General features: G+C 39.8%; 4 protein-coding genes and 1 pseudogene across 6 annotated transcripts in view; 4 read left to right on the forward strand and 1 right to left on the reverse strand.

The window, feature by feature from the left end:
- The first annotated feature begins 13,752 nt into the window (after positions 1–13,752).
- On the forward strand, positions 13,753–13,905 carry LOC148373741 (U2 spliceosomal RNA; annotated as a pseudogene).
- Positions 13,906–24,761: 10,856 nt separating this feature from the next.
- Positions 24,762–30,229, forward strand: ccdc43 (coiled-coil domain containing 43). Of its 2 annotated transcripts, none has more exons than XM_088328913.1 (5): positions 24,762–25,000; positions 25,262–25,355; positions 26,255–26,390; positions 26,675–26,733; positions 29,783–30,229. In XM_088328913.1, exons 1-5 carry the CDS (start codon positions 24,827–24,829, stop codon positions 29,968–29,970), a joined length of 651 nt encoding a protein of 216 aa, XP_088185039.1. In that variant the 5' UTR covers positions 24,762–24,826; the 3' UTR covers positions 29,971–30,229. The 2 variants fall into 2 exon arrangements, with proteins under 2 accessions (XP_088185039.1, XP_088185048.1); XM_088328922.1 differs by having other exon boundaries at positions 24,778–25,000; positions 25,259–25,355.
- On the reverse strand, positions 30,192–37,492 carry meioc (meiosis specific with coiled-coil domain). Its single transcript, XM_088328901.1, has 8 exons — positions 37,403–37,492; positions 37,084–37,155; positions 35,702–35,853; positions 35,520–35,627; positions 34,159–35,017; positions 33,964–34,098; positions 33,702–33,879; positions 30,192–31,137 (listed from the first exon to the last, which is right to left on the reverse strand). The coding sequence occupies exons 2-8, from the start codon at positions 37,120–37,122 to the stop codon at positions 30,953–30,955; spliced, it is 1,656 nt and encodes a 551-aa protein (XP_088185027.1). The 5' UTR covers positions 37,123–37,155; positions 37,403–37,492; the 3' UTR covers positions 30,192–30,952.
- A 2,733-nt stretch (positions 37,493–40,225) lies between these two features.
- On the forward strand, positions 40,226–43,309 carry fzd2 (frizzled class receptor 2). 2 transcript variants are annotated; one of them, XM_088328939.1, is made up of 2 exons: positions 40,226–41,700; positions 41,776–43,309. In XM_088328939.1, exons 1-2 carry the CDS (start codon positions 40,387–40,389, stop codon positions 42,019–42,021), a joined length of 1,560 nt encoding a protein of 519 aa, XP_088185065.1. In that variant the 5' UTR covers positions 40,226–40,386; the 3' UTR covers positions 42,022–43,309. The 2 variants fall into 2 exon arrangements, with proteins under 2 accessions (XP_088185065.1, XP_088185059.1); XM_088328933.1 differs by having other exon boundaries at positions 40,226–43,309.
- A 27,696-nt stretch (positions 43,310–71,005) lies between these two features.
- The window catches only part of mylk5 (myosin, light chain kinase 5), an 18,676-nt gene continuing 17,592 nt past the window's right edge, over positions 71,006–72,089 (forward strand). Inside the window, exon 1 of the mRNA XM_088328953.1 lies at positions 71,006–71,299. Within this exon, the coding sequence (XP_088185079.1) occupies positions 71,197–71,299 (103 nt within the window). The 5' untranslated portion in view covers positions 71,006–71,196. The remainder of the gene's footprint in view (positions 71,300–72,089) is intronic.

The following is a 72,089-nucleotide window of genomic DNA, read 5'->3' on the forward strand; positions in this document are numbered from 1 at the left end:
ATTTGTCTGCCAAACTTCACGAGGCAAATGTGTTGAGATGGATTCAATAGCAAATAATTTACAGCATTGGCCAGCACCCTCCGTGTTTCGGAGTGGTATCAGGCCGTAGGTTGTTCAATACAGAGCAGCATGAGAAGAAAAATAACTGGCCTTTTTTTGATAATACCATATTAGTTTGTAAATGGGCGGCACGGCAGCGCAGTGGTAGGCGCATTTGCGGCACAATTCTGAGGTCATGAGATCGAACCTTCCTGTGTGGAGTTTGCATGTTCTCCCTGTTCTTGTGTGGGTTTCCGTCGTGCACTCCAGTTTCCTCCCACATTCCAAAAACATGCATTTCAGGTTAATTGGCCGGTCCAAATTGTCCCTAGGTGTGAATGAGCGAGTGAGTTGTCTGTCTATGCGCCCTGTGACTGGGTGGCAACCAGTTGAGGGTGTCCCCTGCCCACTGCCCGAAGATAGCTGGGATGGGCTCCAGCACCCCCGCGACCCTACTTAGGATAAGCAGTGCAGATAATGGATGGATGGATAATTTGTAAATGATCACATTTTGTTTCACCCACAAAAGGCGGTATATCACCGTAGTTGAGTAATGATTGATCAGCCAATAAATATAGTTGACCTTATTTGCTCAGCATTGAGTACAACAGGAATCAAACCCAGATCGCAGTGGTGAGAGCACCAGATATTAACCACTACACTATTAGAATTGTGACGGAAGAAAATGCATAACTCCCAGTTACCATGTTATACAACCTTGTGCCGTGAGTAAAAATGGTGTAATGACGAGGTCAAATCCAATACCTTTGCCATTGTCATCTAGAGCTTCAGTGTTTTAGTGACTACCCAGTGGATTTGGGCTCATTATTATTATTATCATTATTATTATTATTATCATTATTATTATTATTATTATTATTATTATTATTATTATTATTATTATTATTATTATTATTATTATTATTATTATTATTATTATTATTATTATTATTGATTTTCTTATTGTGATTATTATTAATATTATTATTGGGCCAGGACACAGGAATCATCATGTCCAAATATATTTGGTTTCAACCAGTTTTTAGAAAACTGTTTTCGAAGAATAAACCATGAAAGTTTCAGTAGGTAATCCAAAAACAATATACAGGTACATCATTGCTATTTCTATTGTGTGAAACAAGAAAAAAAAATCTCAATAATAAATCCTCCAATAGAATTCAAGAGCTGAACTTTGATATTGATGTAAAGGCACTAACATTTAAACACATCAACAAATTCCTTGAGGTTATGAAGCCGACATCTTGTATTGTTGAGTCTGAAAGACATCAGTTTTCTTTGTGGCGCCCTGGACAATAAGTATCAGCATTTCAAGAAACTATTGATCGTACGTGTTGCAAGTATTGATCGGGCGTTTGTTGTTGTCACAAGAATTCTAATCACAAAAGGCTTTTTCGACAAACGCCGACTTAGGTATTTGATGCAAATTCACAGAAGCCTTGAAAATTTGTAAAAGTGTTGGATGCATGTGTAAGGGGATCTATAGTTGATCATGCAAGGAATGATCTGTTTCCTTTGCAATGACTTTTGTGTAAAAGACCCAACCAAAACAGCATTCATGGCGGGAATGGTCTGAGCTTGGGGCGCAGTAAAAAAAAAAATAAAAGGGTAAAAAACGTCTGAACAACGCCTTTGTCAAAAGACTGTTGTGAGATTGTTATCAGTTTCCCCCTGAGGACCTTAGCAGTGTGAGAAGGAGGAGAGAAGCGGTCAGTTTGAGAATCATGAGGGATAATGCTACCTGACTGGAGATGCCAATCTGAGAACACATTGGCAGACATTTACAAGAAAGTCTCACCCTGCCTTGAGACAACGGTGACACAATATCGGCGGCGCAAGGTGACGGACAGCCGGCGTATCTCTATCAGACAAGAGCTCATTGTTGGGACAAAATAGATCCGACTCAGCAGGCTGACCTGCGCCCTTTCCCCGCTCTTTGCCAAGCTGTGAGAGTGACAGATAAGCTCGGCTATCAGCTACTTCTTCCTCAACATGTAAACTTTAATGCCCTTCCCCTTCCCCCGTTCTCATCCATTCATTACCCATACCTGTCTGGACCACCATCCCCATGGGCCAAATGCAAAGGCAGAGTCCAGATAGTATTTTATCTACCAAGAGACCACAGACAGACTCTGTCATACACTCACATCTAATTAAGAAATCAGGATGGAAACATCTTCTGAAATCTCCTTTCATCAGCTTGAGTGTGATGTCCTAATGACTGTGGCTGTCGATACGAGTCCCCATAAAGCTGGGACCCGAGGGGGAATGATTAGGCAGAGCAGGATGATGTTTTCCCCGTGACACTCCTGGTATTAGTTCCAATAAGATGTAATTTAGTCCTACACTCTTTGATGAACCTCTTCCACACGGCCCACCAACAAATTGGGGGAACGGATTCAGTCAAGATTATTAAACTTATGACTCACATTTAGTACACTTCCAATCTCATTCAAAATTTTAACAAGAAAATGTCTGTTTGTCTTAGCTTTACTCATACTATTGTAAGGAGGAGAAGGGAGACAAAACTGTCAGAGACTGTAAAATATACATAGTGATTCAAACAATGGTATAATTTCTAAATATACCAACAAATAATGGTAAATCATGCAAGATATGACTGTTTATATGATTAATATAAGAAGCATCTGAAGTTATTCTGAAGATGTGATGTCTGTTGCAACATGAAAGAAAACTAAACGAGATTAAAAAAAAAGGATTCTGCAGTTAGTCTTTATGATCAAATAAATTAAGGCCAAAGTATCAAACAAACAAGCAATGGAGCAACTAAAAAAATGTCCAAACAAGAAACAAAAAACAAACTTGACAAAGTTCAAACTAAAAATGACTGGGAAATGGACAACAGCGAAATGAAGACAAATAAAGCTGGCGTAGGAGTGAAAGATGACACAAGGCGGATGACAGGAAAAACTCGCAACGACCCTACCAAGTTTTCTGAAGAAAATAGTCCTTTTAAAGGGTCTAAGGTGATTGGGCACACGTGCTTGATAATTGACCACACCTGTGCCCAATTCGAAACACCAGTTAGGGCCCTCTGGTAGTGGGAGCCATGCTAGACCCTAATAAAAACAGACTCTATAAAATGTTGTTTTAGCTTCTGATATTCTGTATTTATTTAGCAATAATGTTTCTTTCACATTTGTTTTCTCAAACCATGAGCCAAATCTGGATGAGCAGAAGATGATTAGATTCACAAAAACAATCTCACAAGACAAAACACATCTTTATGAATAGGACTATTTCAGCTGTTTTGGTCCTGTTTTGGACCTGCTTTTGACCTCATCTAAGTTAGCTCCAGGCTTCCCCCACCCTTTTGGCAGCAACGTGGGTGCTACTTTGTTTTGTTCAGTTTTTTTATGTAAAAAAGATCAAAAACGCAAAAGTTGCTGTACAAAGATTATCAAACAAAAAAATAAAACAAGAACTAGACAATTCCCGCGGCAATTGTAAGAGTTGTGATTGATCTGGCAGATGTTGGTAAAGAACCGGTAGCGCTGAGTTGTTAGCATTAGGAGTTAGCATAAAGTTTTTAACTCCGAGAGATGAATTTGTAATTTTTTTACTTGGTTCTGTGGGGGACTCGAATCGAAAATCTGTATTGTCGCAGGAGAGTCCTGATTCGGCCGGAATTTTTGGTATATGAATCGTTGGGCTACTACAAAAGCTCTGGGAGGAGAGGCCTGTCAAAATTTGGCGGAAGAAGATAGATATAATATTATTGAATAAGATCTCGGGGGATTATAATAGTTGTGCCTTGCTGCAGCAATCACAACTAATAAAATAAGCGAGTAATACATACCATATAAACACAAAGTAAACAAACAAAAAGTAAATAAAGAAATACATAATTTTGACGTTAAAAAAATCGTAAACACTCAATATCTGCTTATGGATTGCATTTTATTTTTAAGCATGTTTTTCAGGAGAAAATATCATGTTTAGTTCATGCTATAGACTTCTGAAAAGGGCTGCCATTGGCCAACACGGTGGTTTCTACACCCATGATCCAAACTTATCTACATATTTGTCTTGACATTGCTTACAGAAATTTGATTTGAAGTTGGTCTTGCACTGTCTTGTGTGTTTTCAGATTTTGAAACCTGATTCTGCTTTGCAGAAATTGTTCCATGTTTTGTTTCAGTGCCTACAACTCACATTCAAACAAACAATTATCAAAACGTTGTATGAGGACATCCCTAGAATAAGTGACTGACAACCTATGTTCCCTCTTATTTTTCATGTATCTGAGCAAACACACAAGCTCCCTGAGCAAACTGAGGACTACTGTGAGCAACATCAGATATGCACGCTTTATTTTTAAATAAGTAATTTGGTCCACTTAAAAAAAAATACAAAAATCTGAAAAAATGGGATGTGTAGATGTTATACAGTATGTGAGAACCCTGCTTTGGCCATGGGAAGAGTCCTGCTTTGGCCTGGCCGAGGGTTCTGTTCTGGAAGATATGAGACATATACACCTTTCAGACAGTTTGCTGACATTAAAACATTCACATTTTGCACAATGATTTGTGCAAGTAATACTACTTAAAATACTACAGAAAGACTACTATGGAAACATTACAAAAACACTACAGAAATAATACTACAAAAATACTACACAAATAATACTGAAAAAAATATGACCGAAAAATTACTAAAGAAATACTTAAAAAAATACTACAGAAATACTTCTATGGAAATACTACTTTAACACTACAGAAATACAACGACAACGTTACGACCAAAATACAACTATAAAAATACCACAGCAATTTCCCTACGAATATACTACTACGGAAATACTGCAGTAATACTGCTATGGAGATATGAAAACCGAATTACAATGTTTTGCAGAGTAGACCTTTCTTACTTGAAAAAGAAAAAAATCTCACCCAATTTCACCGCTTTTTCTTCCATTTGCACATACTCCTTCAACCATTCCATATTAAAATAACTGCATTTATTTTTTAGTGTGGCTCGGTGAGTGGATGTGTCGCTACCTGTTCGTTTCGCCATGATGCGGGGTTTATATTAGCATCTATCAACCCGCCAGCGAACCTGCACAGCGCATATAGGCGGGGCGCAGACGCAAGCACCATCAATGCCATGATTGGCTTTGTACCGTAAGTGAACTGTATCGTATCATTGGCTAGACACCTGTCACTCACTGAGTGAGAAACAAAAAACAATATTATTGGGCAAATTAATTAGATTAGATTAAGTCTGATATTAGATATTAATTAATACGTTATTTTGATGTTGTTGATGCGCTGGATAGATTTTCTTGTGCGCTGTACGGGAAGTGCGCAATTGCGCACGCGCGCAGCTTAGAGGGAACATAGCTGACAACCCTGCTAATGATTACCTGTGGGATTATTCTACACACTTAACAATGTGACAAATTGGTCAAAATGAATGCACGTACTGTTACTTAAACGAACAAAAGGGCTCCAGAGTGAACAATTGATAAATGTAAACCTACTTATATGGTTCATTACACAGCTCGACTTTAAATAAAAGCAGATTTAGCATACATCTCCCAAGACCTTTTGACGGCTGTAAGTAGATTCAAATTGACACTATCAATTCCCTTTCCGTATAATTTCTCTAAAAGATCACAAAAGCCATCCTTTACGCCACACACAAAGGAAGGTCTTCAATTTAATTCGCCATCCGTAGCCAGCTTGAAATATTATCTAAGAAATGAGATCCGTGACCCTGAATACAGAGCAACTGGGGATCGGGATAGGGATGTGGCCTAGCAAAAAGACAACCGCTGAATCCCGCCCCCCATCCTCCCACTTGGCAAGGCTAAATATTTACTGTCCTCCACTTTGCTGTCCGGAATCATTTTCTCAGCCCTCACTCAGCAGCCTATCGCTGTACTCCGAGGTGACCAAAGCAGGCATGGCCGCGACCAAACGTTGTTCCTCGGAGCCAGGAGGTTAAATTCAACCAGGCAGGGAATCTCTTTCAACCGTGCAGGGGGGGGGTAAGAGAAAGGATAAAAAGTCAAATCATTTACTTGACATTTTATAGATCCCTTGAGAAAAAGTCATGCCATCAGAGCGGACTTCTCACAGTCAGCATTCCATATTCATCTTTATCTTTTCTTTCAGAAATTTAATTGCAGGACTGGGAAAGCTCAGAGAGCGAGAGGTGACAGGTGAGACCAAGTGGTGGTGCCACACTCACCCTGATGGATGCATAAGCGGTAAAAATAAGAGGCCTCATTACACATCACCAGATGATTCTCACAGACACATGCTTGGGATAATAGTCCTGCAGAAAAGAGCCGTAGCGGGCGCTAACAAAGTGATGAAGCGCCGTTTCCGGGAGCACATTTTGACTTAACACCATTTGAACTTGAAAATTGGTTTTAGAAATGTGCGTTGAGTTTTAATGTGCCGCTAACAAACCACCTTAAAAGCTGTGAAAAATAAGAAATATCTTCACATCATAGACCTTTTGGAACATTTGGTGGGTTCCAAATCGCATTGCTAAACATTCCTACAAAATCTAGCTCTAATGCCAGTGCCTTATTTGTGGACTGTGGTCAGTAACAGGTATTTCTCAAAAATATACATGTGTATATATACATGTGTGTATACATATATATATATATATATATATATATACATATATATATATATATATATATATATATAGATAGATATATATACATATATATATATACTATTACATAGACCTCTAATCAGTGCAACTTTCGCAGTCACGCAAACAGTGACTGTAGCCTTCAACCAGGAGAAGATGTCGTCAGGTGCTGTCCAACCGTCACTGGGCGTTTCGATCCTTAACCACAATGCCCTCGAGTTGGCGGGCCGGCAGAGATGGCCAGTCACTGCCCATCTTCTCCTGGTCCCCAGCTAAACTCCTCTCTCCTACTCCAGGCTTCCCCCACCCTTTTGGCAGCTGCCTTCCTCTCCCTTCCACTTATTCCCAGAGCTGTTAAAGTGTCCCATACAGGCTGTGCTGGGAAGCCCCTGCACCTGACCTCCACTGGGAATAGCCAGGTCTGCCATCCCTTGTCCCTGCACTGATGGACCAGTTCTTGATATTTGGCGTTTTTCCTTTCATGGGCTTCGCTGTTTGCAGGAGGCTCTTTTTGGGTCTTCTTGGAGGAGGCTGGTTTCTCCCCTTCCCTGACAAACTGGATGGAATTTATTGGACTGGGTTGAGGTTGGTGCTTCTTCCGCCTTTCTTGCTTCTAGATGTAAGCCAGTGCACCGAGGCCCTTGTCATGGCGCCAGCGGTATCTGCCCTGTCTAAGAGCAGTCTGGGATCCTGCCAGAATATGCGCCAGTGTCCCTCTCCCACCACATAGCCTGCACTGTGGGTCCTTCCTCTCAACCCCCACCTGTACAGGTTGGTTGGTGTTGGAAGGGTGTCATACACTGACCAGTATCTCCATTTTAAATTCAGAAAAAGGTTGGCAACAAGTATCAGGCAGGAAACAGGGCAAAACAGGTCGATGGTTGGGACGGAAGAGCAGGGCAGAAACAGGTCCAGAAACAGGTCGGCAACAGGTAATCAGGCAGGAGAAAACAGAGCAGGAGATTGTCGGAGGGTACGGTGCTTGCCTAGCAAAAGGGTAGGTTCGCACAACGGTCTGGTGCCGGTAACAGGGGTTAAAAAGTGGCAAGGAGCCAATCAGCGACCAGGGCTGTTGGCGCCAACGGGGCAGCCGCAGGTACCCCGAATCAGTAATCATGACATATATATATATATATATATATATATATATATATATATATATATATATATATATATATATATATATATATATATATATATATATATATATATAGGTCAGGTAGCTGTGAGTTCCACAGCTGGGGGGTCAGAGCGGCTGAAAGCTCTGCTCCCCATGGAGCTGATATGGGCAGAAGGCATAGTGAGATGGAGGCAGGAGGATGAACTGAGAGTGTGGGATGGCCATTATTAAATTTGAGCCAATTGCAAATGTTTGCAATGACAACAAAACAGATTGTTGCATGCCTATACGGCATTAAGAAGTCATTGGAACTGTCAGTCTTTCTTACAAGAAATCAATTAGGACAACAACATGGCAGCAACATTTGAAGTTGGAATGCGATATCTGATTAGAAGTCGGAAAAATATCCTAACGCAATGACCGAATGAACGAAAAAAGAGAGCACAAGGTGTTATCGCGGATGTTCTGAGCAGCAATTGTGTCTGCGTGCGCTAACAAGAAACCTGTTAGTGCGTTAATGAAATCGGCAAATTTGAATGAAGGTGATCAACCTTAACAATAATGTCACATTTGCCCCCTCAGGCCCCTTTAAAAATGGCACCATTAAACGCATTCAATAATTATTGAAGCTGCGGAGCCTGAACATTTATCATCTATAATTGGGTTGCGTGACAAAAATCCACACACAGACCACAAAGGTGGATACAGCAAAGTAATAAAAGCTTATATAATTATCACGCTACATCATAGCTGACACAATTAAACTGTACTGAACATTCAATATGCATTAATAGTCAATTGAAGAACACGCCATGTGTTCTGTACTTTACCATGATGTTGGTCATTTACTCCTATCTCTGCCGCAGCAAAAAGTAAGCAATTCATGATAGGAACGCGAGTGCCTGGACAAGTTGTGGACGATATTGGGAATTTTAGTATTGATCCGAGCCAGGTAAATACATGGTGGTATTGTTAAATACCGATACCGATTGCTTGTGCTCCACCATAAATCGTTCTTTCTCAGAAGGATGCTAGAATTTCCTACACTGATAAATATTTAATTGTCATTAGTTAAGTTCTTTTGAATTCTGATATGAATTCAAATCATGTTCTCCCGTGCTTGCGTGGGTTTCCTCCGGCACTCCGGTTTCCTCCCACATCCCAAAGACATGCATTTCAGGTGGATTGGCCGGTCCAAATTGTCCCTAGGTGTGAATGAGCGAGCGAGTTGTCTGTCCCTGTGTGCCCTGCGATTGGCTGGCAACCAGTTCAGGGTGTCCCCTGCCCATTGCCCGATGATTGCTGGGATGGGCTCCAGCACCCCGCGACCCTACTGAGGATAAGCGGTGCAGCAAATGAGATGAGATGAGATGAATTCAAATCCCAAGAAAATTGAATCAATGAGTGAGGCCGCTGGAAATCATCACACAATTTATTAACACAGAGAATTAAAGATGTGAAAAAAGGAGGGAGGGGGCGCCAGAGATTATGGGAGTTTTTTGACCGCTGAAAATTACTAGCACAAAAAAAAGTTTCCCGCTATAATGCTAGTCGATTTGGGGGGATTCCCTTTTACAGAAATAAAACGCTTTTTCCCAACACCCAGCAAACATGGTGTTAAATTTGAAACCGTCTTCTTACTTGCTGTTGCGGAGAGATTTAGGCTGAGTCCCATTCTTCGCACTTTCACTCGCTATGTGCCCTAGTCACTCGGTTTGCGCGTTGAGCTTTTAAAAGTGTCAACATATGCAATAAGAGCTTGCTCTGTCCACTCCACGCATCGGCCCGGTATTGCAGTACCTCCGGGAACGGTGCATTCGCAATGATCGCAGCGAGGCTTTAGGGCTAGGACCTTAGCTTGGCCTTTTGGCTGAGAGTAAGTGTCCCGGCTCCTAGGCTTTGTAGCGTATTATGAACTGACCGATAACGGATAATGGATAATGAATAACGAAGATAGCTAAATAACCCTTAAAAACCCCAAAACCCCGTTCACGTGAAAATGGGGTGTGTCCCGATACTCTCAAGACCGAGGCAGAAGTGCCCTCAAACCATGTCGTAGCCACTTCAAGACCGAGGGGGCTCCCTACCTCACTTGGCGGCGAAGTGACTACCCAGAAGTCTTTGCGAATTCTCAATATCAACAAACATGCCCGGAAAGGAACCGCACAAATGTAAGTAGTTTTCCACAACCACGCATGTATTTGCAACAAAATGTATTGAGATATCTTAGTTGGACGTAAATGCAATAGAAAATCGTATTTTCGCGTTAAAACATGAACATTGCAAAATCGCTACTTTACGAAGTGCACAAGTCTACCAAGGGAGCTGCCAAAAAATAATCTTCACGCTACAAACTCTAAAGTAGGATAACTGCAGAAAATCACGGTTCAGCCCATCCCTGTTTGTATCTTAAACGAGTCGTGCTTTTACATGTACATGGCCAGTCGCTAAAGGAGCATAGTCAGAATAACGTTCTGGACATACGCGCTTGTTTACTGCACACAATTTTGGGTGTCGTGTTTTATTTACAATATGATTATTTCATGTGAGATCAGAATGCATTAGTTTTCATCATGCATTATGAGTAATGTCTCCGAATTTCACGTGGAAATACAGTTGAAACAAATTACTATCACACAGTCCACTGCCTTCTCTGTAAACACATATTAAGTAAACTAATTACCTTTTCAAAATGTTGTCCAAATGTGGAGACAATTCTAAAGCATATGTGATGCTGGCCAATAGAAGGCTCTTACAGCCATAAGAATAACATGTCAATTTTGTGTATCTATTCACTATCAAATAATTATCCAGAACACATCCTATAATTTCTCACATCAACTTGTTGAGCATCCTATACACAGTTGTTTTTGTGCAATACACAAGCATTAAGTAATTCTTGTTTTTTCCACCCAACCTAAAGGCCAATGTAGAACGTCCCGTGGAAGAGCTGGCCACCATCACAGCTACCACGCCATCCACACCGACGGGCACGTCGTTGGCATCTTCTAATCCGGCGCCAAACCCCAAATCACCCAGAAAAAAAAGGAAGCACGATACACTCCTTGACTTTTTGAAAGCGGAGTCTGCCGGAGTGAGGAAAAGGCTCGAGGAAACTGTGGCCAAAACTGAGCGGTTCCCGTCCTTTTTGGGAAGCTCGTGGACAAATTTCCAGAACAGTGACATCCCTGCAATGTTTCCCTTTGTTTTATAAAAGGAAAATATTTTATTTTATTAAGAACTCAATGAAGTTCCAGTTTGTGTTTTCCAGCTTTATGGAAGTATTGGTATATTTTTGTTACAATTTGTGACATATTATTTATTTACTATTATGTATTTCGGCCCAATGTGATTTTGTTTTTCTGAAAGTAAACTATTATTTAAACTGGAGTGATTTGTAGTTGTTTTCTGTCCAACAGTCACATAGTTCACACACAGTATCTCACATCATTATGAAATAAACCACCAAGGTGTTACTCAAAATAAAGATGTTTATTGAATAGTAATGCAGAAAAGCACGGAATGCAAATGTGGGTCTGACTTCCAAAGCCTAAAACATGGCTTTTGGGCAATTTATTCCATATTAACTGTGGACAATTCTGTGTATCGTGGACCTGGGAACCCTGAAGACCCGTGACACCACACGGTAGGACAGACCGTGGGCCAGCCAGTATAGGCCCTCCAGCCATGGCCCTGTTCCCTCTTTAGCAGCTCCTGCAGGGCCCACATGACCTTCTTGCTCAACCTTAAGTCCTGAATGAGTTTTGACTTCACATCGAACCATAAGCACAGGATGGGAACATTCCTGTCCAACCTGTCCACGCTTATGGGACAGCCACTCTGGAACACAATAGATAACAGACAATTTAGACATAAATGTGGGCATAGATGATGTAAGCATCATGAAAACATGTTGAAATGAGCTTTTTTATATCCAATGACAACTCTTTTGAATTAAATTCCTTATGAACCAAGGTTTTTGGGTCGTACAGGGAAGTTTGGTGACGATATTATGTCAGCGTAAGGGTCAGGTGGACTGTTCTTGTGTTTGTTTACTTTTCATCATGTCACACACTAAAGACCCCTACTATATGTCATAAAATGGCATTAAGATACTAATAAGTAGATTGCCATTTATGTCCACACAAACATAAGGTATTATGTGAACGTGCATTGTATGTTAACTTTTACTGTATTTGACCGAACGGGTCATTTTTTTAATGAGTGTACGTACCTTGTAAAGATGAATCAGCACTACATAGCGCCGAAGCTGTCTTCAGTATAGCACATTTCTCCTCCGTTTATTGGAGACACGGAAAAGATGATGAGCTTTCAGGCAATCGGTAATAACACAGCAGTAGCGGGCATTTTTAACATTGCACGAACTCTCCAACTGACACACTACAAGTTGAGACTCGAGTTGTTTACATGTGACGTAGACCAATACGTCACTGAGGTCTACAGCCAATTAATATTACCGCCATCTCCTGGACAGGGGTGGAACCTTGCAAGTCTTGTCCAAACCTTTTCCGCTTTGCACTTCACTCGCGGAGGGCACTCCTCTTCGAGGGACCTCACTGGAGGGTCCTCAGGGCCGAGTGAGAGAAATGGGATTGGGCCTTAGTCTCGTGCTCCGGCTGGTCATAACATAAGGCCCACGCGCTCAGAACAAGGTCTCAGTGCAGGCATTAGCTTGGCCTTTTGGCTGAAAGTAAGTGTCCCAGCTCCTAGGCTTTGTAGCGTATTATGAACTGACCGATAACAGATAATGAATAACGAAGATAAGACAATAACCCTTCAAAACCCCATTCTGGATGAATCGGCATGTGGCCGTCATACCATGATCCCCTGTGGTTCTGAATCTGTATACTTCGTACTGATCAACTAATCACGCAGACATTGAACTACCGTATTTTCCGCGCTATAGGGCGCACCGGGTTATAGGGCGCACCCCCAAAAAATAGATTTTGGTCCTATATCTTCAATAGATAAGGCACACCGGATTATAAGGCGCTACAATGGGAACGTCGACAAAACAGTCAGATGATTCAGTCAAACTGATTACCCCCTTAACATTCCCAAAGCTTGCAAAGAAGCAAATACGTGTCGTAGACACGTGCGGATGCGGTGTCCGTACGATGTCACTTAAATGCGTCATTTCAAATATCATTCGGAAGGTTGAAGTCTTGGGATTCAAGAAATGCCAAACATTTCTATGTTTCTATTTTCTTTTTCGCTCACAACTTTACCGTGCATATGACAATAAACACTTGGAATTGAGTTTAATTCACTCAACTCATCACAGCATCATCAAGATCATTCTAAAACAAGATACCGGGAAAATATAAAGCCGCATAACTCACCTAAGTTCTCACGTTCAATAATGATACGCAATCATGGTCTTCTTACAACCGTGAGTGAAGTAAATCCAGGAGAGTAGAATATTTACAAACACAGACTAATGAAACATGTTTCTTTATGGCGTACTTTAGCAAGCTTGCTACGCCATTGCTAAACTCGGCCGATTGCAGGGTTTGTTTTGGCCATCTAGCCAATCCGAGGCTCCGAATAACTTCAGCCAATAGTGATCGATTCAAATGATGATTGACACATTGGTTAGCCAATGAAACGCCGGTATATAAATCCCAGCATACACCGCGGACTTGCTACGCCATTGCTAAACTCGGCCGATTGCAGGGTTTGTTTTGGCCATCTAGCCAATCCGAGGCTCCGAATAACTTCAGCCAATAGTGATCGATTCAAATGATGATTGACACATTGGTTAGCCAATGAAACGCCAGTATATAAATCCCAGCATACACCGCGGACTACTCCACGTTCGGGGTAAAATCGAGTCGGCGGCTGTTGAGTAAATTGCGAGACCTTGCCAATTTAATATTGAGCCATATATAAGGCGCACTGTGTTATAAGGCGCATGGTCAGCTTTTGAAAAAAATTAAGACTTTTAGGTGCGCCTTATAGTGCGAAAAATACGGTAGATATTTGCAATCCGGAGATGGAGTAGGAGCTTGCTCTGTCCACTCTACGCATCGGCCCGGTATTGCAGTACCTCCGGGAGCGGTGCATTCGCAATGATCGCAGCAAGGCATTGAGGCTAGGACCTTAACTCGGCCATTTGGCTGAGAGTAGGTGTCCCGGCTCCTTGGCTTTGTAGCGTATTATGAACTGACGAATAACGGATAATCGATAATTAATAAAGAAAATAGAACAATAACCCTTAAAAAACCCAACCCTTAGCATGGACGCAGTCACGGTATGCAGGTTTAACCAGTTTATTCAAGGGACTAAAACGGAAAACTGAAAGGAGGCTAAACTGGGAAGGATAAGAAAGCTCGATCATCGCACAGAGCCGACTGCTTGGTCTGGCCTCTGCTCATATTCTGTCACATTAGTGCTGGTGCAAAGGAGATGTTGACAGAAAAAGGACATTGCACATTGAGGCTGTGGGACTTTTTCCCAGACTGGTGGCACAGAAACGGTAGACGAGCATGTGTGTAACTGCTTAGGCTCGCCTCGTGGAGTGGACCATGTGGACGCCCATCCACTCTGGAGCCTCGGAGGCTCCGTCATTTCGCATCAATCCACAGCCCTTCAGTATAAATAGGACAGGCCGCCCGTCCTTAAGCTACGCAATACTAAGAGCAGCAGTGTCATGAAGCGGTGACCCCGGATCGCTCAGCTTGAAATATGACTGCAGCCTGGTGGGATTCACCGAAGCTTACCCCCCTTTACTTCGTCACCCGGTGGACCGACTGGACGCAATGAAAGACATTGCTTTTTTTAAAGGTGGGGTGCGTTGTTTGAGGTGTCCTTAAATAGTCGAATGTTATTTTCTCTATTAAGTATGTGTCAACAATGCCCAACTGAGTTCGGAGAGCCCCAATGCCACTGGTGCCAAACTATGGCCTGTGGGCCGGATCGACCCACCTCCACATTTGGTCCAGCCACCAGAACAATACCAGAGAGCATTTTGACGTATTTTTTTTACTTTCAGGGAAAACCAAATTTAAAGTCTGGATGCAAGCTTTTGTTGTAAACCGTGATTCAAACCCATATCGCGTCGGTGAAAGCGCCAAACTCTTACCACTAGACCTATTTGTAAGTGATCTATTCCACTAGTGGTCAAGTGCTTTGACAACTAAGCTGATCTTGGACCTGTTAAGGCTGTGGACGACACAACAGAAAATTTATATTCCATGGACTTTCTGTCAAGAGCGCACAGTGTTATCTCAATATTTGTTTCATAAATTGTGTTATTTTCTGACTTTTGTTCTGTAAAAAATCCATTGAGGGTTATTTGGTTAATTTTATGAGCAGAATGGCTCGGAGTTGGTGAGCATGCTCCTTAGGTGAGGCTGTTAGGGCCGCTGTTTGTTGAAAAAGCGCCGTTGTACACTATTTGCCAAACCTTTGAAAATCCACAACCAAGAGACAGCTTTCCAGATTTGAACAAAAAGAGGTTTATTTAATATTGCAAACTGGTTCAAGAAAATTGGGGATGAGTTCCAAAAAAAAACAAAGGTTCTTCTCTGATCGGAGGTAGGCTTCCCGTGGTAGATGGCAGAGAGAGCAAACAGTTCAAATCAACATAGCCTGCCTTCCAGCACTCCCCGAAAGGTCACAGTTCCATCCATCCATGACTTCCCTTCATTCTAAACAAAATGTAAGTCCTCTTCCTACTTTACCAAAAGAGATACAGCCACTGGCCACTTACCTCACAGTTTTGGAAGATCTGGTGCTCTCTTTCTTCGCCAGCTTGGTGACTTCTTCTCTCTAGGCAGCTGTCCTTAACCTTTGTGCTACATCCTCTGCATTTTTAGTCATTTGGGAATATTTTAACACAAAATATACAGAAAAATGACCGTTCCCAAAAATAGACATCTATAGAAATGTTTTTGTTGTTATAACTCATTGACTTATTCAAGGCTCTCATTGTGTGATTTTTCAATTCAGGTTTTCTTTATGATCTATATTGTATGTATGCAGCAATTTTTGTTTCCGTCAAGGCACAGTAGTGCTTTCACTGTCCATATAAGGCAAAAAATACATATTAAAAAAACTGTGTAAATGGATAGCTCTAAAGCCACTGAACATATTGAGTGGTTGAAAGTAAAAACATATTCAGAGACTACTTAATTATCGCGCCTCAAAACAAAAGCAGTCATTGTAGAACAATGTACTGTATATCTAAGGGCCATTATACACAAAAACGGCTGTTAAAAAAATTGGCATGGATTAAAAAAAATAAACTCTTTGACCTTTTCAATGCTCTAATTGTGTGATAGTACATTTTTAATTCAATTTGATTTTCGACTTATATATATATATATATATGTATGTTTAAAGATTTCTCAAATGTACCATACGACTGAAACTATTTAAAACTTTGATTTCAAACAAGCATAATGGCCGAGCATTGCCGGGCTTAGACGTTCTACTTGAGCGAGGTTTCAAAAAACAAAATATTTGCAACATGAACGAATTATAGGGAGAATTATTTACGTTCTAAAATATGTACACTATTTGGGTTAATGGATTGGATTTTGGGTCATATAAAAATAATCTGGATCCAGTCAGTTAGGCTTGGAACTGATTTAACACCAGCCCAACAGATTGGATTAGGCAATCCCTGACAAAAGTAACTGCTAACTCATTAATGATTTATTTTCTTGGTTGCAAAACTTAAAATAGACCTTAAAAGCAGTTCCTGGGCTCTCGTTAGCATTAATGGGATTGAAAAATACCCCTAAAAATGTTTAGGGTTCACCAAGTACTCCTTATTCGAGGTCAAATGTGTTCAGGCTATTTCTTATTTTTAGTAGAAAATCCCAAGAAAATTGAAAATTACGCTGTGGACCCAAACGCAGGAAGCAGGAAAAGTAAAGATGGTCTAAAATAGATGGCATTTGTTCACAAAATCATCAACAAAGTCAAAAACAGAAACAACCAGAAACAAAAGTGAAACCTCACAAATCAGGATGACACGGAAAAACAGTGATGGTTAGCTTAATTGTGGAATCTAAAAGTGCAAAATAAAAATTACCCAAAAACATGTGCGGATCAAAATGTCCTTTAAAAGGGTGCAGGAAAATTGGGCACAGGTGTGTGGTGATTGGACACTTGTGCTCAATTCACACCCCGGTTGCGTCGAGAACCGGAACAGGAGGAGGACCCAGATGCGTGACGTTTCTCACACAAGCTTTATTTTACGGGAAATGGGGCAGTCATGCACGTTAACCCAAACGCCAGTGATTCGGCGATCGTTGGGCGGAAGACGTAAGGCAGCAGTCTGGCGTGGAACAATAGGAAGCCAGAGGCCGACGAGATTGATACCAATTGCACAACGGACAGATGGGGTCGATTCCGGACAGGACGGGACAGACACAGATATCAGGCACTGGAGCCTAGAGTTCGATAACAAGTAGGACGAGATGGAGTGAAACATTACCAAAACACTGAAGATCTAAATTAAACAGGACAAACTAGACAGGAACGCTACCAGACACCGGAGATCGATATCAAACAGAACAAAATAGCCGGGAATGAAAATGGAGATCGATATTAAACAGGACCAAATAGACAGGAACGATACCAGATACTGGAGATCTGTAACAAGCAAAACAAAATAGCCGGGAACGAAAATGAAGATCGATATTGAACAGGAAAAAATAGCGGAGAACAATACCGGACAGGAAACACAAGCAGAAAACCGGACAGAGACAAAACCCACGTCTTGCGAGTGCAGAGGTTTGTTGACGGACTGACAAAGGGTGAGCTTAAATAGGAGGGAAGCCAATCAGTCAACGAGCCGCAGGTGGCGCCAAACGGGCGGGGCCAATTGGGCGCCATGGGCAACCGTGACAGGTTGGGCCCTATAGTGATAGGAGGAGGTAGGAGACCCTAACATAAAAACTGTATATTTTAACATACTTCAATCAAGTCTACATGTTTGATGCTAGCATTGTACCTTTCAAAAGGTTTTGGACCAGCTCACACGAAGTAGCTTTCCAGTGCATGCAAAAAGCATCTATTTTCTCTGTGATCCATCAAATACAGAGGTCAAATGATGTGTACTTGTGGATATATTACCTCTTATTATTTAAATAACTGCTAATTTGATAGAGACAAATCCCAGGACCAGCAAAGCGTTCTTTTGGGGGAGCTCCAAATTGAAAAATGCCAAGATGCTATCGTAATGTAACAACCAATGGATCTAAGTAATGCTATAAATCGGAGGTACATAGAATAACGAAGCATACTACCGTCGGCAAAGAATGCTGAGAAGGGCTGGATCCCAAAAACATTTGATATTAGCCCACATAAATCCCAAGTAGAAGTGAAAATTCGACAGCAAGGACACGAAGGTGGCGCATTTTCCGTAGCCTCCAACAGAGGCTTCACACTTCATTACTGCAACGTCAGTGAAGTGTGAAGCCATTATATGGGAGCAGCGGGACTGGCTTTGGGTATAACTAAGGATAAAACTTATAACTACCCCCATTTCCCCACCCCAAGACACACACACATCGCAGAGCTGCTTACACGAATCCCTTTCTGGAAGCAGAATCGAGTCATTCTAACAGAATCATTAGTTAATATATTCAAACAGCTGCGAGGTGTTGTCCCAGTGTCAAATGAACGGGGGCCCGACAAACAGCTGGAGGGCCATTTACTCGCCCCACAGCACTGCTCGCATTTATACTTACGCACGCCGGATTTGATGCACAAGCAAGGGGCAATTTTGCTACATACGTAACAGCCATCCATGCCGAAGACATGCAAACTGCAGTCATGTCCAAAAGGAGGGAACAACTTTGAGGAGGATGGTATTTGTTGAGTATGCTACCCTCTAGTGGACAATAGCAATACTGCGGGCTGTTGCACATAGGCGCGGCACCGGGCTTGTGCAGCTTTTGTGGGGAAATGAAATGAAATGATCTGCGTTTATATGGCGATTTTCAAGTCAAAACTTTCCAAAGCGCTTTACAGTGTGCTTCACATTTCCCAATAGCGGCCCTGCAGTCACTGCCACCCGTTTTACGATGTTGTTTTTTGCCAATTGAGTTGAATTGAATAAAAATGAATTTAATTGTCAATGCTGTGAAACTTTGTATGTAGAGAGATCAGACATGGCACTCCAGGGTGAACATATAATAAAGACATAAATAATAAAATAAGACAAAAGAATAACAGGATAAATGGGGAAGCATAATTACAAAGTAGTTCTTTGAGACTGATGATGATAGCACAATGAAAGAATTGTGCAACGTAACAGTGGTGCAATGAAAAGTGGTACAATAGCATTTAGCAGCAACAAAATGGTAAATGGTCTGCATTTATATAGCGCTTTTCAAGTCAATGAAAACTTTCCAGAGCGCTTTACAATGTGCTTCACACACAGCCATTCACACACACTCACACACCAATAGCGGCCGTGCAGCCATGCAAGGCAGCCATGCAAGGCACCAACCTGCTTATTGGGGGAATTAGGGATTCAGTGTCTTGCCCAAGGACACTTCGACATATAACACGGAGGAGCCGGGAATTGAAACTGCGATCTCTTGATCCCAAGACGAGCGTTCTACCTCCTGAGCTAATGCCGACAAAAAAAATCCCAAAAAGAATTACAGTGCTATTTTCACAGTACTGCGAGCCTCATATCTTTCAGATTTAATTTCCCTTTATGTTCCGGTCCGGGGCCTTCACTCTGAAATTGCTCATCTACTAGTGATCCCAAGAGCCAAGAAGAAATCGATAGGTTCTAGAGCGTTCTCCATTCAGGCTCCGGTGGAATGCTCTACCCCATGAGATCCGATCTGCAACCTCAGTGCAACTGTTAAAATCTGGGCTTAAAACACACGTCTCTTCTATATCATATGAATAACCTATATTTCATGTTGACAATATTTGTGTATTATTTGTTATTGTAACATTCATAGCAATCTGGTCAGCTTGGAAGAGGCATTACTTTATGTAAGGTCCCTTCTCAAGGTTTCTTCATTTTCCTCATGATGAGGTTTCAAGGTGTCATTTTGTAATAAAAGTAAAATGTGTACATTATTATATACTCTACACACTATTATCTTTCAAAAATCAAATTCTATTTCTATGTGTAGTTGGTACGGGGATTCCGACTTTCTCAAAGATCACCAACATTTTGCATCCACTATCACAAGGTTATTAGCGTCTTTGGAAACCTTGATGCCATTAATATACTCAGTATACTGACTGAGACCCTATTCTTCTGTCTTTGGGATAAGTTTGCATAATAAGGAAGAAATGATACAGCAAGGCTATCAGGAATAGCGACTAAAGAGTCGTTCTGTGTTTTTTCAGGCGCCCTTTCTGCTCTGCATGTGATACATGGAAACCGTAACTGTGGTGGGCGTGGCATAGAGCTCTCTGTCAGATCTATTAATTGGACACACCATGCCCAGTTCAAAACCCCTGTTGGGCCCTATGGTCGTGGAAGACCCTTACAATAAAACTGTCTCTGAGCCTGTTAGTCCTGATTTGAAGGGACCTGTAGTGCCTACCAAGGGGCAACAGATGAAAGTGATGCTGGCCAGGGTGAGTAAAATCATTTATAATGCTGATGGCTCTGCTGCGGTATAGTGAGCCGGCAATGTCCTCCAGACTGAGCAGGGGGCAACCAACGATCTCCTGGGCTCTGTTGAATATTCTTTGTATTTTTACCTGACCGCTGCTATTCTCCCAGCATACCATATGACATATGTCAGTATGCTCTCCACCGTAGCTTTGTTGAAGAACACCAGCAGCTAACTGTTTTTCATATACTTCATTTTTAATATATACATACATTTTAAATATAAAATATAAATGATTAGATACTGTACATCTTAAAATAACAGAAACAAAACAATAAAATGATAATATAAATATAAATGTAAAAGTAAGTATAAAAGTGAAATTGGTTGGTTGGTTGGCTCTTTTAACCACTAGGGTCTGGGAGCACCATTTCCTGTGGTGTGTCTTTGGCAAGTACAGCCTGGTGCCGCTCATATATAATCCAATATTGATATTATATATTAAATACTTGTTTTTTCATTCTACAGACGCTTTGTTATTTGCTCCTCATATCTGCAAAGCACAACAGAGTACAGCTCCGAGTCAAGATTGCGTACACGCCAACATAGTTGGCAGATCTACAGTATGTACTTCAACCAATAGGCGAATAGTTCAACACACTTAAGACATTTGAATAACATTGCCTGCTTTCAGTGCGTCTGCAGCATGACAAAATAAATGTGATAGCAAAGTGTTTTGAGCAATCGATATTTAATTGCATTTGCTTATTTTTATATGTATCTCCAAATGTATTTTTTTTATTTTGCTATGGACTGATTTTCACATGTCTTCATTTCTTTATGTATTTATATTTAATTGGTTATATTACCAATTATTTGTGTTTAATTCCATAACTAATATCACACGTTTTTATTTTCACCTCTATTTAAGTACCGTATTTTCACGCTGGTAAGGTGCACCGTGTGAAAGGGCGCAGTCTCTGTAGCAGGTTCTATTTCTGAATTTAACACCACTGGAGGAGCGGCTGCCCTTGGCTTTCTTGGAATTATTCCCCTGTTCTATTGCATTCCCCCAAAAAATAGATAAGAAGACGTTTTAGTAACTTGTGCGTCTCATGGGGAGACATTTTCATGCAGGAGGGATAAAAACTTGTCGGAGTTCGTTTTCAACTTCCTCCAACATGCCAACCTTCAATTATTGGTCTTTAATTCTCTCGCAGCCAATGCTTGGTTTCTATGTTCTTTCGCGTAGCGTAGAAACCAACAAACAACAGCAGACAAAAACACGGAGACCATTCAATGGAGAGAAAGTGCTGTTTTGGATTTAATTCATATTTGCAGGAACAACTCTGTTCAGCCTGCGGTAGCACAATAACTTTTAAATTGATAGATACGCTACGGCATTGGCATCCATGAGCACTTCCGCTAACAATGCATTGCGTAAAGTCACGCATCCACGATGGCAGTAAACAGGAGACGCAAAGATGTAGTATTTAGTCGGAAATGTAAACGATCGCTCAAAAACATCGGATTTCACCCAAAAATGTTGTAAAGCTTGACTCAGACAGGGCTCAAACCTATGACCTCCCTTTCTAGGGTATGGGTGCCCAACCCTGAGACCACCAAGCTGCTTTCCAACCCTGCACTGCATGAGGGGCAGTGCGCCCTGCAATTTGAAGAAAATCTGAGACTTATGTGCACCTTATCGACGTGAAAATACGGTAATTTTTTTTTAGATGTTCACAGATTTGTCCCTCAAAATGCGTATTGTTTTGTGTCTTTTTAGAAAGTAAAAAAAACCTTAGTCCAAGTTTCTCTAGTAACTCATCAGGATGTAAATTAGCAGAGATTGGTAGGGGATCATTTTTTCTGGTGCCAAAAGGAAACTGACTGCCAGCAGCTCACTCAATGGAAAAAAAGAATAGCTGCTTGTTTTAGGGAATCAACATATTAATGAAACCACCATTGGCAGTGCATGTGCAAGGCATTTATGAGTGACAATCAAATACATCCATTTTAAACGAGCATCTTTTCGAGGTTGATGGCAAACTTTCAGAAAGAAAAGTTTGTTCTTAGCGCTGATCTAATTTTGGACGGAGGAATTAAAACTATAAGCAGCACAACATCGATACTACATGCATTAGAATTTAAAATAAAGCATATAAATTATATAGATTATTCGCCAGTGAGTTGAATTTTTGTGTCATGTAAGAAGAAACAGCATTAACTTTCTCAATAAAGTGTTTCCTGCTGCTATAACGTGCTTGGAAGTAGGGTATACTACATTTATATATAAGTATAACATACAAACCAAATCTGATTATAATAGGTGGTTAAGAGGGAAAATATATAAAATATAATGTGCATGGTTAACGGATCCCTTAACCACCTGAGTCGTAGGGGCACCACTTCCTCTGGTGTGTCATGGGCAAGTACAGCCTGGCGGCGCCCATTCCTCTCCAGGCCGTTTATTGGGGGGGGCTAGACATTGTACAATGTCCATCGCATCACTAGTGGCTTTCATATCTTTCTCCTTGTGCGATGACATCACGTCCTTTGAATTTGTGAAATATTGAAAGTGCTGTACGGAAGTTGGCACTTTTCTATCCGCTAACATCATCTTCTGACTTGTGTAATCATTACAGTACAGCTTTACAGTACAGCTTCTGTCAAGCTCCTTATGATGCTTCCCCATTTTCTGCTTCCTGATGTGCCCTGACAAAAGTAAGACAAAAGCAGATAGGCGCGTTGGACAAAAATTATAACTGCTCTTTGAAAGCAGTTGGGCATTGTCATACCTGTCAACCTGTACGTTTTTGACGTACAAAGTACGTTTATTATGCATTTTAAGACGTGTACGACTACAAGCAAATCTGTACAGAAAAACGCAAATTTGTCAATTATGGGTACCATACGGTATACACCGACTATCACGAAACGGCAAATCAATTGAAGTCAAACGAGTTCGCCTCTATCTCAGTATCGTTTTTTTTTTTTGCTGTTGTTGCAAACAAAGCGAGCGGTTTGATGCCCCTGTGCGCATGGGTCTGCTGCCTCGGATTTCATTTGGTAGTTATGTAGTGAAAGGAAGTCTGTCTCTTTTTAGAGAACCGTCTTTTTCGTCTCAACTCATGAAAGAGAGCCGTCTCTCAAACGGCTCACTTGCTTTGATGCATTATGTTACGACTTATTATGTTGTATAAAGAAGTTATACAACAATGGAATTGGGGGGTTTGGTCTCCCAATGACTCCCAACACATCAGTTGGGTTGGGCGAAGGGGCTGGGAATCCCCTCCTCTGTATCGATTTCCCAGAAAGAGTCAGAAAAAGAAAAGAAAAAAAAGACTAGCCACCTCCCACTTGGGGGACATAGATAGATAGATAGATAGATAGATAGATAGATAGATAGATAGATAGATAGATAGATACTTTATTCATCCCCGAAGGGAAATTCACTTTTTGGTATACATAATATTTATATATACAATAAAGAAGTTAAGAAAAAATTGAAGTATGAGAGGAGAAAATGAAAAAAGACAGGTTTGTGGTTATCCCTTTAATCAGTATATTACCAACAGAAATTAAATGCAGAAAATGAATTAATAATTTGAAAAAGAAAATGTATTATTGTACTTAATTATATTTGCGTGTATTTTTTCCTTCTACAGTGAACGTCCAAGCTACTTTTTTTTATAATAAACCTCATTCATGTCTAGCAACTCAGTATCTCACAACAAAATGTTAATTAACAATATATATGATATAACGAAACACATGTACAATATAGCATGTTAAACTACATAAATAAACACGTTTGAAAAAAATGTGTAATATTATTTTGTATTTTGTAAGGGAAAATGTTTTGGTTTGAACAATTTTATTGACACTTTTAACAGCAAATAAACAATGTGAGGTTTGAACAATTTTTCTCGACACAGCATTTTGTAAGAGCGTGGAGCCGTGGAGGTTGACAGGTATGGGCATTGTTTACACATTACTAATAGAGAAAGTATTCTACTTTCAACGTTTTAAGGACACCTCAAACGACACATCCTTTAAATGTGGTACATACATGGGTATTGTAATAAAAAAACGTGTGGTGAAATTTTTGGTTTGAACAAATTTATTGACACTAATAACAGAAAACAATCATGACAATCTCAACAGCAATTAAGCACATTCACAATATTATATTTCAATATGACGTTTTTAACAGCAAACACAATGTGAGGTTTGAACAACCCTTCTCGAAAATCTTATTAGCAATCGAGCATATTCACAATTTCATTATATAACATCTTTGTTAGTGTCAAATGTCCATATTTGCATTGAATGTGATTAAAACGTGACTTGTTCGTGTTTAGAGATACGTCGTTGGCTCCAATTTGCTTACAGGCATGACGAGGAACAGACGCGTGTCGATTTAAGGACCCAAAAAAACAAGATGGCCTCGCCCGGCACAGATGCCGGGGAGTTCGAAACTTGGCTAAATGCGCGGCTCGACTATTTGGAAGTAGACAGTGAGGTGTACGGTGCTTACATTTTAGGTGTCCTACAGGAGGAGGAGAACGACGAAGAGAAACAAGACGCGCTTCAAGGGATTTTATCGGCATTTTTGGTGAGCTAGCAACGCCATCATGTTGCACGAAGCCAACATGACAGCTGTTTCTATTCTCGAACAAAGTTTGTTATTTATGGGACGCATTACACAAATGATTCCTCATTAGGCAGCACAAGCCAAACCGAAGCCTACATGTTATGCTAATGTTTAAGACTAAATACAGTACTACCCTGTACTATGTGTGCATCACAAAGTAACAACATCAAAAAGGACGACCGTTGAACATTTTGTATACACTGACAATTTTGTTTCGAGCAGGAGGAAGACACGTTAGAAAATGTCTGCCAGCAAATCATCATGCATTGGACAGAGTATTGCAAGCGATCGACAAACAAGTGTGACGCTGGAGATGGTGAATGTCTAGAAACATTGATATGATACTGATGTTTGACTTCAGAGCTTTGTTGCGAATACTGTTGATAAATTATTAGATTTCCCTCTAATCGCAACTGAATGATTCCGTTGTCTTTATTGTTATTAATATTAACGTTTTGCAACGTTGTATGCAACGACTTAAGACAAGGCACATGTAATAAAGTCTTTAAAGAGAATAATAAAAACAGTGTCAGGAGTAATATGCAAAAATATTGGCAAAGTAGTGCTTAGAGACTGGTCCAAGTTATAACATTAGTGCAATCATTATTTATAAATAGTGCATTGTAGTAGCAGTTTGTATGTAGCCTGGTTGTTAGGCTGGTCTGGAGCAGGCTTGATGTAGGGAATATGTGACCGTAGTAACCAGACAAACCAAAATTTAACCTGTTTTCATGCAACCGACTTGAGGTTAAATAACATATCCAGGGTAACCCCTTATCTTGGTTGCATGCAATGACCCCAATGTGTGTGATACCTTCTGCAGATCACTGAAACAGTACGGTTTCACAGACCTCAATATTTTGTCAGGTTGTAGTGTTCCGAAACATTTTTTTTCCCTTATTATGACCATTTAACCCACTGAGCCATTTTAATGCCTGAAAAACACCTCATGTTACTCATGTTTTCTAACATGCAGGATTTGGTGATCTTGCAAATTTAATTGAGTTGTCATTCATATAGACGTTGTGACGCGTTGTATGCACCAAAATGAGACATGGCATTCTATGGTAAACATGTAAAAGTCTTTAAAGAAAAAATACAACACACATTTTTGTTAGTGCCAGATGACGCTAAAACGTTTCAGCTTTATTTTGAATGCATGTTTTAAACAGCCTCTTTTGCTAAAACATTGAGTACTTTTGTCTCCTTGACCAGTTGAAGTCCAGGCCATTGCCAGTTTGATTGAGAAGCAGGCCCAAATTGTAGTGAAGCAAAAAGAAGTGTCAGAAGAGTCAAAGAAACGCAAAGAGGCCCTCCTGGCGCAGTACGCCAACGTTACTGACGGAGAGGAATATCCTTCATATTGCAACCTTATTTACCTAAATTGTTTTCACTTTTATTACTCAAGTGAGCTTTAACCTGAAGAATAATTTTGATATTTTTGATTATGAAAATAAAATGTATATATCTTTTCCATTTGTTTGTTTATGTTGGGATTCTTAGTTATTTTATATCCAAGTGAACCAAATACAGTAGAAGTACCAAGTCACACACACTGCTGGTGGAAATGGGTCAGTTTCCTTTTTACATTGGATTATAAAGACAAAAAGGATTTGCTTTCCTTGACTATAACACTGAAGGTGAGGAAGAAGACGAGTCTCCAATTGGAAACACAATTCCTGGACAAAACAAGTGTATCCTTTTCATACAATTGTCTTTTCAACAAACCAAAATGTTACATGAAGTGTCACTTTTGTGGCCAATATATATTGAACAACTAAAATTTAAAAAATATAAGTGATTGTTGCCCTTTGATCAATCTAATATGGTCATATTTCTCTTATTTTAGGGGTGGGCATTTCTATTTGCGTGAATTTAAGGTTATTGTGTGTAGATGTGAGAATTTGGGAAGGGACCTCAAGCTTTATCTTTAGCTGTAGACAAATAGACCACCAACTGGTTTTCCTACAATGCTCATCTACTTCAATGGTAATATGTAGATCTGTTTGTCCCAATATTTCACTAAACAAACACAAAAAACATAGATAAGCTTATACTACAGAGTAAAATTATTAATTTTATTTATTCAGTTTGGATCATGTGTGGCACCGTACTGGCTCTCACAGGCAGTTTAGGTACCACAACTGCAATTATAAACAGTGCATTAGCGGTAAGATCTTAAACCCTAACCCGACCCGAAATCCGGGTTGGGACAGACTGGGCTTCTCTCTCGCTGCAGCGCTGCTTTTTTCCTTAAGGGCCTGGTCATACAGCCTTTTGCGTCTTGATAAGGGTAAAATTTTGCGATTTTTTTTTTTTTTTTTTTTTTTTTTTTTTTTTCCCCTCCCCGTGGTTGCCTGCAGTAGAAAATGCGCAAAATTGGCCAACCCGCTGTTCATCCGTGGTATGCCCGCAAAACAGACGCCGGCGACTGTTCCCCTTCCTCATCGCGTCAGTTCCACGTCCTTTCCGCGTGTGGACCACGGGTATAAAAGCTGCCGAGCCGGGCTGTAGAAATCATAGCCGCTCAAGACAGTCCTGGAAGATCAAGATTTCAAGCTATGGCACCGAAGAAGAAGCCAATATGTTATTATTGTAATAGTTTTCCATTTTTATTTTATTATCTTGTTATGAAATGTCAAGAAATAAAAATAGATTAAGACAAGGTCACTACGGTGACGGGGTTCCATGTTCACCCCTTGACGTCTCGACCACAACTGACGTGTGCTCGGCAAATCACGCTGAATATACGCGGAGAAAGGCGTTTGACCGTCACACGTGTTACACACGCTAATTCACGTGATAACGCCGCGATACAGGGGCAGAACAAACGTGCTATGACCATGCTCCACCCGCGATTACCCGCTAAAATTCCGCGTGTAACCTGGCCGCGGCCGTAGCACGTCGTTCCGCGTCTGTACCGCGTCATATCCGCGTGTGTACCACGTGTGCCGCCCGCGGTTTTGAGCAGCGCAAAACTTTTTCGCGCAGCCAACCGCGTGTGAATTTCTTGCTGCCTGCAAAGCACGGCTGTATCTCGTCTGTATCGCGATCTCAAAGCGTCCAACAGCGTCTGCTTCACGGGCAGAAATTTCTGGTCGTGATTCAGCCGCGATACAGACGCAAACGGCTGTGTGACTGGGCCCTAATCCACCGCTGCATCCTTGTTGCTTTTTTAAATCCACGCAGGAGAATAAACTCCATCATACACCCCAAGCTTGCCAAGTTAGTAAAATACCCGTAACCAGCAGCAACAGTGGGCGAGTTTTGAGCGCAGCGGGACGCAAGAGAGATCAACTGAGAACGTCATTAAAATCTTGCTCAGTTGATGCGATTTTTTTTCTTCATGACCACCTAACCTGACTTGACTTAAGCAACGTCAATATCCTGCCTTTGAATTTGAAATTTTAATTATGGTCTTAGGTTTTAATTATTTTCTCTTTCACTGGAATAAAGACCAAGAAACAAGGCCGTAAATTGATTTTCATCGTCAAAGTTTTGTTCTATTTGTTTTGCTAATTGCAGCCTTTATAGTTTGTTCATGTTTGAAATGTATTGTATTACACTGAGCTATTGCTTTTTATTAAAACAGGATAATGTTTTTTTTTTTTTTTCCTTGTTTGAGTCATGTTATTATTAATAAGTTTATTTTTCTGCCTGTTGAACTTTGTTTGGTTAAATATATTTTTTAATGGTGGTCCAAACACGTTATTTTTGTTCTTTTTTAAAATTTAAATTTGTAACGTTTTATTCCATTTAACTTGTTTATTATATATTATGATAAATAACCCTTTACAACAGGCCTGTTCTTAGTGTGACCTTTTTATTTGAAGAACATGTTCCTAAAAGAGTTCCTTTTTATTTTGTTTCAACACTTTTAAAAGCAGGTTGTTTTTGTGTTTTGATGCAAATAATTAAAATATTATTTTTATTATCTAGTTTATGCCTTTGTTTTTTGATAATTTTCTTAAATTTTCCTTTTTCATACTATAGAGATGTAATTAAGCAAGTGCGCATCGAATTATCTCGCTCTTGTTGTCTGGCTTTTATTCTGTATCCCAGCGTTATTTTTTTTAAATGCATTTATTATGTTTATAAAATATCTCTATTATTTTAACGTTAGGAAATCCTGTTTTTTTTTTGGCCAAATACATAGGGATGAAGTGATACTTAAAAATTGCATGCCATGACATTTTCATGAGAAGTGTTGAAACTTGTACATCTCGAGTTTTCACAGATAAAATATAAAAATTATTTTTTGGGGGCTGGTCCTGCAAAATCGAGTTAATTGTGCCGACAGCGGCGGACAAAAAAATTAAATTTCAGGTTTGCGTCAATCAAGGTAGTCGGGTTTCAATACTTTTGGGTCGGGCTGGATTTGTTAGGCCCAAACTTACCTTTCAAGTGCATACATTGTGATTTGTTCAAACTTCATAGTCAAGTCTAACATAATCAAAAAAAAAAGGCTCTGAGGGCTACACAGAGCAGTCACCCCACTTAGATTTTTTTTCATCCTAGTCTAGACGCAATTGTGTTCCTGCATGACAACCTTCATTTTAAAACTGGCTTAGTGTAGACTAGTGGATTGTGTTTCGGTATTGAGCTGGTTGTTTAAAGTAGCTGAATTGTGGGAGTCAAGTTATGCACCCCTCTGCAACTCTAAGGAACAAGGAGCATCATTATTTTGTGTGTGTATTTTGTGTCTGTTTTACTGTTTTGTCCTTGACCTGCATTGGGGTATAGCTATATTCAAAAACACCAATGTGGAGGAGGTCCTGAACCGGCAGAAGCAAAAGCGGGAGCAGGCCCGAGAAGACGCACAGAAGAAGAAGGAAACTGACAAGATGCAGCGGGAGAAGGACAAACTGGCCAAACAAGACAGGAAGGAGAAGGAGAAAAAACGCACACAAAAGGGGGAACGCAAAAGATAGATGCAGGAGAAAGGACAATGTGACGGGGGGGGGGGTTCGGGTTTAATCTCTTCTCACTAGTGGTTGACGGCAAGAGGATTGCTGTGGATCTTTTGATTCGTGCGAGCTCTGGAACATTATGTATTAATGGGCCTTGGTTATCAAAACCTTTTGATTCAATTGTGTGCTATTGTGTAAAAAATGAGTTAATCAACAAACATTTGTTTTAAAATTCAGTCTTTTCAAAGAAATAAACTTTGTGTGGTTGGCATTGCTTTAATTGACTTTTCAGTTGTACTAAACATAAAATTGGAAGAGGACGAAACAATTATTTTAGCTATGAGTTTGTAAAAGGCAAGGGCCAGAACAATCCAAATGCTAACAAGGAACTATTTAAAATGTTGTGAACGATGTACAATTTCAAAAGTGACCAGGAACGTGTTTAATGAAAACTTGGTGAACTGAACAAATTCTCCTGAACATTAGGTGGTTTCTATCTCAGTTGTGTCCAACTAATCCTGACCCAGTGCTGATGTATGTTTCACCTTGGCTTTCTTACCGTCCACAATCATTAAAATCAGTTTGAATGCTTTGATGCAAATTGTTAATTGCTTAAGTATAAAACTGAAAAAAATATGAATAACAGTAACTGGGTCTATTCCTCATTAAAAAATAATGATTCAAATTCTCTTGACAATTGTAAATACTGTTTAAGACTCGTGATTGGGACATACCTTAAATAGCTAGTGTTTTAAATCAACATTCTAAGGTCTTTTATTTTTCCCTCTGAACAGTTTATGTAGCAACTATATACATCCTAACGTCGAAACCGGCTTCTCTCATTTTCTTGTGATCATTACACTGACTTAATTTTCAGCTCAGTGCAACATTCAAGTTTTTTGTTTTTTAAATATCCGATCTCTAAAATTAGGCTGGCAAACTGGCATCTTTTTGCTTGTGTTTCATCCCCGGTCTCTCAGGGTTGGGCTTGGAGCTTCTTGACCTAAGTGGGGACAGTTATCAGGTGGTTGTACCACAAGGCTTCACGTAGCTCCCTGGTGGAGTCATGCTGATCCTTGGACCCAGTTCGGGTGGGTAAGGTCATTTGGAGAGCGCACCAAAGTCCTTTGCGGAGCATGACGGTGGTCGTGACGAGCTCCTTCAAGGCGTTGGTTAAAAACTTGGATTCTAGGTAAAAGAACATTTCGGGTTAGGCTCGTCAAATATATTTGCTTCATGGATTTCAAAACCAACTACAGCAGAATATCTCAGATTAAATACCACATCTCCTGTTTGTATTTACAGTGGTGCCTCTTAATATGAGCACCTCTTAACATGACAATTTCAGTAAAGGGAGTTTTTTTTTTTAACCCAGGAAAATCCAGTTCAGTTTCAGAGGCTACCACTAGAGACTGATCGAAACCGCGCACTGCTTGTGACTGCTTATTGCCAGGATCAGCTCGTCCAGTTTGTGCATGCAAACTACTACGAGCAAAAAAATAAAAATTGCGTTATAAAGAAAGTCTTTGTTCATTTAAAGTTACAGTAACTTTATTTCTAAGCGTACAGTTCATGCCTACGTATCTAAGGTTCCTACGGCTTAACGGAAGTTAAATAAGACTTTTAAAGCGTTTTTATGCCTTTTGAAATCAAATTTAAAACCTAGTCGACTAAAAGAACAATTGAAAGACACAAAACAAAAAATACAAATATGTCTTTCCCATTTCATACACATTACCCCACACAGCTTTTAGCTATGGCAAAAAAATGCTCATCGGACAGCCACTTCTCATTAAATGTACACTTACCATGGTCCAAAGTAAACGTCTCGGTCCGAAATTGCTATATTTATTGTGGGTAGACGAAAGACACGAGTATGTTCTGAAAGGCTCGCCTGAAATCAAATAACCGCTTTTAACACTTCCATCAATGTGGTCATGCGAAGTTGCCACGAACATAAATCGGTAAATTACTAAAAAAGGACAATTGATAAATGTTACAAAATATTTTCAGTTAAAACAAATATAAATCTTCTTAGTGTGTTTACATTTTTTAAAATTTTGAAAAATGGATTTAAGACATTTTAAGGCCTCATTTCTTGAATAATGAATTCAATGCCTTTTAAGACTTTTCAAGGATCCGCGCAAACCGTAGTATCAAACCTGTCAACCTCCGCTAATTTCTCTCTTTATTCATGCTTACTAATCCTTATTAAGCAATAATAAACTGACACCTATTTACTCACAGCAACACAGACTATGTTGAATACAGCCACAATATTAGCAATCCATGATGACGCTGTCTCGTACCAGTGACAGATACAATCCAGATTAGAGCCCAAATAGGCAAGATGAGATCAGTCTTTTATAAATGAAAATGTCCCATATAAAAGTTGTCATAAGGTGTATACAATGTGAAATGATAAAATAAACCCGTCTAAAACACGGGGAAAACTCAAAAGTGGATAGGTATGCTCTGTGACTACTCATTGCAGCCACCCCTGCTGCAGAGGATAATGCAGCATGCGCACACAGTTGTGACAGCACTCATAATAAGCTCACATTTGATTTCATTAATATCTTCCTAATTATCTTGTTTCTTAATGTTTTCGTGTCTAATTACTATTTAAATGTGTTTTTAGTGATCAGGAAGAGGTATTTTGTAGCTATTTAAGGTTCACTTGTATGGTTTTGGGAGGACGGCAGTGGACCAATATATTATTTCATATCGGGAAAGTTGGCTTGTTATATAAGCAATTTGAGCTACAAGCACGATTTTAGAATGAATTCAGCTCATAAGAAGAGGCCTCACTGCATTACTAAAAAAATATTTTTCAATTACAGGTACATGCATAAGGCGCAGATTAAAGTCTCAGATTTTCTTCAAATTTTACGGTGCACCCTATCGTGCAGTATGCCCTATGTGTGATGTAAAGCAGCGTGCATAGCTCAGGACACGATGACCACAATGCTGAATTGAGATTTTTGGGTGAAATCAGATGTTTTTGTGAGATCCTTCACATTTCCAACTGAATCCAAACTCCTGTGACTTTTATACGTCTCCTATGTAAACACCACGACATTCCGCTTGCGCAAAAGAAGACACAATGCATTTTTTGAGTAAGCACTCTGAATGCGAACGCCGTAGCGTATCTAGCAATTTGAAAGTTATTGTACTACCGCAGGCTGAACAGAAATATTATTTAAATCCAAAAGCTCACTTTCCCTCTAATAAATGCTCTCTGTGTTTTCGTTCACAATGATGCGTTGATTTCTACAATGGGAACTGAGCAGCTGCTTAAGAATTGAAATTGATGAATCGAAGGTTCGCAAGTGGAGGAAGCTGAAAAATCGACTTTGACAAGATTTTATCGGTGTGTGTAATACTTAAAAAAACCTCAACAGAACTCAGTTTTGCTGCCGCTGTATTTTCAAATGCGCACGCTTTGATGTTTGTATGTGTTGTCCCGAGAAATGAGGCAACACCCCCCCCCCCCCCCCCCCCCCCCGCATGAAATGTCACCCCTCGCGCAAATGTTACTAAAACGTCTTCGTATCTAATTTGGGGGGAATGTAATAGAAGAGTAAAGCACAGAGCGTTTGCACCTTGCATGCGCAAAGGCATTTGTGCCCTGCCGGGCGGGTGTGCCTTGTGTAGTGTTAAATACAGAAATAGAACCAGCTACGGAGAATGCGCCCTTTCACACAGTGTGCCCTATGGTCGTGAAAATACGATAAGTGCATTGAGTTTACCATTGTCCACTGTGTGTCGAACTCCTGGCCACTGATTCTTAAAGGCTTTGGCAAGGTCTTGTTTGCGTCTCTCTTGAATGCAGAACAAGACCTGGTGATGATTTGTCAGTGCCAATTTAATGTTCACGTGAAAAGGTTTTTTGCGCACGCACTCCATTTTGTGCAAAAGCCATCTCACCTGCAAAAGACCCAATTCAACAAAAATGTGAGCTTTTTTGGAAAGGCAACCCACCTCCAGTTGATGTTTCCAATTGATACTCACACTGGCTAGCTCCCTGTTTTGATGAACAATATGACGATCGAGTTGGGTGCCTTGAATTAAAAGTCCAGGTGGGTTTGGTGCTGGCGCAGGCGGTGTCCATTCACCAAGAAATGTTTTAGCAAGGACAACAACACTCTGAAAAGAAAAGAATCAGACTTAACAAAGGAAAAACAAATCTCACTTGTGCAGGCCTACCTTATTCCTCTCAGTCTCAAGGTAGCTTAACTGTTCAGAGCATTGATCCAGGTGCAAATAAAACTGGATCACAAATTCATCTGGTTGCATTGCTGATGATGCCAGGGGTGGATCTTTGTTTTTGCAATGTTTACCTCCATTCTTAATCTCTGAGTACCTTAATTGAGTCTGCATGGCTGCGGCTCCATTTGCAGCCTTTGCAGTAGCTGTAGTTAAAACAGGGGAATACCTTCTATGACATGTGGAGTCCTTCTCAGTCCTTGTTAGAAATTTCCATTGCTCAGGGTCTTCTGTCCTTTTTAGGTTTGAAAAACTTTCATAAGGTCGGTGATCAGCCCAACTTGCCAGAGATTTCAAACCAATATGTAATTGGTCCATGTGTTCCGACACGTCTTGCTCATCCTTTCTCACAGGCTTTGGAGCCCTGGCACCATAGTTCTGCTCAAAATAATCTAGGCCCATCTTGTTTTGGAGCCGAAAGCTTTCGCTAACTTGACAAAAGTCATTAATGGGCTGATTGTTTGCTCGGTGTAAATAATCTGGCAGGACATAATTGCTCTTCAAAGTCTGTGGTGCTATGTGCTTTGCTATTGTGGAGATGGGATGAACTGGTGGCAGTATTTCTAGATGATTCCCATTCTTATCTCTGTCTCCAAAAGGAATACTAGCATCAGAGTGCATATTAACCGGAACGCTACTAGGATTCTGATGGAACTGCTCATTTGTAGACACCACTTGTGACCGAATGAGAGCCTGAATACAAAAACCATTGTGAACTCTATTCTCAGGCTGGGAATTTGGCAAAAGGTCTTTACTGCAAGTCTTGGGATACCAAAGACCATTGGCAAAAGATGAGTTTCTGGAAGAAATCAGAATTGTAATTACACAAGTATTCCATAATTGTCTCAACAGGAAAAAAAATACAATACGTTTTCTATGTCAGTATTGTGGTGCTCATAATGAAGTTCTTGGTTAAATAATAACTGGGTTATTTTGACAACACATAAAAAAATATTCATTAATTCATTGGTGATAAACAAAGTTTACTACTGATCTAATATTTCCTTTCTTTGATATGATTTAGTAACATGGTACGATTATCTTCAAACTGAGTTTTTACCTAACATTAGATATTATTTATTATAGTTCATAAAGTTTCTATGTGTGTTGATAGAATGTTTAGTCCTTCATGTCATTGCAATGCCATCAGGTGAGCAGTCGAGCAGAATTATCAGCACAAATTGCTTTCCATTTTCCGACAATAAAACTGGTACCAAAAAAATCTTGTAATTTTAATATCGAATTGTCAAATTGAGATACCACACACACAGTCATGAGATAAACAGTGTAATGATCATTACCCCTGATTGTAGAATCCGCTCTGAGTATCACCACTTTCATCCAAAATACTAGTTACTAAACCATGCAGCTCAACATCCTTCTCAATGTCATTGTTTCCTGGGTTTGTTCTTCAAAAAAGATAAAGAAGTTACACGCGCACACACACAAAAACTCCTATCTGCAAACATGTAAAACTTAATACCTGCTCATAATCCTGTTTAGTGCACAGTCGGTGAGTTCATTTGGGTGGCTGTGACTAATAGGAGACCAGAGATTGAACTCTGCCACATCTTCCTGATTAATATAACTTTGCCTGGAAATAAACATTTTTCCACCATCGCCGTTGCAACATGCCTAAAAAAAAAAACAATTAGTAAGGCAACGCTCTAAACTCAAGGTTCGCACACCTTGTTCATGGCCAAATTCAAACATTTCTTAAAGACTTTCAAAGCCAATTGTTCAAGTTCTATACCATTAAAAGAAGACATCCGATTAAAGTCAGGTATTTTGCAGCACATACATCTGTGATTTACATATGTAATTTAAAATCTTGCGTGTGCATTTATCAGGACATATAATTTTTAAATCTTGGATGAATTACAAATATATTTGATGATCTGAACAATACGTGTGTAAATATTTTTGAGACAAATCTATCCCCTATTTAAATGAAGGTAATATGCAGCTTACATTTTTAGTTGCAGGAAGTTCTTCCTATTACAATTTACCACTGGGACACACTTCCTTAATTTTTTTGCACGATCCATAATAAATGCCCATATTTGATACCCAATCATTGCACTAATACGAGCGCAACCCATATCGCGGCAATGCCGATTTATAGGATAATACCATACAAGCGAATGCTAGCTGCCGTTAATCATGAGGGAAAAAATACAATGGCAAAGCGAAGCCAACAGAAAGCACTGGCCTCGTGATTTTTAAGCAGACTTTTGAAACATGCCATCAATTTCATTTTTCAATCAAACGTCAAGCATTAACAAGCACTTCATCATAATTCAAGCTCTTTCCAATCCTTGAAAATGCAAAAAAATTGCCCATTTCCAAGGATTTCAAGCACTCATGATAACGACCCAGTAATGATGTGAAAATATTAGCATTTTTGTTGAGAAAAACACACTTGGGTGTCTAATATTTATATATGTATTACCACCATGTGTACTTTCAGCACGTTAGATTTTAGTATCTAATACTATGATACTTTGTTGTTATTGAAACTGAGTTGTTTTGACAAGTACAAATGACTGACTCCGTTTTGAAAACGTTTATTTTTAGGCAGTAGATATCCCAAGAAATATGAAATCAAGGTTGGAATAATCTGAACATTTGAACAGACAGTTTGAAGTCAAGTAAGTAGCAATGTATACTGTAATTTCATATTAATTCGGCATTTCGCCATCTTTTTTCTATCCTTTTTTGTTTTTTTAATCCACATTGTATTGGTTTGTGATTAAATGGCAAAGGTTGAAGATGGTGTTCCTGAACATGATTATGAACCTAAACAAAGTGATCGTTATCTTGATTAAAATTTGTATGGAGTGTCCGTTGATTGTACAAGCTTACCTGACCGTTGGAAGAAAGTAAAAACTCGTCAGATGCCATTTCCAAATCCTGATCGCCCACACCTTATTGTTACTATTGAACAGACAAGTGTGAACAAGTCGGTGAACAACGTCAACACCATTCCTTTATTTCAAACCGTTATTATTATTTCATAACACGTAAAATGGTAAAAACTTAACCCGCCATTTTGACCGACTTTTAGCTGGTCTATTAAAACCCCTAAGCATCTTTGTCATTCAATTTTTTGTGCCATTATAAAGATAAGGTAATACTAAAATATCATTCGGCAATGAAACATATTTATATTAAGAGATCATACCTGGATCTTCGCTTATTTTGACTTAAGTTGTTGAGAGTTTAAAACAATTAGGTACGGATCTCAAACCATCGCGAGGGCCCTACGATCAGGATATGCTGCGTTTATTGGTCAAGCCTTCGTCCAATTAGCATAAAGCTTAAGCCAAATACTCCTAGCAACATCTTTTGTCACGCCCTCTCTATTGACACCTCGGCAATATTTATCTAAGTGAGTACGACTGCCTTCATCCAAACAAAAAATAAATGCTAAACAAATTTTTGTTCTAGCAATGTAAAGAGTTTACAAGGCTAAATGATTGCAGATGAGGGTTGAAGTACAAAGAAAACCGTAAGGGTTCTGCATTTTGAACTGTTGGTTGGTATGATGCCTTAACCACTACGGTTGTGGGGGCATCAATTCCTGTGGTGTTTCTTGTGCAATTACAACCTGGTGGTGCCCATTCCTTTTCGCATATTAGGCAAATGTGTCAACCACTTCACTACAGAAACATAATAACGGGTATTCCGGCTCTTTTTGCCGAGAAACGACTCTTTCAGCTTGAATCACCTAAAGGAACCGTCTCTTGTGTCTTGCAAACTGCTCTTTAGAACGTATTTGTTGCTTACATCCACATTATTACCAATGGTTATGTAACACCATGCACGAAATGGCTTTAAAAGGGAGGTAAATACAATTTGAATATAAAAGAATGAAAAAGAAGAAAACAATGACAAGGCAAAGGAAAGAAAGGGAAAAAATAAATAAAAAGCTAAGAACCAAGAAGAAATATGAAAAGAAAAGAGACTTAAAACAAGAAAATGCAACAAAAGGAAGTAAAAATCTAGGAGGAAAAGAAACAAATGAGGACAAAAATAAAAGGAAAAAAGATGGGAAACATAGAAACAAAATAAGAAGGCAAGTAAAATGAAATAACTGGCTAGGAAGAAAAAACGAGAGGGGGGAAATAAGAAAATGGAAAAATCAAGAAGATGGAAGAAAGGGCAAAAAAACAAAGAGAAAAAAGTAAGAAAAAAAGTTTAAAGCTGGGGGGACAATTAAAAGAAAAGAAAAATCAGAGAGTAAGCAAGGGGTAAAACAATGAATAAGTAAATAATGAATCAGTCAAATGCTAGGGGGGAAGCAACAAAAGAAAAAAAGAAAAGAAAGAAATACAGAAAACGAAGAGAAAGGAGAAAGAGCTATAGAAATAGAAAAAATGAATGAAAATACCGTTTTGGGGTCCCTATAATACCAAACATAATGAACCATATTGCAATATGAATTAATGTTTAAAAGAAAAAATGTTTTCCTCCGTGCACTCCGGTTTCCTCCCACATTCCAAAAACATGCATTTCAGGTGAATTGGCCAGTCCAAATTGTCCCTAGGTGTGAATGAGCGAGTGAGTTGTCTGTCCCTGTGTGCCCTGCGATTGGCTGGCAACCAGTTCAGGGTGTCCCCTGCCCACTGCCCGGAGATGGCTGGGATGGGCTCCAGACCCCCAACCCCCCATCCCCCCAACCCCAAAAAAAGAGATAAAAAGACTCAACTCCAATATAATTGTCATCAATGTTTAGTCAATGTTTAGTAAATGCTTTATTAATATATTGAATTTCTCTTAGTAAGTGGCTATTTTAGGGCAGTTTAATAAAGATACTTATATGCGATGTAGGCATATATGCGAGTGTATGTGGTGCTGTACTTAGTCATTTTGGTTTTGCTGGTCTATTTCGTTTTTTGAAAAAGGGATGGATGTAGTTTAATATCTTTGTAAGAAATATCGATAAATAGCATGAAAAAACGTTTATATACTGGGAAAATTGTAAGGTCAACAGCATGGAATCCATGAAAAAAATGCATAATGACGAATCTCGATTGAAGGAAAAAAAATCCCCTCGAAGGGAGCCGGCTCCTGTTTGTCACATACATGAGCCGGCTAATAAAACCTTTACGTTCACGAACTACAGATCAACGTAAACGGGTGCTTACTAAAAAATGTTTCGTCTTACCGATGATTTCAACAAACTTAACGACATGAGTCCGAAATGCGTCTTAATATTGCTCTTTTTGTTTTTAATGAACACATACCTGTCAATCTCTGCCAGTTACTCCCTTTATTAACGATTGGAATTCACCTTATAAAGCGATAATAAACCTTACAAGCACAAACGTCACGGCACCTAATTAATCACAGCAAGAGTACAAACAAAGAAAATTTGTATAGACATTTTTATTTTATTCACCGAGGAAAAAACACAAACAATTATTTCAGCATATTTCATGCTTCTTTCCCGTACAATAAGTGTTATAGCCTACGCATTAATGATCAAAAACGTATAAAACACGAGGAAACGTATAAGTTTACAGGTATTTTAATAATGATATTGTTTTAGACAGCAACTTCAAGAACGTCAAAATGTAAACATTTTAAATACAGTTGATGTGGCTGATGCATTTGATGCGAACACTAGATGGGGGCATTTTCCTCTTCCTTAACTTCATTTTAAACTCGTATATCTGGTTGGCCCTCAGAATCCAGCTGTTGTGTCAAGTTTGCCGGGATAGCTACCAGTTACCACAGGGTTTTTCAAAATAAAGTAAACATTATTTAAGAACTCATCTCTTACCTCCTTTTTTCCTCTGTTAGTAAGTTTAATTTTTATATTTACTTTATTAAAGCGTAGTAAATATTTTCTGTTTTAGTTTCAGTCGATATAAATGAACATTTTATTTTTACAAATGTACTCTTGTTTTGAAAATGTCCAATGCAAGTGTTGCTTCTGGTTAGAATCGAACGACAAGAGTGAGGGAATAAGAGTTTGGGAAAAGAAAAAAAGTTAGCCAGCAGCGATCCAAGCGAAAGCAAACACAAAGAGGACGTCGCTCTCGTTGAATGATCAGCCGGAACATTTTTTTTTTAAATTAAGTTCTCTTCCTGGGACTTACTAAATGCACTTTTCATGTATATCTTCTGTCTAAAGCTGCTGTTTTAAAACGTTAAAACAAGATGGTTTTCATGTGGACTTGGTGTGTTCTTCTCCTTCAGTCTGTGGGGATATCAGCTCAATATCAAGGAGACAACGGAATTGTTATTCCGGAACATGGATTTTGCCAACCTATCTCAATTCCCCTATGCACGGATATCGCCTACAACCAAACCATCATGCCCAATTTAGTGGGCCACTACAATCAGGAGGACGCGGGACTGGAAGTGCACCAGTTCTACCCACTGGTGAAGGTACAGTGCTCCCCTGACTTGAAATTCTTCCTCTGCTCCATGTATGCACCAGTTTGCACTGTCCTGGAAAAGGCCATTCCACCATGCCGGTCGATTTGCGAGAGGGCCAAGCAGGGCTGCGAGGCCCTCATGAACAAGTTTGGCTTCCAATGGCCAGACCGACTGCGCTGTGAAAACTTCCCTGTGCTAGGTGATGGTCAGATCTGCGTGGGACAGAACGACTCCTCGGCTGCGACCGTCCCGCCCTTGCCCGTTCCTGGCACCCAGGATGTTTCGTCCTCTTTCGGCCATGAAGGGCTCTTTCGCTGCCCCTCTGCGCTCACTGTACCCCCCTACTTGAACTACAAGTTCCTGGAACAAAAGGATTGCGCTGCTCCTTGCGAACCGGCCAGGGGTGGCGGGTACATGTTTTTCACCGACAAGGAGATCCACTTTTCACGCATCTGGATTCTCATCTGGTCAGTCCTGTGCTGCGCATCCACGTTATTCACCGTCACAACTTATTTAGTGGACATGCAGCGCTTCAGGTACCCCGAGAGGCCCATCATCTTCCTGTCAGGCTGCTACACCATGGTTTCCATAGCTTATATTGCTGGCTTTTTCCTGGGCGACAAAGTGGTGTGCAATGAGAGCTTCAACCCCGACAGCTACAAGACAATAGTCCAGGGCACCAAGAAGGAAGGTTGCACCATCCTTTTCATGATGCTCTACTTCTTCAGCATGGCCAGCTCCATCTGGTGGGTCATTTTATCCCTGACTTGGTTCCTGGCTGCAGGGATGAAGTGGGGCCACGAGGCCATTGAGGCCCACTCCCAGTATTTCCACCTTGCGGCCTGGGCGGTGCCAGCGGTCAAAACCATCAGCATCTTGGCCATTGGGCAGATTGAAGGCGACGTGTTGAGTGGCGTGTGTTTCGTCAGCCTCAGCAACCTGGACCCTCTGCGAGGTTTCGTCCTGGCGCCGCTCTTCATCTACCTCTTCATTGGGACCTCCTTCCTGCTGGCCGGCTTTGTGTCGCTCTTCCGCATCCGCACCATCATGAAGCACGACGGCACCAAGACGGAGAAGCTGGAACGCCTTATGGTGCGCATCGGGGTCTTCAGCGTGCTTTACACAGTTCCCGCCACCATCGTGATTGCCTGCTTTTTCTACGAGCAGGCTTTCCGCCCGCACTGGGAGCGCAGCTGGGTCAGTCATAGCTGCAGGAGCCTGGCTATCCCGTGCCCGGAGCACACAGGCCCCCGAATGACGCCGGACTTCACCGTCTATATGATCAAGTACCTGATGACACTCATTGTGGGCATCACGTCCGGTTTCTGGATCTGGTCTGGGAAAACGCTTCATTCCTGGCACAAGTTTTACACCCGGCTGACAAACGGTAAAAACGGAGAGACCACTGTGTAGGATGAAGGGCCCGCTCCATGCCCCTGGACTGATTGTGGGTTTTTTGTGGCGGCTGTGTTTTAGAGTGATAGGTGGGGCACCTTCTTTGGCGTATAGAGCTGCAGAACTCAAACCAAACAGCAAGCAAGAGCCCCAGACTGGACAGCCTGACTAAACCAAGACAAAACAAACACGGCCGGAGTTGCTATTTGCTGAAACGCTCACTTCTCCATCTCTTTCACTTCCTTGGCTTCTTAATCTAGCAACCAGGGAAAGAGCAAAATGTGCACATGTTCACATGTGTTTTACATGTAATTAGATCCAGCTGTAAATAGTATTTGTAAAAAGTTGAAATTATATATTTGTATTTAAAAATAATACTTTTCTTGAACTGTCAGTGTACCTGCATTTTTTGCACTGCAACAAGCTAAAAGAAATTTGTCTCTCCTTCAAAAATGACAGCTATGATCATATCATTTTCAGTAATGTGATTCCGAGATTTTTGTACTGAAAAATAAAGCCCATCAATTAACAAAACATTATTTCACATTTAGGCAAAATGTACAAATGGCCTACTTACATGTATATAATCACTTTATATGAGAGTTCTACAACTAACCTCAATGATCATATTTTATTTTGGACTTTAAAGTTTAGATCAGAACAGTTAGTGATTAAACAATGCTAGCATGTGATGCATATATTGTTTTACTATTCCCTTTTTCTGAAAGGCACCATTGTTATTTGCAGCATACAATAACATCACCAATTTCAGATCTCATCTAGTATTTCACATGCGGGCGGACAGGAAGCATCATTCAGCAGCATTATGTCAAGCGGACATTGAACATGGCACGACTTGTCGCTGCTAGCTAGTAAAATAGCGTTATGCCTCATCACTATACATAATACAAACAAAAGGCTGATGAGAGGCAATTCGTTCATTGTGGTACATTGCAAGACAATAATAAGCTGCTGCAGCTGTTATTACTACCCAAAACTCAGGAATGCTCACCATCTTAAAGCTTTGGATTCCAGTGGCGTATATTTATACTATTAAGGTTTTCACCAGTTGTGCAAAAATTCCCGAAGTTATTCTAAGAATTTAGTTGAATGTTTTCCCAAAAAAATTGGCTGCATCTGCTAGCTACTTATATTTCATTACTCTTGCAACACATCAGCCTTTTCCATAGAGTACTTGTGTCACATACTTGTTTTGTACAGTTTCGTGCTTAATGTCTCAAGATTACAACTTCTCAAAATATGTCAACCCAAAAGTTGAAAATAAAAACCTACTTGTCAAACTGAATTGTTTCATTTAGTCTTCCATTACAATTTATATTACAGAAGGAGTATGCACAAAATTCTATGTGCTATATTCTTAGAAATTAATTTCCCGAGATTAATTAGCGGTAACTTTGTGGAAATACTGCAGAGGTGAATGCATCACAAACCTGTAGCTAATATCTGACGCAAAACCATCATATCGGAGAGAAAGTACTGCATAACTGTGAAACTGGATGACCCTTCTAGGGAAGGACAAACCCAAATTATACTTCATATATTTTTACAAATGTCCATTAGTCTAAACATGTTTTATCTGATGAATCCACTGTGTGGATGACAAATTCATTGACAAAACAAACCATTTGCTGTCAAACAAAAATGACATCTCAGCTGCTTATTAGAATAGAATAGTCTATTGTGATTGATAAGAATGTAGTTGACATTCTTTTGCAACAAGATTAGACTTGGCACTCCAGTATAAACAATATAAACACGTAATAAAGACCGGAAAGGGAAAAATGAGGTAAAAGAATTACAGTATAAATAGGCAAAAAAAATTACGAAGTAGTTGTAAGCGCAATTTCTTTTGCAATCATAGTGTAATAGAAAATAGTGCATCGGAACAATAGTCCAACAACAAGTAGTGCACCAACATTAAGCAGCAAACCCATTTTTTTATTGTCAGGTAATGTCCAATCAGGACTAAGCTTCAGACAACAGAGCAACTGTGGTGTCATTTTCAGTCAACAGCAAGGAGATAATGGCTACCCTAATGGGGGAAAAATGTGGTTGTTTTTTTTTTTTTAATTTACCATAGATGGTCAATAATCTACAAAAAAACAATATTCAGTGGAATGTCATTGGTGGAAATTACTGGGCATGCACAACTCTTGTTATCAAAAGACTATAAAAGTCGTTAGGTGTTGTTGAGCTTGGCCCAGCAATCAAATGTTCACCAACCCATATTGTACGTGTTTAACCTGCCTGTGATCAATCTTGACTATAACGTGTTACCAAGTAATGCATTCCTGGAACACAACTACTTTTCTCTGTAACGCATACTGTAAAGCATTACAGATAAAAAAATTGTAACTCAAATATCGCTACAACACGGTGCGTTACTCCGCTACTTATTAAAAGCGGTTCAGAAATTTCAACGCTATCTATTTGGAACCTGTTTCCCTAGCCCGTGAAAGATAAATGAACCCCAAGTCCACCATAATTAGTCTACTAATCATGTTGTTAAAGTGAAGATGGGATATTAATATGGCCCCTATAAAGTACAACTCAATACTGTTATGCTGGCAGCATCTCAAGCACAGAGTACAATAATTTCTCCCTACTGATATTCTCTCCACCATATATTCTCGCATCTCAAATGTATTTACAAATTTATTAAAACAGGGAAGTCAGGTGGCTTAAATCCACAAGTTTGGTTTTGTGTCACCAGTAGGTAAGCAGTGCTTTTACAGGCACTACAAACCAACAGGAAATCAATGGGGCAAACTTAAGCACAGAAAATTTGGTAAACATATTCTGAACTTTGGTCTTTTTGAATTACTTTTGCAATACACCATGCCCGAAAAAAATATCTTGGACAGTACTCAGCAATGGAAGAGGAAATATTCAAGTGGTTTGAAGCTCGTAGACGAAATGGATATGGAGTGCCTCGGCTTTGTCTTCCTTTGCTCTCAAGAGTACACAAGAAATATTAAGGCCTTACCGCTTTCAAAGGTTGGTGTACAGGTTTTCTTCTATTTATTTCATTATGTGGTTATTTTAACCAGTTATAGGTGGTCTGCTTGAATGCGAGTATATGCAGTAGTTTTTGATGAAATATTTAAGTTCAGAGTTAATGCACTATTTGTGTGTGTAAGAAATCCAGCCAAACACTCCATGTGATCCAAGAAATGTACTGTGTATATTAGTCAAGTCTATGTCCTCTACTGTGGGCTATCGTTAGTCCTTTGTTCGGCATTCAAATTTAGAGATAAATAAATGCATTGTACAACAAAAAGACCTAAAATTTGCAAGAAAGGTGGCAAGCCACAACAAACAAGCTGTGGTCCCGTTGTTGTAAGCGATCTTGCAAAATGCGAGAACGAGACCTCCCCAAAAGGTGGCCGGCCTCACACAAAACACCACCAAGTGCAAAAAAATGAAAGAAGGGGGGGACCTTTTGTTCGAGAGGCCGCGGTTAAAACAACACAGGGATCATCTGGCGAGAAACGCCTGCGCCATCGGATAGGCGTGAAAGCGCTCCCTCCCGCCTGCCTACACGCCTGCCTGTTTGTTGGAAGGAATATAAAAAAAAAAAACATGGTGGTTTCAGCTTTACTTCTCGGCTGCCAAGCTGGAATCCCCCAAGCTCTGCTCCTCTGCTCCAATGGATGCATTTCTGCACTGATGTCATGTGGGGCATGGCCTGAAATAAAAGTAATTAGTTACATTTACAGTTTACTTCATTTAAAAAGGAATTGCGTTACCTCCCAGATTACTGACACCCAAAAGTAGTGTGTTACTCTGAAAGTAAATATCCATTTACAGATTACCCTACCATATATTGAAGCCGACCCCCTAAAACTGCTCCAAAATAGCCCCATAATAAAAGAACTGGAAGAAAACAAGTAAAACAATCCGTGTAAGTGGTAAACCCTTGATATTCCTTGGTGTGCGCAACCTTGAGAGGTTGCAAACTAACAAAGCCGAGACACCCAATATCCATTTTGTGTTTCTTCTTGAAACTGCTCTAATATTTCCTTCTCAATATTTCGGCAAAGTCCAAGATACTTCCTTTTTTCCTCCAGGGATGGTGTGCTACACAAATAATTTTACAAATAAAAATACAAAAATTCTGCACTATTTTACCATAAATTATTTGTTTATGTATGCCCCATTGATTTTGTTGTTCCTGTTTGAGCCACTTCCCTCCCCATTTGCTGCCAAGCATTCGCTACTAGAAACACTCAACTAGACATGTGCATATAAACTGACCCCTTGACTTCAATATTTTGATTTCTAGTTGTAAATACTACTTTGATGTGAGTATATACGGCAGGGAGAATATCAGAATATATGTAGGGACAAGTTATGCGTTCTCATTCTCTCTGCTTGAGACGGCGACTATTATTGTATTCCGGATTGTGCTCTTGGTGAATGACAGTCGCATGTTATTTTGTGAGCGAAGTAGGAACCATTTATGAAGAAAAGAAATTGATATTTGTGATCTGCTTTTAAAAGGTCGCGGAGTAACTCACCATGTTGTAATGACAGTTGAGTTATGACATTGTTTTGATAATGCGTTACGTACTCCAGAAAAGTAATTGTGTTCCGGGATTGCTTTCCTTTGTACTGCGTTACTCCCAAAACTGCATGTGTGCAAGTATTCTGTTGTCGGGGAGGGAACATGGAAGCTGATCCTGTCGCCCCACAGGCAGGGAGGATTCGGGGCTCCATACGTACCATTGTGTGCGTGCATGTAATCATATTATTTTACGAGGAGGTTTCTCCGGTTCTATTGAGTCTCCTATGACTTGCCGCATAAGAGCGTCTTTCTTCTGTCCTTATCTAATATCTGGGCTTGGCTGCAGATGGGCTCCAACAACAGTCGGTTAGACTTGATGAAAGGTAGATAGTCCAAAAAGAGAGCGAGCAAGAGAGAGAGAGGAATGGGTTGGAGGGGCTGAAGACATAAATCGACCTGTGCCTCTCTTTCTGGCTGTCTATTCTAACCCTTCTGTGGCTCACCCGCCCTCCCTTCCTCTTCTTCGCTCAGATGAATGGAGGGAATGTGAGTGAGTCAGTGGAGTGGCGCTAGAACTCGGTCTTCAGTGACAGACAGTCTCCAGTGCGCAGCTCACTTCAAAGTGCCTCTGAAACCTGACTTGCTCCTTGTAAACACTGCCGCCTGCAAAAGCCCCTATTCGCCCACCCATCCCCCCTTGGCCTCCCTCTACTTCCTGCGCTTAACTCAACTTAATGGCTAGCTTGTTTGGCTTTGCACCCAAGCAGAGAAATGAGTCAGGGAGGGCGGCGAGAGATTGTTTCTGGGTGAAAAAGGTGCTCAGGCTTTGAAGGGACGGATGGAAAACTGGCATTTGCAGGGAAAGGTGATGCAATCACACCCTTGGTAAAATGACGCTTTTTCGTATAAAAGGTGAGGTGCGCCATCTGAGGTGTCCTCAAAAGTTTGAAAGTTAAGTATTTTCTCGATGAAGTATGTGTTAACAATGCCCAAATCAGTTGAAATAGCCCTTATTTTTTTCCCACCGCACTTTGATTCTGCTTTGATTTTACTTTTATCCGAGCGGTTCGGGGCGGAACACATTAGGTTCAAGAAATGGGGGGAGTGCTGGAGAGTGACATTATACTCATCCCTGTAGACCTTTTTTATATTTGTCTTGAAAATGCTGAGAATAAGTCAAGTCAAGTCATGTTTATTTGTATAGCCCTTAATCACAAGGAGTCTCAAAGGGCTGCACAGACCACAGACTATTGCAAACTACAGACTATTATTACACCATACCCTGATCTAAAATGAAGGCCTGCTTCTCCTAGAGTCCAAACGCCAGCTCAAACCCCTCATCCATCCATTATCTGCACCGCTTATCCTCAGTACCGTTGCAGGGGCATTGGGAGGGGGCACCCTGGACTGGTTGCCAGCCAGTCGCAGGGCACACAGAGACAGACAACTCACTCGCTCATTCACACCTAGACCGGTCAATTAACCTGATACGCATGTTTTTAGAGTGACCGGATTGCCCGAAGGAAGCCCACGTAAGGACGGGGAGAACATGCAAACCCCGCACAGGAAGGCTGGTAGCTAGATTTGATCCCATAACCTCAGAACTGTGCCGTGGACACGCTAACCACTCATCCGCCATGCATCGTGGATGAGCTGACTGAGGCTGCAATTATGACTTCAAGCCAGGAGATGGCAGCAGAAAGTAACAAACTTCCAAATTATGTACAGTTCCTTTAACCAAATCCACTTCATATTGATCGTATATCCAGATCCACAGAGACACAATATGCATTCATTCATTCATTATCTGCACCGCTTATACTCAGTAAGTTCGGGTGGTGCTGGAGCCCATCCCAGCCATCTCCGGACAGTGGGCAGGGGACACCCTGAACTGGTTGCCAGCCATTTGCAGGGCACATAGAGACAGACAACTTACTCGCTCATTCACACCTCGGGACAATTTGGACCGGTCAATCAGCTTGACATGCATGTTTTTGGAATGTGCATGGATACCTGAAGGAAACCCACTCAAGCACGGGGAGAACATGCAAACTACACACAGGAAGGTTCGACCTCATGAACTCAGAACTGTGCCGCACACGCGCTAACCACTGCCCTGCCGTGCTGTCCACACAATATGCAAATTAATCACAATTTTCAAACCTTTTAAATCATGCACCCACTCTGAAAAAAGTTGTCTTGCCAAACAGGATCTTTTTTTCAAAGTGACAGTGTGTATTATTTGACAACTAAATCTTGCCGTTTTGTGTTGTGTAACCAAAAAGTAGTGCTTAAGAGTACACAGAATAATAAAAACTACAGACACTCAAAGAGACCCAAAAAGCAAAAACGGTCTTCTCTTTTATTTGCCCAGCCTTTCGCGAGGTTTTTAATAACCGTAGCAGCAAGACGGCATACAATAATGTCAGTTCGGTCTAGGTGAGGCTCAGGGTATATCAATAAATGCAAATTTGTTGACCGACAGGTATTTTTGAAAAAATGTTTAGATCACAGTTGTTGTATTTTTGCTTATATTGTAAACCAATAATCTTGTTTTAAAATGATTTAAACGTTAGTTTTTTTGCTACTTGGAAGTGGAAATTATTACACATAGTCCCTTTGAAATATACTTTTTATTATATAATAAATTGTATACATCACCATGTAACAATGGTCCTTTTAGCCACTCTCGCAAACACCTGTCCAACTACATGGTGGTATGGTCCGTCTGTGGCACCGGTGTGTGCATTCTTTAAAACTGATACATTTATTTAGTATGCCACCAGTTGTCACTAATTATTGTTGTCTGCAACTTTGAAATTTAAAGCATATATTTGAATATTCACTGGTAAAATGTATTTACTGTTCTTGGTTTTTAGCTTGCTGTCCATGGGTAACAGTTAACCTGGAGGTAATCTTGCTTTTAGCATTCTGGAATCACTCTACCAAACCCTACACCGTGTGCCGTGGGACATTAGTGTGCCATGAGAATTTGTCTGGTGTGCCGCAGGAATATAATTACAGCTTTGAAAGTCATTGACACTTTGTGTAATGACAATAAAGGGATTCTATTCTATTCTATTCTATTCTATTCTATTCTATTCTATTCTATTCTATTCTACTCTATTCTATTCTATTCTATACATGTAAATAAATTTGAGTTTTTTTCTTTTTAGGAATTTAACTTGTTTTCTTTCTGCTTCTTTTTATTGATATCATCAATAAAAAAAATAATTTTTAAATATATAAAATAAACAAATTAAAGTATTTTACATGTTTTACCACAAAAAATACTAATTGTAAGAAAAAAAGAAAAAATAATGCATATTTTAAATTACTTTCGGGTTTTTTTCAACTCCTCAAAAAGTAAATATATTGTAAAACAAGAAAATTAATAAAATGATCTAAATGAATGTTTCTCTACTGGTGGGTCGTGCCATTTCACACCACAGAACAAGTTTGTTTACACACATTGAACATGGCCAAACACAGATACAGCAAAGAATATTTAAAATAAAGATTTTATTATCTTGAAGAAGAGGCTAATAACGTGAAGCATTTTGCATTTCATACAAATGCAGCTAATTGAGCATGACAAAGAATATCCTTACTTAAAGTTGTTAGGGCCAGAGTGGGTCCCTTTTTCAGCCCAGGAGTTTGATACCCAAAGCCAGCTCAGTTAGCCATAGAGGAGGAATTTGAATGAATAGAACGGCAGCGAACTCTCGTGATGCATTTTTCTTGACAAGACATTTTCGTGCATGTTAAGGTAACAGAAAACACTTTGCCATTTTAATTCAAAGGAAAATTAAATAAAGATTCTGGTATGGATGAAACCTATTTACCTACGTACAGTATTGGTCTTTTGAAATCAAAATAGCTTTTGCCTTCCTCACAGACTGTTAGACTTTACACTAAACTCTTATAATACTTATAAAGTAGCTTCAGTAAACACATTTCAAATAGGCTACTTAAAACATCGAAATCCTCCTAAGCAAAGCACTGGTCATCAGTAACTAGCAACTGGTAATGACAATGTCATTGTCTAAAGAAATGAGAATTTCCTATTTCGTGTACAGCAGCATGAAGGCCTCCAAATGTTCCTGAGACAGTGAGCTTCTTCCCCTAGTTTTCACACATTTTCAAGCCGAGAAGCTCCCGCTCACATGGAACCTAAGTATAGGAAAAGCTCAACAGAAATTTGTAGGCCAGCCCAATGACATCATAGGCATCTGTGAGGAGATTATATTGTTTTGTTTTCTTCCTTTTTATTTATTTTTTTCTTTCCTTTTTTTTCTATTATTTTTTTCCAAACTTTGTACTTTTTTTCTAGTATTTTTCCTCTTTTCTTACTTTTTTTCTGGCTCTGTCCTTACCTTTTCTCATTTTCCTTGTATCCTTTTGATTTTTCTAGCCTTAAGATTGTTTTTTCTTTATTATTCTTTCTTCTTTTTTCTCTCTGTTGGCATTTATTCTATTTTTTCCCTGTTGTTTACTTTTTCATTTTTGTCTTTTTTTCTTTTTCTTTTTAGCTTTATATGTCCCCCAAAAGGACTTTTGTGCATGTTGTTACATATTCATTTTCAAGAGCAACAAAAATAATCTGAGGAGGCCTTTAGAAGCCGAAAGAGTCAGCTCTTTGAAAAGAGTCAAGCCAAAAGAGACGCTTCTCAAAAAAGGGATTGCATTTTCATTACTGAGAGTAAAGGCAGTTAACTGCTAAACTCTTCAAACATGTAGCACAACACACTCACACAGGGACACACAGACGACAGGCAAAATGTGCAAGATGAGTGAAATAAAAGGACAGTCTACGTTTCTTTTTCTTTTCCTGGCTTTATTGGCTCCACGCCACCTAGCACCTTTCTGCTCTCCATCGTACTTACTAATATATCTCGTTCTGTACTGAGTTGATTTTACCGCTAACGAAAAGAAGAGTGGTGCTGGACCAAACCAACTTAAAATTTGGAAGAGGGAATTCTCCTGAATTGTAAAACATCTGTTTCACTGAGGATTCTTAATTTTCCCCATGTTGGGGGTTTTGAGTTTTTCTTTCTCTTTAGGTTTTAGATCAGGGGATGGTGTGATAATAGTCTGTAGTTTTCAATAATCTGTGGTTTGTGCAGCCCTTTGAGACTCCTTGTGATTAAGGGCTATACAAATAAACATGACTTGACTTGAATGTGGCCAAATATCTAACTAGACCTTCCCAATTAGTCACTTCCGTGTTGATCTCTGGTTTTAAACTGTACAATCCTTAATTTCAATACATTTGAGAATTTTTTTTTTAAATTGATTCGGGTCACGGCTTGTAATTGGGATGGAATTGTGGATCCTCAAATCAAACCAGTTGAGAACCACTGATCTAAATTATAATTTCAGACGGACAGTCAAGTCAAGTCATTTTTATGGACAGGTAACCAATTTAGGGGAGAACGGCAGCACAGTGGTTAGTGTGTGTGGGCACAGTTCTGAGGTCATGAGATCGAACCTCCTGTGTGGAGTTTGCATATTCTCCCCGTGCTTGCGTGGGTTTCCTCTGGGCACTCTGGTTTCCTCCCACATTCCAAAAACATGCATGTCAGGTTCGTTGGCTGGTTCAAATTGTCCCTAGGAGCGAATTGTCTGTCCCTGTGTGCCCTGCGACTGGCTGGCAACCAGTTCAGGGTGTCCCCTGCCCACTGCCCGAGAAGGGCTGGGATAGGCTCCAGCACCCCCGCGACCCTACTGAGGATAAACAGTGCAGATAATGGATGGATGGGTAACCAATTTTGTTTGAAGTTGACGCTTGAGATAACAGCTCCCCAAAAATAACTATTTTCTGGCAGATTATTTTTCCTTTATTTTAGTTTTTTTTTCTTTTTCTACATGTTTCAAAATAATTTGCTTTAAGAAATATTTTACCGTGGATAATAATTTTGCTCATTTTAGGTGTTTTTCTCATTTAAAAAAGACCCCACAAATGTAAAACATAGAAAACAGAAAAAAAATGGTATTGTGATTTAAAAATGTAAATGTTAAAAATATTAAAAGCTGGCTGAACATTTGTTTCCTTTTCATTCCCACAGGCACTCTACCTTGATACTTATTCAATTAAGAAAGTGTGTATTTTCTCAAAAATGTTAAGAAACATTGCCCCATCCTGTTTTACTGCCCTTACTGTACTGGCAACTCTTTGATGTGTCATTATGTTCCCCGCAGATGATTATACATAAATTATACAATGAATGGTCTTGTGGATGGCAAAACACAGGCCGCTAAGTGCAGTGTGGAAGGGTTTTTACAGCTGCTTATTATCAAGTTATTCAATGGAAATTCAGTCTATCTTGTTTAACTAATCTAACCAGTGATGTGGGTAATGCGGTACCAAGGAATGCTTTCCTTGAACGCAATTACATTTTTTTTAGGTAAAAATGAAGGTCACACGTTATTAATGAAATTTTGTAACTTCCCGGTCATTACAACATAATGAGTTACTCTATCACTTTCGAAAGCATATCGTGGATTCTAATGTCATCTGATCCATGACGGTTACCCATTTGGTCATGAATCAACATGCAATTCTCGATCTACCTACTGAGTACAGATACGGTGGAGGTGTCTTGAGCAGATTGTACGAGTATGCATAATTGATTGATATTCTGATATTCTCCTTATCGTATATACTGATATACAAGCCATATTTACAACTATAGAATAAAATACTGAAATTAGGGGGTCAGTTTATATGCACATATGTACCACCAGTAGCGGAAGGAAGGCAGGGCAGGGGGCGTAGCTCATACAGAATCATCAAACTCAATAGGGCAAACTTGAGCACGGAATTTAAAGCAAAAGAGTGCCGCTTTTTTGTTTTTGTTTGATTTTTGTAAAATGTTTTTGCGATACATCATGGAGATTTTTTTTAAATTACCCAGTGTAAAGTAAGCCACTTTTAGTTATTGTGTATTTCTCAGACTCCTATGTTACAAATTAACATGCTAAGAAATTTACTTGTTTAACCTGATGAAATTAACTTGTTTAACCTGTTTTTCTATTTTAATACACAAGTAATCATTCACACACACACACACACACACACACACATATAGACTCACTCAAAGATAATCGCATTTCAGTATTTCTCCATTGTATGTAATGCTCATGCGTGACTTTTCAATAAATATGTGCTATTGAACCGGAAGTGGTCAGAAAGATCCGGACAGCCAGAGGTGCCACGTTGTACTCGCTGACGGGTCATTCTCCTAATGCAGTAGTCCCTTTAAACTTTATTTCCTGCGTTTGCCTGTTTTCTTTGGTCAGCCAAAGGGGCCGGGTCTATATTTTATTTTTGGACCCGACACCCAGAAATGGAGGAGATCCCGGAGTGGTTTAAAGATAAGAAGCAAATTGGATATGGAGTGTCTCCGCTGTGTTAATTTGCAAGCCCTCTAAATTGCACAAGCTATGAAATATAAGGGGTTAGCCCTTCTGCTGGTCTGGTGTACGTTTTTTTCTATTTCTTTTAAGTTGTGGCTATTTTAAAGCACTTCAAGGTGGTCGGTTTCGAGGTGATTATACAGGGTTATTTGTCACTACATAGCGATAGTTACTTTGAGAGTAACATGTTACTTTTGGGTGTCAGGTGGGGGTTAACGCAGTGACTTTGTAAATGAAGAAACATGTAATTGTAACTAAGTACATTTTTTCCAATAGCGCGCTAAATCTATGAGTGACCTTGAAATTCTGCTTGTTGGGACTATCATAAACAATGTTAGCAATTAGATCAACTCATTTTTCTCTGTCTGACCAACCTCTCCCTTTTCACATCAGAAAAAAATGGCATTTGGATGTTTCTAATGTCTTTTCTATCAACTGTATTTGAATCCTTTTGTCTGCGTCCAAGAGGGGAAAGTAGGCGCCCATCCTTCTTCCTTATGATGTTGATATTTCAGCAAAAGGTTATTGCGTGAGACCTTGAAACATCTGGAAATAAAATCTGATTCTTTGCCGTTGACTCATCCAGGTTGCCGTCTGGCGGCGTCTCACAGGGTTGACGCTGATGATGATGGTGATGCCTCGCAAAACTGAGGATGGGATCATTCACCCGGCCTTCACTTTTCCATCGACGCCAAGTCCTTTTGGGTGCCGTTCGCCTCCTGAGTCTCTTGGCTTGGAGTTTGGCTCAGTTGTGCTCGTTCCTCAAGGGCAAGAACGGACAAGCCGGGCATTTCAGCTAAGTTGGGAAGAATGCTGCTGGGGACCTTTCTTGTAATGTGGCTTTTAGTGTGAACAGGTCTCCTTTGAGAGAGATAATATACTGAATGCATTATTTTTTACCATTTTAAAGACGTACAGTGTTATCCCAATAATATCAGGGTTGTGTAAAATGTAATTTGAAGACAAAGCAAAAGGGGGAAGGGGTGGCTTGCAGACATGCTGTTGAGCCTGTTTCTCATCATATCCTGGCGCAGGCCCAAGTAGTATTCAACCTCTGCACTGTGGATTAGTTGCAGTCGTACATTATGATGAACCATGGGGGAGTAGCAGACATTTTCCAGAACACATCTATCTATCCCACGTCTTTGAAATCTCAGAAGGAAGTCCAGGATATTCTCTCCTCCCTCCTCGTTTCAATGTTTTCCGATGGCCAAATTTGAGAGTTGGGCTGAGCTCAGCATCACTTTTTGGACTGCGCTGCAAGGCTCAAACCACAAGGATCGTGATACAACCGTGCAGATCTCCCTTTTTGCAATGTTTGAAATGTGTGGTCAAACTAAGTGACCAGAGACGCTCGCTAACTGGCTGCAGGTCATCATAGCCTCCTATATCTGATCAACATTTATACACAGATTTCTGGTGTTGAGCGTATATACTGATAAACAGCAATTTGTTACTGTTACTAGTTAATTAAATTAAAAAGTAACTTAGGTATGTAACTGAGGACAGACACCAAAGAGTAGTGTGTTACTCTGAATGTAGCTATGCAGTTACAAATTACTGTAAAAATAAATAAATAAATATTCTCTCTCTCCCCCCCCCGTAGTTCTCTCTCTCTCTCTCTCTCTCTCTCTCTCTCTCTCTCTCTCTATATATATATATATATATATATATATATATATATATATATATATATATATATATATATATATATACACACATAAAGGTATATATTGACACATAAAGGCTCATTGTACAGAAAAACATGCCATTGACTTTAACCGTCATTATGAATGTAGGTTAATATACTGTAGCTGATATACTTTAGGTACATACAGTATACGCTGCCTTCATTATAAGTCTTACAGTTTAAAAGGCTTATGATTTTTGCACGACTCTAGACATAATTTTTCAGCTCTTTCAACATTTTGTGTTAACCTTTTGTATAGTGCGGACTCGTGGCAGCTATCAAAACCAACGCCAGCCATTAATGCATTTTAATAGTCGTTATATTGTTATTTCTACTGAGCAACTATTTTTTTTAATATCTCATTTTTGTGTGAAAATTGCCAAACTATAAAAGCGTTCCTTTGTTTAAAAATTACGTTTAATTTATCTTCCTCATTTAGTTCTAACAAACAAACTCCTGGATTGAAGATTGGATTCAGCTGCTTGGAGGGGGTCAAAAGTCGGAAGCTGCAGTACCCAATTTGTCCGCTGGAGGGTGTTTTGACAAAGACAAGAAAGTTTGATCACACTACCCTGATTTTAGCTAACCCGCATTGGCTCCCTGTTACCTTAAGATGTGATTTTAAGGTTCAAATAGACCACAGGAAAGCTGATTTTTATCGATTTTTGTTTTTATATTTATTAGGGGCTGCCTTGACACCAATAGTACAACTGTGTACATTTTCATGAAAATCAGTTTCAGCTATTTCGGAGCCTTTAAGTCACACATATGCACGCACACAAATCGGGATTTATGAAGTAGTTTAAATAAATTGTACAGCCAACCGTGATTTCGCATGCCACCATATTGTTAGGCACTTTTTCAAAATGTTGGAGCCAGATCAAAACTATCGTAACGAATACTGTACATCGCTCGGGTGAAATGAGTGATTCTTAATCAAGTATGGCATTGGCTTTTTTTCAGATTGTGCAGATGAACCAGACAAAAATCACAAAGACGGTAATTTGTCACGCTAGACAAGCCTCCCGCTCTCTTGGCTTGATAATTAGATCAACATGTTGGTCACGCCCAAACTTTAGTAGTAATTGGAGAGCCGCTTCACCCCGGCCTTCCTGCCAGTTTTGCTTTTCCTGGTGGCTCATTTTCACGCCTCATGCACACCATTTGTCTGCTATTTTATTGCTCGTAGGCTGCTCAGGGGAGGCCATTAGAGGGGAAGCGGGGGCTAAATACCCTGCTGGGTGTGGGGAGGGAAGGCGCGGGGAGACAAGTTCCGCAATGGCAGCCAAGGCATCAAAACCTGACTCTTCAAACTAAGAACGGATACGGGCCGCCTCTACATTTGGTCCAGCCTCCTGAGAAATAACACACAGCATTTTGATTTTTTTTTCATACACTGTGAAGCGCATCTTTTTTTATACCTAAGTCTGGGTACACATTTTGGGTTAAAACAGGGTTCAAATCCAGGTGACATTGGACTATCAGTGATATGGATGATAAATAAAAAGGCATTGGGTTTTAACTTATGATCACACTATATTTAGTCAAGGTGTTATTTTCGTTGTGCATTTCAAAGGTTACGATGCCATCTTTCACTTAGTATGCTTAGAATATCATAGAACATGCAGGTCAAAAAAAGCAAGTCCGTGATGTTTATGGTAGGTTGGTTCAGATATAAAACTGCATTTACCAAACCGTCAAAATTTAAAAAATGCTAAGGCGTCCATTGCCTAACATAAAAATCATATTTTTCCGTTGTGAATTTATGTGTTGTGTGTTGTGTCATCCGTGATTATAATTTGTAGACCAAGCTATAAATGTTACCTGAGTGATAAGGCATGGTAATGAAAAGCAAAGGATATTTGTTGTTGACATTTTTTTTTTACTGATTCGGCCCATCCGAAAATTTGAAGTCTAGATCCAACTCCCGAGCCAAACGGAATTTGACATGGCTGCAATAGAACAAAATATCATTTATTTTCATTGTGTGATTTCAAACGCACCACAAAATTGACATTTGTCTCTTGGTACCGTCACTAAAATTAGTGTGACGATGAGATCAAATCTACTGCCTTTTCGCCAGTCATGCCAAGTCAAGTCAATGGCATGTTTTTCTGTACAGCCCAGGATTGTGCACTCTGGCTCAACTGTAGCTCTAGATTTGTGTGCTATAGATGGATTAAGAGCTTGCTTTGTCCACTCCACGCACCGGCCCGGTATTGCAGTACCTCCGGGAATGGTGCATTCGCACTGATCGCTGCTTGGCTCTGTGGCTAGGACCTTGACTCAGCCTCTTGGCTAAGAGCAAGTGTCTTGGCCCCTTGGCTTTGCAGCGTATTATGATTTGACCGATAACGGATAATGGATAATTGATAAAGAATATAGAACAATAAACCTTACAAAAGCCCCCCCTTAATCACAAAGAGTCTCAAAGGGCTGCACAGACCACAGATTATTGCAAACCAAAAACTATTAAGACACCATCCCCTGATCTAAAACCTACATGAGAGCAAATATTACACATATATTGTCAACATAGAATATAGGTTATTCAAATGCTATAGAATAGATGTGTGTTTCAGGCTTAGATTTAAACATTTCCAATGAGGTTGCAGATCAAATCTCAGGGGGAAGAGCATTCCACAGCACCGGGGCCAATATGGAGAACACTCTCGAACCGCTGGATCTCTTCTTGGCTCTTGAGATCACTAGTAGACCAGTATTTTTCAGAGCGTAGGCTCTGGACCGGAAATAGCGTGAGATTAAATCTGAAAGATATGAGGGAGCAAGATTTTGTATACTACCAACAGAACCTTAAAATCACATCTTAAGCTAACAGGGAGCCGATGCAGGTTAGCTAAAATCAGGGTAATGTGATCAAACTTTCTTGTCTTAGTTAAAAGCCTCACTGCAGCATTTTGTACCAGCTGAAGGCTCTTGATTTTGGACTTCGGGAGACCAGCGAGAAGTGCATTACAATAATCGAGACGGGAGGTAACAAACGCATGAATTATAATCTCCGTATCCGACTGAGACAGCATAGGGCGAATTTTAGCAATGTTGCGAAGATGGAAAAAAGCTGTTCTGTATACAAATATTATCAGTCTTTCTGTGGTGTGAAACTGTGGGCGTCAACTCGTATTTGCAGATAATCATCACCATCTATTGTTAAGGTTACAAACCCTCCTGGGCCCCTCATCAGAGAAGGGAAAAGTTATGTGGCCCTCACAGGAAAAAGGTTTAGGGCCCCCTGCTTTAATGCAAGGCCGTCCATATTATCATGTACGAAGAAGACGAAGAAAGTGGACAACTTGAAGAGCCCCTCCAGCTGCTAAGCCGAGAGGTGCCGACAGCTGTCTGACAGATATTTTGGGAGCCTGGAGCATGCCTGGGATAATAATGGGCTTGATTGGGAGGAGTGTTTGTGTGTGTTTGTGTGTGTGAGAGTACTCTCGCGTGCGTGCCGGCATTGGAATGGTAAATGTGCAACCAGATACCACATCGCAAACACATGCTCAGCACTGTCTCTAAGCTCCAGTAGCGAATGACAACACACGAGTTATTGTGTTGAACAATTAAAGTTCCCTGCGGTTTTGCTGCAATGTGTTTTTTTGGGATGGCAAATTATGTTCACACTTATGATAACAAGCACTGTGGCGTGAGAATTAAAGAAGATTTTACGATTTGGATTTGCACTCTATTAAAATCATGGGTGTACCAGGCAAATGGAACAACTCGCGGCGCAACACGTTATTTTGAGAAGCTGTTGCCAAGAGTAGATCCAGTTTTCTTGCATCCTTATATACTAACTCACAATAATTGTCTAAAAGTTGATTAAAAGTAAGTGAAAGTGTGTATTATTTGACCACTAGATGTCGTTGTATTGTGTAATCAATGCAACTGAAAAGAGTTCAAAAAGGCACAAGGAAGAAGAGACTCGAAGTTATCAAACTGCACCATTTTCCCTTTTCCTTTTTTGCAGAGCCTTTAAATAGGTTTGGGGGGTACCCAGTGCAGCAAGATGGCGGACAGACATGTCAGCTCCTCCTAGATGAGGCCGGTGATGTCCTGTAGAGTATTTTATAATTCCCGAATTGCGCGTGTGTGTGTGTGTGTGTGTGTGTGTGTGTGTGTGTGTGTGTGTGTGTGTGTGTGTGTGTGTGTGTGTGTGTGTGTGTGTGTGTGTGTGTGTGTGTGTGTGTGTGTGTGCGTGTGTGTGTGTGTGTGTGTGTGTGTGTATGTGTGAGACTGATTTTTTGCGAAAATTTACACAGTAGTACTTTAAACCTCTGGAAGTGTCTTTAGCTAAGTTTCATGTCAAGACAACTTTAATAAATACGAGCCAAATTGATAAACATCTGCTTTCTGGAGCTGCATGTGGTCATACTACTCCTTGGCCCTCCCGAGTGGCCCCCTGGCCCTTTTTCAACTAACCATGGCCTCAACAACCTCGCTCAAGTAGAATGCCTGGCAAAGCCAGGCAACGCCGGGGCCTTAATGCTTGTGTCACAAAACTGCAAATTTCTCAACCTCATAGTATTTTTAAAAATGCATGTTAGTGTATTTCTGGTTATGATCCAGATAAATATTGTTTTTTTAGGAATGATTTTTTTCACCATAAGGAGGCGCTAAATAATACTCAGTGTTTCTTTAAAAAAAACTGAGCACAACTCTAAAGTGGGATTATGGGATCTAAACCCTCCAGGGGATCTAATTAATAATATCCCAGGTAAAAAAAAAAAAAAAAAAAAAGTTGTGTTCTAGTTTTTGCAAGAAAATGTGAACATGATGACCCTCAGAACATAAAAAAATCTATTATTTATATTAACAATAACATACGATACCAAGAAACATTTTTAGTATGAGCCAACTTTATTACTTTTGTCAAAAGTCAAATAAAAAAGTAACTGAAATAGTATAAATTTTCTATTGAGATTGTTATTAGTAGTGGGCCAACGGGGCTCGCAAGGCCTTCTCAGCTGCCTTTAAATCCCCATTTCTGTGTGCTTTCATATTTAAGCATTTCAGCAATTGCTTGTTGCCAGGGTCAGTAATCTGCCTGGAGGCCTTCAAAAGGAAGCATAACATAACTGTCTGATTAAGCTTTTGGCTTAACCAAACAGATTCTGAATTTGCAAATCAGCCTCTGCTAGCTGGCTGTAGGAAACGTCATCAATTTTACAAACTATGATTGGAAATATCACAACGAACACAGAAATATTATAGTACAGGCGCAACTTTCAGCATTTGCTTCGATGGTGATAGAAAATAACTTCTTGATGGAACTGAAATGCACAGAGATTCTATACAACAGTGTAATTTAAATTTTCTTGAGGAAAAAAGGGGAAGGATTTTGTGCACAAGAAAGAAGGATTTTTGGTGAGTAAAATGTGACTATATTCCTAAATATTGCAATTTTATGCGGTTACAGTATTATTGATGTTTTAATTTTATATGTGTTGCATATATAGCTGCAGTAAATGCTTTATAGGCATAAAAAAGTTATAAAGGGTTAGATTGATTCAGTCTACTGAAGGCCTAGGTGTGACATGCATTTACATTGATAGAACGTCTGAAAAGACAAGGTTTTAGTCTGGTAGACACTCTAAGTAGGGCGAGAAAACATGCATGAGTTTTAAACTTACAAGGAAAAAGGGAGAGAACTGTAGAAAAGATAAGACAATTCCAATCTGATAAGGTAAGAATTCCAATCTCTTCTAAATATGTTTTACTGAGCCCTCTCTTTTTTTAACTTAAGTGCATTTAAATGTGCCCCAATTTGTGAAATGAATAGTTTTATTTGCTTACCAAATTCCACTAACCTTGATTACGTTTGGTCTATATATGCTTTCTCGTAAACACCTGTCCGTGCAACAGGTAACCCTTCAGCCCCGCCCCCAACCTCTTCCCTCACATTCATAAACACACATACGCACACGAACCCTCTAATCCGTTGTGCCGCTGTGATTTCCCTCTCATGAGCATCCGAGAGGCCCGGGGGCTTTGATGATGACTTATTGAGTAGGCTCCTCTTTGGCGAGCATGGCCCCCCAACCCCAACACGCCTCTACTCCCCCCTCCAACCCGCTGTTTACATGGAGGCCCTCTAAAGAGCCCTGTCTGTGGAATTTACAGCTCTGGCCCCGTCCAGGAGAGAGTAGAGGTAGAAGGTAGCGAGGATAGAGGCACACTGCAGCCTTGTCCCGACACGGACAAGAGGAGAATGAACAGCTTGGGGCAAATCATGCATGCGTGTGCATGCGTGTGATGGCATGTGTTTATCCTCGACCCCTGTGTCTGCACGCTTGCCCCTTGAACTACTTGCCGAGCTGGCGTTCCCTTCAGAATGTCCGTCCAATTCGAACGAGCGAGCGGTTGTCGGATGCTCTCCAGCTCTGTAGGATCTCTGTAATTTCATGTAATCACTTCCATGTGAGCCTGACAGCTCAGCGGCACAAAGGTGCACACATACTCACTAACTAAAAAAAAAAAGACTTTTCATGCCGGGCTTGCTATTATAGCATGTGTGCCCTGAGCCAAAAGGCAGGCGACCCCGCAAAGGTTTAGGGGTCATAGAGAGTGACCCACAAAATCCACCAGGTAGCACCGTTTTTGCTTGCTTTTTAACACACAATGGTAAGCACACATTGTTTTCCCCCAAAATGGGTTTACATACTCACTCAAATATATAACAGATCTACCGCTTTTTACAATTAATGTTGGGGTGCGCCGTTTGAGGTGTCTTTAAAACTGCGTCGTGGCCGTCATAAACTTCCTGGACTAGTTTACAGGCTGGGGGCGTCGCTGCTGTCATGCACTTTCCGGACAAATTTTCAACATATTAGCTAGTGTTTACTATGCTTGTGTATAATAATGCTAATTGCGATTCACCCTGGTCATCCTAGAAGGGGGATTACCACTTGTGAGGTCATTTCTCAAGGTTTCTCTTTTTCCTCACGCTGAGGTTTTGAGTTGTTCCTTGGTTTAAGATCAGGTAATTGTGTCATTGTAATCCTGTGCAGTCCTTTGAGAAATTTTTGTGATTAAGGGCGACACAAATAAATGTGACTTGACTTGACTTGAAAAAGTTGAAAGTTAAATATTTTGTTGATTAAGTATGTGTTAACAATGCCCCACAGAGTTCAAAGAGCACTTTTACTTTATTTTCATTGTGCCAATCTCATATAATCCTACATCCATCAGAGCTGTTCAGAGCAAAACACATTAGGTTCAAAGAATGGGGGTTGGGGAGAGTGCTCCGTATTTGTAAAAGTTCGCCAATTCTGGTTTTAAACAAGCACTTGTTGTTGGCTTTTTTCGATTTTGAATTGTGTTTTGCACGCAAAAAAAGAGTGCGTGATAAAATTGACCTATTTTTAATGTCAAAAGGTTGGCGTGAATGGATTTATATTATCAAGAGAGTGTTAAGAAAAAAAGGTTAACAGTTTTAATATGTTGTATTATTACATTGATGTCATAAAACTTACAGTAAAAGATTATTCATAGGGGAAAACATGTAATGTTAACTGAAATCACAAACGACTAATTCTACTATTAGTAGAAGTTCTAATAATTTAAATAATAATAATAAAGATTATCTTCAAAGAGGGGGCAGCACGGCGGCGCAGTGGCTAGCGCATGTGCGGCACAGTTCATGTCTTGGGAACCTCCTGCATGGGTTCAAATCCAGCTCCAGAGTTCCTGTGCGGAGTTTGTATGTTCTCCCCGTGCTTGCGCGGGTTTCCTCCGGGCACTCCGGTTTCCTCCCACTTTCCAAAAACATGCATTTCAGGTGAATTGGCCGGTCCAAATTGTCCCTAGGTGTGAATGAGTGAGTGAGTTGTCTGTCCCCGTGTGCCCTGCAATTGGTTGGCAACCAGTTCAGGGTGTCCCCTGCCCACTGCCCAATGATTGCTGGGATGGGCTCCAGCACCCCCGCGACCCTACTGAGGATAAGCGGTGTAGCTGATGAGATGAGATGGGATCTTCAAAGAGAAAATCATATGATCTTCTCAATCTACGTTGGTGCACTTTTTGGACTAGGATTAGCTGCCTGCAATCAAAACTAAATTTCAGTTGTCAAACCTTAATCTCTACACTTTGCTGCAGCAGATGTAAAGAAAAAGTTCGTAAATAGAAGTTAAGAAAAACACGCTCTCGGGTTGTTTTGTTCCCTCAAACTCCACGAGGTTCGCAGTTGTAATGGTGAACACCCCCATCTACTGGTTAATTAAGGTCCTTACAACAAGAAACCAAAGCCCTCGTGTTTGTATCAACCCTCGGGGGTAATTTAGATAGTTTATCTTTTTGAGTTATCAAAGTAAAATACTCTATGGGGGGCATAAAAAGGCACATATATCACCCTGAACATTTTGAGTGTTCAGGAGAAAAAGGAAATCCGGAAATGACAAAGCTACAGAACACCGCAAAGGCCATGGTCAAAATACCTGGGGTGTAGATAAAAAAAGTTATTTCTAACCCCAAGGGTTAAGATCACCATGAAAAACTGTTATCAAACCTTGAGATTGCAAATTTTAGGAGGAAGCTCTGTTTTTTTAAACAAAAACAAAAAAATACATTCCCCTTACCACAAGGGTCACCATTTCCTGTGGTGTGTCTTGGGCAAGTACAGCCTGTTAGCACCCATCCCATATGTTTCCACCTGGTCTCCAATCAGGTACCTTTCACATGTTAGGCGAGTGTGCCAATCACAGCACTACGGAAACAAATACTTAAATTCACACTTTCCCTGACAAATGATATTGTTTGCCCCCCATTTTGCTTATTAAATTATTAATAAGTTAACTATAATTTTCTCCTATCAAATACAATATTCTATCTTTTAATTTTGGGCATCGTTGTTGTCTTTCTACGCCAAGTGTAAGTATGTCCCTTTTTAGCTGCCTGTTGGTGTTATCTAAAACTTGGGGTACATTGTTTGAGCTGTCCTTAAAAAGTTTAAAGTAGAATATTTTATCTATTAGAAGGAGTTAACATTGCCCACCTGAGTTTTAAGAGCCCTCATGCTTTTTTTCCCCAACCCGTTGACCTGCTGTCATCTTTCTTTCAGCAAAGCTGTTCGGAGCTGAACCAACTAGGAAAAATGAATTAGTGGAGGGGATCTAGAGAGACATCATGCCTGCATTTTTTGTGTGTTGCATGAAAATGGTAAAAGTGGGAAAGGCCTGTTTCAAGTACAATCCAAATGCCAACCGAAACCCGCAAAAAGATGAGAAAATATATATTTTTTTTGGAGCGCATTGAAGAAAATGCATGTACGATCGTGCAAAACATAAGGAGCTTGATATGAACTGCATTATTAACACAAGCGAGTAAAAAGGTTCAAATTTTGTCCAGCTATTTGAGTGTTTTTCAGGAATGGAAACTGACTAACGAAGAAAACGAAGTTGTCTTCTTGCGATAGCCAGAGGCCGTGCTCGTATACATTTCTGTGTCTGTAACGAAAATAAGTAAGGTTAGAGGTCAATATGTTCACAGCTCCTCGCCAGATTTTGTCATTACTAATGAAAATTGAGTGCAAGCACGAGCCGGACACTTAATGGAGTTATCTCGATCGCAAGGGCGTAGTTTTGGCCTGGAAGGAGGGGACATGTCCCCACCAATGTCGAGAAATCATTGTTTTGTCCCCACCAATAATTTGCGATCACTTAAAAATGTTCTATGTTCCCATTAACGTCAAAACCAAACCTACACCCTTCACTGCAACATTCTTTTATGTCGACTTCTGCTAAAGTCTTGCAATGAAGGTAAGCAATCGACAGAGGACAGTGCAGCTCATTGCTAGAGCTTGATAATGACCGTTGTATCACACGGGTGGGCTTGGAAAACACTGGTGAGCTTTGATGCTAGTGAAAGCATTTTTTTTTTTTTTTAGTCCGAACCATTGTTTTTTAACCAGTGTGCTGGAGCACACTAATGTGCAATTGCCCAAATTTATTCTTGTAAAAAAGCATGAAATTGTTTAGTGTCTTGCAATAGTCTGTTTTTTCGAGTGATGATCCATATCAGTAGGGGGCAGCAGATTACACAGTTTTTCTCTTTATATATTTAGCATCTGTTCATGACATATAGTAGCAGGAATGTCAAACTCAGTTTGTCTCACGGGTCGGATACAGACTTTATGTTCTTAGGTGGGCCGAATCATTATCAATCAAAAATCCAGCTTCGTTTTTCAGTACTATATTTTATCATCCAGCCAATATGTGTAGTCATCCCTACAAATTATAACCATTGATGATAAGGTATCCTTTCTAGCTCAAAATCTTTATTAACAAACAATGGAAAAACATGAAAATCATGTTTTGCATTGAACGTGAAAATTTTTTATTTTACAGTTGAGTAAATGCAGCTTTACATCTTAACCAACTCAGAAACATCACAAATATAAACAAACTCAAGTGGGAGCTATGAATAAAATATACTTGATTTACTTATATTACCGCTTTGAAACAAATAAAAACGAAATACAAAATAGGAGTTTGAGGAGTTAGCGAGCAATATAATCGGACCAAACTACAAGGCTGGGCTTACTGAAGCTGAGAAAATACTGCAACATATTGTCTTTACCATCAAACCAGACAAGACGCCAGCCCTTTTGCACTTTCACTGTCCTCTGGCGGCGGGAAGCAGCATTTGGTTTGTTTTTATAAAAAAAAAAAAAAAAAAAAAACACTGAACTTGTTGTAGAATTGAGCTAAAGACTTGCTATTTTTGACAGACTCTGAAATTAACGGCGGGCCAGATTCAGTCAAACAACGGGTCTGATCGAGCCCATTAGTCCCGTCCTGTCCGGTATCTTGGGCCAGTATCCGGTATCGATCCTGTCTGTCATGTCCTGTCCGGTATCTTGCTCGTGTATCCAGTATCTGGTATCAATCCCGTTTGTCCTGCCCTGTCCGGTATCTTGCTCGTGTATCCAGTATCCGGTATCGATCCTGTCTGTCTTTCTGGTCTTGCCATGCCCCTGGAGGCTTAAGTCAGCCTCCGGAGACATGTTAAGATCGATACCGGATACTGGATACACAAGCATACCGGACGGAGTCAAAATACAAGTCTTGCAAGTGCAGAGGTTTGTTGACGGATTGACCAGGAGTGAATGAGAGCACTGAGTTTAAATAGGAGGGAAGCCAATCAGGCAACGAGCAGCAGCTGGCGCCAAACGAGCGGGCCCAAGTGAGGGCAATGGGCAACCGTGACAGTATTATATTGTAGTGCAACCAAAAACGAGTGCTAAAACTAACAAGGAGAAATATCAACTACAGAGACAAACTTCAACTTATTTAGAAGAATATATGTTTATATGATGTCTTGTGTATTTCCGGACGTTATTTAATTTAACAATGTTATAATTTTTTTAAATGGCGTTTTTTTTTTTTTTTACCCCTGAGAGGTGCTGAATAATACCTAGTGTCCATTTAAGCTTAGAAACAACGAAACGAGCCAGGGATGCATTTTTAGACATTATGAAAATAGTGTGCTGTGCCTGGAAATGTTTACAAAAACAGTTAGCCTAGACTCAGTCTAAACTACTAAGCTCTCCTGCCAATTTCATTCAGTGGTTTCAAGGGTTTCATTTCATTTGGACGAGTCTGCTAAAACAGTGACATGAGGGTCTACTCAGAGCTGCACTCTTCAATATCATTGCTACTGTGAAATCAGGAAATAAACTACGGCATGCCTCCTCATCCTCAAATGTATTACACACCATGAAAGAATGACCTGCTAGATAGCAAAACTGGGCTCATATTTTCTGGACTTTGCTGCAACCACTTCCTCAACAAAAAAATGCAGATAAGCGATGAGATTGTCATCTTGTTCCTGGCACGCAACGGAAAAATGGAAGTCCCAGAGTCTGTTTTTAGCGTGAGCAAAAGTTCCCGTGTTAATCTGCTGGCCTCGTCAGGTCCTCCATTCTTGTTGACACTCAAGCTGCTGTGGTGGAATAATGGCTAAACTTTCTGCTGTAGTTTTCCAAAAATGAGAGAGGGAATAAGATTGCCCACATGTTGAAGCCGCTTGGCGTTGGTGGTAGGAGAGAATTCCATCTGGTCAGATAACAGTGAAGCCCTTCACACAGTGTTAGGCACGTTTAAACCAACCCCCATTCCCTGATCACTGACACCCAAAGGTAGCATGCAACTATCTAGTGGCAAATCAACGCATATACTCCATGGGAGTGTGCGTTGTCGCAGTCTTGGACTTCTTGAACAATTCTACATATTACCTATGTTTATTGTTGATGTTGACTACATTTTGTGTACTGTTACCCAATGCAACATCTATTGCAGCCAGGTTACCCTGCATGGGGGATTGCCTCTTCTCAAGGTTTGTTATTTTGTCATGCTGAAGGTTTTGTAGTTTTTCTTGCCCGCATGCCGGTTTCAGATCAGAGGTTAGTGTAGTTGTAACCTGTACAGTCTTTTGAGACATTTTGTAATCAAAGGCTATAGTATAGCCGCTATACAAATAAAGATGACCCCCAAATCTGCTTGAATATAGCTACATAATAAAAGAAGTAGAAGAAAATGTGTACACCGACTTGTGGAAGCAGTGAAACCTTCATTTTTTTTGGCAAATGAACACTTAGCCGATACACTCTAAGCCCATTTTGGCTTTAGACCACTTTGACATTTATGTCTCATTTTATGCCGAAGATTTTTTTTTTCCAGGCATGTTGTATCGCAAAAATAGTATTTACTTTTATTTTACATATCGTGAAGCTTATTTAGAGGGAACTGTTGTGCTAGTTGGCCATCTTGCTGCTGAGAGTACCACAAAAGACCAAAATCCTTCTGAAAAAAAGAGAAGTAAAATTATGCGATTTGGTCACTTTAAATGTCCGTAGTTTGTATACTTCCTTATGCTTTGTAGCCATCGATTTGCTTACACCACACAATACAGCGATATATATATATATATATATATATATATATATATATATATATATATATATATATATATACTGGTCAAATATTACACAGTAATATTACACAGGAGGAAAAGCCCCTCTTTATACTCAGTGGTAAGACCTAAACAAAGCAGATAAAGTGCTCCATTTGTTTATAAATCTTTATTTTAAATGAAGAATGATAGCATTGTTTGTACCTTTTAAAGACAGACATTCCCTTTTAGTTAATATACGTTTTGTTCAAAAAGAAAAAATGGTTAGTGGTTTAAAATGAAAAATGAATCGAAGTAAATAATTTGTAAGAATATCTGAAATGTTTTAAGATTTTAAAACAAAATTTGATTACACTGTATTTATTTCATTTAAAAATGTATAATAACTGTATGATACGGCAGGGGTAAACCAGTGAAAGCTGTCGGGCCCTGCTGTTGAAATAGAAAAGTGTGTTGTATCACCCTGAGCCGAGTGACATGGCCGCTTTCTTGTGTCCCGTTTCATCTGGAGTGCCGAGGTGCTTAACTTGTTTGGGTGTTTGGGCAATTGGGTTGGCCATGGTCCCTAAAAAAAATTGTGTGTGTTTTTGCTAGTTTTTCCTTTTTCTTTTCTTTGTTTTTGTGTATGTGTTTGTCTTGATGTCGGTCACCACTCCCGAGGGACAAGACCAGAATAAATAGATAGATAGATAGATAGATAGATAGATAGATAGATAGATAGATAGATAGATAGATAGATAGATAGATAGATAGATAGATAGATAGATAGATAGATAGATAGATAGATAGATAGATAGATAGATAGATAGATAGATAGATAGATAGATAGATAGATAGATAGATAGATAGATAGATAGATAGATAGATAGATAGATAGATAGATAGATAGATAGATAGGTAGGTAGGTAGGTAGGTAGGTAGGTAGGTAGGTAGGTAGGTAGGTAGGTAGGTAGGTAGGTAGCTAGGTAGGTAGGTAGGTAGGTAGGTAGGTAGGTAGGTAGGTAGGTAGGTAGGTAGGTAGGTAGATAGATATATAGATAGATAGATAGATAGATAGATAGATAGATAGATAGATAGATAGATAGATAGATAGATAGATAGATAGATAGATAGATAGATAGATAGATAGATAGATAGATAGATAGATAGATAGATAGATAGATAGATAGATAGATAGATAGATAGATAGATAGATAGATAGATAGATAGATAGATTGTTAAAAGTTGTGATTCCTACTACCTATATGCAATTTCTAAATGGTAATCTTACAACAAAAACTAATTCAGACAGAAAACCTGAAAATATGAAATTACAGAGAATGAGTGTTGAAGCATTGTAATTCTTAATAGTACATTCAGTGATAAAATTATCATTCCTTCGGCAAGTGGTGTGGTCGTGGTCACATGTGAGCTAGTCTGCATTATCAGGATTCACTTGATGCATGTTTTGTTTTTTTTAATTTTCAACAGAACCATCTGATTTTTGGCACTGATTGGAGATACTATGCTACTTCAAATATTTGTGCTCTTCCAGTGATTTCGGTCAATGTTTGATTTGGGGAATTTGATCCCCTTTCAGTCTCGTGTGAGCTCACTGATGAGGAATTCAAGCAGGGGAATAGAAATATTCCCGGAATAGTGACAATCAAAAAAAAACTTGAGGTGCATCCCATATGTTCTTGATAAGTTGATTCAATTTTTAATATTTGACACCTGCAAAGTAGATTCCATAGGGTAGCATTTTGTTAATTTCAACGTTATTGCACACTGTTGTTCATTGTTTTAACTTTTCCATGATTACTTGAAGGACCAAAATAATACATTTAAACTATAGTAAACACTCTAAATAATAAGAGAAGACATCAAAGAGTTTTGAACTTACAATGAGGACAGGGAAAGAGGCTTGGGGCTACAAAGGTCCAACCTGTTTTAACAGCCTTCCCCTGACCCCTACTCTTTATTAAATCTCCTAGGTTACAAAAGCAGATTCGCTCTATAGGGCATGGATATTAAAGAAAAGCATCATTATTGGTCGGACAATAAGAATCCAGATAATGAAATGGCATTCTATAAAATCTCCTTTGCATGTGTCCAAAAATTAAAATAGAATAAACTGATCATTTTTCTATAGAGGACAAGTAAAGGCATCTTCTGAGGCAGGTGGAAGATGTCGTTCTGAGCAATATGTCACATACCCCACTCTGGAAGAGGCAGATGGCCAGATACTTTAAATCATGGGACTTTTTTGCTTTTAGCATTTACAGTTTGGTTTTAGCTCCCCTTTTAACGCCCCCTAGGCCCCCGCAAAATGGACCACAAACACATTGCTGTTTGATGAGTGAACCACGGCAAACAGTAAAACAAATAATGAGCACAATGAGACCTTTGGCTGGCCAGTTCTAGATAAGTATCTACCTCTGAGCGCAGATAAGGTGCTTGCAGAACACAGGTGGGTGGCAGCACTGCTAGGGAGAAGGTGGAGTCAGGCTGGTTCCTGCATGGGAGGGCACAAGGAGGCACTACAAGACAGGCTTTTCTTGCCATGCGTGGGCTGAAAGAAGACAGGATGTCAGCAGTGGAAGAAGGGGGGAAATGACAATCTAAATTCAAGTGACGACCAGCGGAAAAAGACAATATGAGCGTGGATGCGGGAGAACAGCGGCGATATGTGTCCACCTTTAGGATGCACATCAAGTCTGGCAAAGCACCCAGGAGCATGGACATAATGGCAACACAGGGTGAGAGTTTTGCTTGCTTGTTTAATTTATTTTATGGTATATATATATATATATATATATATATATATATACAGTATATATATATATATATATATATATATATATATATATATATATATATATGGGTGCATTCTTGTAGTTTGGAAAATATTGTAGTGTACTTTTGGCATTAGAGTGCCCTTAAACCTTCATCCTTATTTTCATTTGGCGAGTGTTTCTAAAACTCTCCTGCACGTGCCTTCTATGTTGTTGTTTTTTTCAACATTAGCAACAAGTTGAGTCAAAGAGCTTTCCTAGTCTTGAAAGTTTTGAGCTCTGCTATCAGCGAGGCGTGGAAAATGGCTGTTGTAAAAACTCCAGCATGAATGCTGAAAAGGTCACCCATAACAAAAGTGACTTGATAAGTGTGACTTGTTGTTGACACTTATTCAGCATTTCCTGCAGCAAGTTGACAAGGTATACTGTAAATGCTGTATAAATTCTTATTATATTGGCTTTTGTTCTGTTTTCAATGCTTGCATGACTTATTTGAAGTGTGCGATGAAAGTGTGCTATTTGCCAAGTTGTGAGCCCATGTAACAAGGCCATATTGAACTGTTTCATAGCTTAATTTAAATGACACAGCTCCAACTGTAGTTTTAAATGTTTGATTCTGCCAGCACACCTGATTCAAAAGATCGAGATAGTTCTTCAGACTCTTGCAGTTTGTAAATGGTATGATTTTATGAATCAGGTATCATAGGGGAGGGACTTATGCAAAATATCCTGGATGGTTTGGAACATGTCATGA

Source organism: Urocampus carinirostris, chromosome 1 (genome assembly GCF_059441175.1).
Source record: "Urocampus carinirostris isolate Australia breed hairy pipefish chromosome 1, RoL_Ucar_1.0, whole genome shotgun sequence".
Classification (NCBI taxonomy): Eukaryota; Metazoa; Chordata; class Actinopteri; order Syngnathiformes; family Syngnathidae; genus Urocampus; species Urocampus carinirostris.

Excerpts from the sequence above, each read along its gene's own strand:
- fzd2 (XM_088328933.1), top strand. The coding sequence starts at position 40,387 with ATGGTTTTCATGTGGACTTGGTGTGTTCTTCTCCTTCAGTCTGTGGGG.
- ccdc43 (XM_088328922.1), top strand. The coding sequence starts at position 24,827 with ATGGCCTCGCCCGGCACAGATGCCGGGGAGTTCGAAACTTGGCTAAAT. Across the intron at positions 25,356-26,254 it reads CAAGTGTGACGCTGGAGATG|TTGAAGTCCAGGCCATTGCC; the intron begins GTGAATGTCTAG and ends CTCCTTGACCAG. Across the intron at positions 26,734-29,782 it reads AATTCCTGGACAAAACAAGT|CTATATTCAAAAACACCAAT; the intron begins GTATCCTTTTCA and ends ATTGGGGTATAG.
- meioc (XM_088328901.1), bottom strand. The coding sequence starts at position 37,122 with ATGGCATCTGACGAGTTTTTACTTTCTTCCAACGGTCAG. Across the intron at positions 35,854-37,083 it reads TACTTTCTTCCAACGGTCAG|GCATGTTGCAACGGCGATGG; the intron begins GTAAGCTTGTAC and ends TTTTTTTTTTAG. Across the intron at positions 33,880-33,963 it reads AAAACAGGGAGCTAGCCAGT|GTGAGATGGCTTTTGCACAA; the intron begins GTGAGTATCAAT and ends GGTCTTTTGCAG.